Genomic DNA, 60,948 nt, shown 5'->3' with positions numbered 1-60,948 from the left:
GATACAGCGCTTTAAATTCCTGCCAGTCCACCCATTATGCCATCATTGACTTGAATGGCGACATCCTTTCTATTCATTATATTTCTATGAGTGACACACCCTCATCCTAGAACCTTCAAACTCAACTCTGGACCTCGAAGCCAGTTCCACTGTATTTTTTTTTATTGTTCCCCTATAATCAGGGACAGATTTAGACCTGGTACCGTGTGTGCAATTAATTATCAGGTAGAACAGAAAACCAGCAGGCTCCGGACCTTGTCGGGTTAAGAGTTGAATACCCCTGTCCAAGAACATCACATAGTCTGAGTGGACCAACGATTGCTGCGATTCTTGTTTTGATGTGCTGCATGCCGTCAATACCTGCGTTCCAGGCCGCCCGCCTACATTGTTGTGGCATTGCAAATACTATCAGTTGATCTTGTAATCAATTATCATACTCATGGGGTTCACTCAATCAATGTTAAACACTTGGCCTACTTCCACATTTGCTAAGATCTGATACATATAGAGATGTGATCATATTAAGTGTATACATTAAGAGGATTTGAATGTTAAAAAGCATTGGCTTCATTTGAACAGAAAGTGTTTGGCTTTGCCAACCTGTATCACAATTTGCTGTTGCTAGCTGTTGGGTGGAGGAACATGTCATTACCTAGAATAGAGTTCATCCTTGGAATGGCTAACCAGTTATCCTATACTGAACGAAAATATTAACGCAACATGTAAAGTGTTGGTCCCATGTTTTATGAGCTGAAATAAAAGATCCCAGGAATGTTCCATATGCACAAAAAGCTTATTCCTTTCAAATTAAGTGCACAATATTTTTTACATCCCTGTTAGTGAGCATTTCTCCTTTACCAAGATAATCCATCCTCCTGACAGGTGTGGCATATCATGAAGCCGTTTAAACAGCATGATCAATACACAGGTGCACCTTGTGCTGGGGACAATAAAAGGCCACTAAAATGTGCAGTTTTGTCACACAACACAATGCCACCGATGTTTCAAGTTTTGAGGGAGCATACAATTGGCATGCTGACAGCAGGAATGTCCACCAGAGCTATTGCCAGAGAATTGAATGTTCATTTCGCTACCATAAGCCGCCTCCAACGTCGTTTTAGAGCATTTGGCAGTACGTCCAACCGGCTACAGACAGCATGTAACCACGCCAGCCCAGGACTTCCACATCTGTCTTCTTCACTTACGTGATGGTCTGAGACAAGCCACCCGGACAGCTGATGAAACTGTGGGTTTGCACAACCGAATAATTTCTGCACAAACTGTCAGAAACCATCTCAGGCAAGGCCATCTGCTTGCTCGTCATCCTCACCAGGGTCTTGACCTGACTGCTCTTCACGGATGAATCCCAGTTTCAACTGTACCGGGCAGAAGGCAGACTGTGTTATTGTGTTGTGTGGGCGAGCTGTTTGCTGATGTCAACGTTGTGAACGGAGTGCCCCATTGTGGGGGTGGGGTTATGATATGGGCAGGCATAAGCTACGGACAACAAACACAATTGCATTTTATCGATGACACTTTGAATGCAGATACCGTGACGAGATCCTGAGGCCCACTGTCGTGCCATTCATCCGCCGCCATCACGTTTCAGCACGCCCCCATTCCTGGAATGTGAAAAAGTCCTAGTTGTCACCCATTGATAATGTTTGGGATGCTCTGGTAGGTCAGCGTGTTCCAGTTCCCGCCAATATCCGGCAACTTCGCACAGCCATTGAAGAGTGGACAACATTCCACAAGCAACAGCCTGATCAACTCTACGAGAAGCAGATGTTGCGTGGCATGAGGCAAATGGTGGTCACACCAGATACTGACTGGTTTGCCAATCCACGCCTTTTTTAAGGTGTCTGTGACCAACAGATGCATATGTATTCCCAGTCATGTGAAATCCATAGATTAGGGCCTAATGAATGCGTTTCAATTTACTGATTTCCTTAAATGATCTGTAACTCAGTAAGATCTTTGAAATTGTTGCATATTGCGTCTATATTTTTGTTCAGTGTACATTCCATAACAAGTGAAAGCAAAGGGAGTCTGGTTAAACCTCAAATCATATTTTAATTATTTATGTACTAGGTGGAAGTACAGTATCAGTATGTAAGCAGTTACAGTATATTTAATTGTTTAACGCAATATGGCAAAATCCTACTCTGTAGTCCTTCCAAGTTGCTCATTGCCAGAATATTGTGAACCATAACCTTTTTACATACATCTAATAAAATAGTTTATTGCCTTGATCATTGATGGCTAGTGTAGAGTTCTGTTTTTTATGTAACAGTATCATCCAGTGTAATAAAAGCAAATTACTGTCTACCAAAGCATGTTGCTATACTTTTACATAATGCTATCACAATACGAACTCATTACAAAACAAGCAAAGGATTGTCAGTATTATCAATAAAAATTACATAACATTTATAACCCATTGCTGAAATGATAACATTTATTCAACAATTGCATTCATTTTGTTGGTTATAAACTGAAACCATAGTGCTTTGATACTGAAGCAGAAATTGAAACAAAACCATGACAAAAAAAAAACAATATAAATGTGATGCAAACATGTCTGAATTGAATTTCCCTCCACCCAGACCAAGCCTCAATAAATCTGTCCTGCAGCGCGTGCCGTCCATTGGTCTGACATGCGTGTTTGGAAACAAGCGAGTGCAAGACCAAGTCAAGCTTCAGCGCTTGATTAAGACGGCGGGAAGGATAATTGGTATAGATCAAGAATCAGTCACCAACCTATACACAAAACTAAAACTTGAAAGCATTTTACAGGACAGTACACATCCCCTTCACTCCAAACTCAGTCGCAGCAGCAGCCGGACAAGGGGAAAGAGACTTCTTCATAAAGAAGATCAAAACAGATAGATATGGGGACTCTTTTACTCCAACAGTCATTAGGCTGTATAATAGTCTGTTGGTCCCTCGAGTATTCAGCATATTGCACTTTCACTTTAAATGTGTAGCTATATCACTTTGAATGAATTATATTGTGTAGTTTCTCGGTTTTCATGTACAGGCTTCAGCACATGACCAAATTAAGTTCCCCGATGGGATAATAAAGTGGATCTAAATCCAGTTTTCCTGCATATTCTACAGTAAAGCACAAAATAAAGATACATATGGTTATTTTAAAACAAAATTACTTCATATGACAATTTTTCACCCATTATCAACTTCATTCTTTTTTGCAGATTATCAGATATTCAGGTAGGGCCTGGTGACCATTGAAGATGACACAGGTGTCCACACCCCCATTCACGCTGTCATAAAGAGTGATGGGGTCTCCACTGGGGATCACCGGTGGCACAATAAGATCTGGTGAGCCATGTGTGGACTTCCCTGTCAGCACTTGCGCCTCAACGAAGTACAGGTATGCCTCGTCTGCCAAGCCTTTCCACTGCTTCTTTGCCCCATCCACGCTGCCACTGAAGTAGATCCCCTCTCCGTAGGCTAGCACTACAGATGAAAGAAACACATCAATAATGAAATTAAAGATGCACTATCCAGAAATCGCTCCTCCATTTCCTGGTTGCTAAAATTAGAATAGTTAGCCTAATTTCAGTTTGTGACAAAACAAGCAAGTATAGTGTAGAGAATCATTGTAACATCTAAACCACTGAAATATATTTTCCACAACCAAAAATATTGTATTTTCAGCTGTTCGAAGCTGGTATACAAAAACTAAACTTAAGAACCGGAAGCACAGAAATAGAACAGATCTACCACTTCTTAGACTTGCTTTCGATGAGTGACAGATCTATAAAACACACATTTTTATGTGAATTTGGGTTGGGTCTAGGGTTGCACATTTTTGGGAATATTCAGAGGTGGAAATTTTGTTGGAATTAACATGTTAAATGTAGATGTTTTTTGCATTGGATATAAACTCAGCAAAAAAGAAACGTCCTCGCACTGTCAACTGCGTTTGTCTTCAGCAAACTTAACATGTGTAAATATTTGTATGAACATAAGATTCAACAACTGAGACATAAACTGAACAAGTTCCACAGACATGTGACTGACAGAAATGGAATAATGTGTCCCTGAACAAAGGGGGGTCAAAATCAAAAGTAACAGTCAGTATCTGGTGTGGCTACCAGCTGCATTAAGTACTGCAGTGCATCTCCTCCTCATGGACTGCACCAGGTTTGCCAGTTCTTGCTGTGAGATGTTACCCCACTCTTCCACCAAGGCACCTACAAGTTCCCAGACATTTCTGGGGGGGAATGGCCCTAGCCCTCACCCTCCGATCCAACAAGTCCCAGACGTGCTCAATGGGATTGAGATCCGGGATCTTCGCTGGCCATGGCAGAACACTGACATTCCTGTCTTGCAGGAAATCACACACAGAACGAGCAGCATGGCTGGTGGCATTGTCATGCTGGAGGGTCATGTCAGGATGAGCCTGCAGGAAGGGAACCACATGAGGGAGGAAGATGTCTTCCCTGTAACGCACAGCGTTGAGATTGCCTGCAATGACAACAAGCTCAGTCCTATGATGCTGTGTGACACACCACCCCAGACCATGTCGGACACTCCACCTCCAAATCGATCCCGCTCCATAGTACAGGCCTCGGTGTAACGCTCATTCCTTCAACGATAAACGTGAATCCGACCATCACCCCTGGTAAGACAAAACCGAGAGTCGTCGTCAGAGAAGAGCACTTTTTGCCAGTCCTGTCTGGTCCAGCGACGATGGGTTTGTACCCATAGGCGACGTTGTTGCCGGTGATGGCTGGTGAGGACCTGCCTTACAAGTCCTCAGTCCAGCCTCTCTCAGCCTATTGCGGACAATCTGAACACTGATGGAGGGATAGTGCATTCCTGGTGTAACTCGGGCAGTTGTTGCCATCCTGTACCTGTCCTGCAGGTGTGATGTTCAGATGTACCGATCCTGTGCAGGTGTTGTTACACGTGGTCTGCCACTGCGAGAACGATCAGCTGCCTGTCTGGTCTCTCTGTAGCACTGTCTTAGGCGTCTCACAGTACGGACATTGCAATTTATTGCCCTGGCCACATCTGCAGTCCTCATGCCTCCTTGCAGCATGCCAAAGGCACGTTCACGCAGATGAGCAGGGACCCTGGGCATCTTTCTTTTGGTGTTTTTCAGTCAGTAAAAAGGCCTCTTTAGTGTCCTAAGTTTTCATAAGTGTGACCTTAATTGCCTACCGTCTGTAAGCTGTTAGTGTCTTAACAACCGTTCCACAGGTGCATGTTCATTAATTGTTTATGGTTCATTGAACAAGCATGGGAAAAGTTATTTTGATTTTTACGAATTATCTTTGAAAGACATGGTCCTGGAAAATGTCAGTTTCTTTTTTTGTTGAGTTTATTTACCATATGGAGACAGAAACATAAACATTGTACCTTATCATAAGTAGACATAATTGCAAATGATTAAATCCTTCCAATAGAAAAAAAAACAAAAAACAATTTAGTTACAAATTGAACTTTAATTAAATGATTTCACTGAACAAAATAAATTATTGAATGATCCCCAATGCTCAATCACATCTCCCAAAAATGTTTTCAACATACATCTGTAAAATGATAGTCTAGAAACTAAAGCTTTGGTTGTCTTCCTCTCAGGCTTCCATGTCTTCTCCTTGGACCTCCTCAATGGCCACCTTTTGAACATCAGATTCTGAGGCCGCATCTTCACTGTCACCAAAAAGGTGAACCAGTTGCATACACAGCTCGAGCAAGACATTCATCGGCATTTCTTTGACTAAGTTCCCCCAACCTTGTTGAGGATGGCTCGTCAGGATCAAAAAGCCTCAAATTTGCCCGGATGACCACCAATTTTTCAACCCTTGCACTGGTCAACCTGTTGCGTGCTTTGGTGTGTGTTCCAAAACAAGAACCAGTTGCGCTCTGAGGCGGCTGATGTTGGTGGGATTTGGAGGATGGAGGCAATAGGGGAAAGAGCCTCAGATCCACAAAGTCCCTTCCACCAGGTGGCTGATGAGATCCGTTGGCACGACTAGCATATTGTATCTCCATCCCAAAGTCCTTGCTTGGATGTATACTTCACCAGACTGCCAAGAACCTTGCCCTCATCCAGGCCAAGGTGGCGAGACACAGTAGTGATGACACCATAGGCCTTGTTGATCTCTGCACCAGACAGGATGCTCTTGCCAGCATACCTGGGGTCCAACATGTACGCTGCGGCTGTGCATGGGCTTCAGGCAGAAGTCTTCACGCTTTTTGAATGTATTTCAGAACTGCAGTTTCATCTGCTTGGAGCAACAATGAAGTGGGCAGGGCAGTACGGATCTCTCTTACATCTGCAAGCAGAGTCTGAACATCAGACAGGATGGCATCGTCTCCCTCAATCCGTGCAATGGCTACTGCTATATGTTTCAGGAGTTTCAGGCTGCTTACCACTCTCTCCCAAAATACATCATCCAGGAGGATCCTCTTGATGGGGCTGTCCATATCGGCAGACTGATATGGCCATTTCTTGGAGAGACTCCTTCCCGTCCAGGAGACTGTCAAACATGATGACAACACCACCCCAACGTGTGTTGCTGGGCAGCATCAATGTGGTGCTCTTATTCTTCTCACTTTGCTTGGTGAGGTAGATTGCTGCTATAACTTGATGACCCTTCACATACCTAACCATTTCCTTGGCTCTCTTGTAGAGTGTATCTATTGTTTTCAGTGCCATGATGTCCTTGAGGAGCAGATTCAATGCATGAGCAGCACAGTCAATGGGTGTGATGTGAGGGTAGGACACCTCCACTTTAGACCAAGCAGCCTTCATGTTCACAGCATTGTCTGTCACCAGTTCAAATACCTTCTGTGGTACAAGGTCATTGATTGTCTTCAGCTCATCTGCAATGTAGAGACCGGTGTGTCTGTTGTCCCTTGTGTCTGTGCTCTTGTAGAATACTGGTTGAGGGGTGGATATGTAGTTAATTATTCCTTGCCCACGAACATTCGACCACCCATCAGAGATGATTGCAATACAGTCTGCTTTGTTTGACCTTCACTTGAACTCTGCAACCAGTAAATGAGTAGATTAAGCATCTCTGGTTGGAGGGGTGTATGCTGGGTCGAAGAAAATTCAGAAATATCTTCCAATACACATTGCCTGTGAGCAGAGGTGAACCAGTTTCATACACAGCTCGAGCAAGACATCCATCGGCATTTCTTTGACTACGTTCCTCCATTGAGTCAAAAAAATGTCTGATTCCAGGAGGACCATGAGCTGTTGCTATCGATAAGGTGTCCGATTCATAATTTTCACCTCGAATAGAAGTATAGGGACTTTTGTCAGAGGTTGCTTGCTGAGAGCGCTGAGGGAACTTTATGCACTTGGCCAGATGATTCTGCATCTTTGTTGCATTCTTCACATATGATTGGACACAGTATTTGCAAATGTACACAGCTTCTCCTTCTACATTTGCTGCAGTGAAATTTCTCCACACATCAGGTGGTGCACGTGCAATTTTCCTGTAGAGATAAGGGGGGAAAATGAGTTTTTTTTTAATTACAAAAAAATACAATTCCATGTACAGATAAATTGTTAAGCAGTTAGATTAAACTCCTCCTTTGTAAGATAAATGTTTTAAAATGACGCATGTATGGAAACAGGTGAATTAACACTCCTCAGCAGGCTCAAACAAGCTAAAATCCACATGGTAGCAAAAACTAACTAGCAGAAATTGTTAACAAGTTAGAAATGATTTAAACACAATTTGCTGTAGGCTACTATTTACTAGTTAACAAAAAAATCATATGTCATATAAAATATATTCACCCCACCCAGTATTATAATCAAGACTTACCAGAAAGCATGTAGACCTTGGCTCAGACAGTGTAGAAGTGTGGGCTCAATAGCATCTCGTTAGTGTATTCGTGTATCTTGAGAATCAGCTAAACATGTGATGGAAGAATGCACTGTGCGTGCAGAGGGTAAGCAAAATCCCCCCAAATCCCAGGCTTAAGTTCCCACGGAAAATTTCCTGAAAAATTCCAGAAAGTTTCCGACCTTTTGCAACCCTAGTTGGGTCCCCAAAAAGGTTACATATTGCAGTAATACATTAAATTAATTGCTTCACAACAATTATTCCAGAGCTATTCTCCAAACACAGTGCTGGTTCCATAAAAATAGAACACAAAGAATGTCATTAGAATGAATAGAATGTAATTTGTTTTTATTCAAGGGTTACACCTCCGTCAATCGGTTGCGTCATGCCATTGTTATCAAAGTTCTACAGACGCCTCAGCCATAGTTGTGCCCAAAAGTCGAGTTGTGACCAGTCATTCTGAACGGGGGCTAGTGACTGTTTGGTCTAAATTACACCAGGTAATATGATGACATTGCTAAAGTAGGCAAATTATTAGTCGGAAACAACTTTGCCATCATTATGATGTCGTCAAATTTACTTTAGACAGCAATGTTGCCTTTAGTGGGCAAAGTTCATCAGCTCCAATTGAGAATGCATTAAGCAGAATATGCAGTTGGGCAGTTGCAATACTGTGACGCAACGTGCAACCCATGAATAGGTGGCTTCTCTCTTACCGTCAGGTGGTGCAAACTCCCTCTGGAAGCCCACTCTGTTGAGCAGATGACAGTATTGCGCTGGCAGGCGCTGGTACATTCGCTGAGAGGTAGACACGTCCAACTGCTGCTTTTTAAGCTCGAAGACCTGCTTCAGGGCACTGTTCTCCACCTTCTCAACCTGTAACATATTTGCCATAACCATATTTTATTGGTTATCAAGCAGTTAATATCACAGATTGCACCTTTATTGTTAAATCTGTTGTTTCTTGTGCGGACACTCACCCTGACAATTTTAAGCCCAGGAAAATTCCGCTGTCTTTGTCTATAGTCAGAACTGCTCTCGTCAACAGGCTTCCTTGGAAAACTGGTGGAAGTTCTCAGGCCCATGTCACACTCCTCTTCTTTTGCAAAATCCTCTTGGACTTTGCAGCACATGGCTTCCACCTCTAATACAGCAGCTGTGACATCTCTAAAAGCCCCATGGATGTTCACGCCGGCACAACCATCTTTAAAGAACACCTCAATGGAAACTTTGAACTTGGTCTGAAAGGTCAGCAGCTTTCCAAACTCATGTTGACCAAAGTGCTGGATGAAATTGTTGCGAATGGTGAAGACATTCTTGGAGACAGGGTAGAAAACAGAAACATACCAGGATCGGGCCTCTCTCAATGTCTCATCAAAGGCACCGCTGAGCTCGATATATGGTTGTGCGCTTTCCCTTGGATCTCTGGAGTCGAAATAGCCAGTTGTGGCCTCAAATACTTAGACGAGAAACAAAATAATAATTTAATCCAAAATACTGCATGCATAGTGCAAAAACCGTTGTAATAAATATGTTGTATCAAGAGTTCTGTTAACAAACAAATGATAATAACATACCACTTCTACTTCTTTTGACTGGGATCTCACCTTGAGCGGAGGGACTGTTGAAGGAGCTAGAATATTGTGTTGCGCCTTGAAGAGATTTCAGTTTGTCTTCAAAAGCCTGTGGAAAAGAGCAGAAATATGTGCTCACTGGTAACTAGGCTATATCAACTCTGGTGTCATAAGAGGACAGCAAAGAACTGAAGTCTTTTGGTTTAGAAATGTATCATATTCGCAACTCTTCAGTTCAAAAACGGCTAAGTAATTTAATTTCAAAAGAGTGAAATCGTCAAAGAGCTGTGGGACTATTACCAGGCCACGAAGGATTAGTATGAAAATGACTGATAATACTTTGATCGTAATAATAATAATACTTTTACCCTATATGTCTCAGTGTCCTCTGGATATATAACATAATAGATATCCATGTTCGTGCCATTGTTTTGCTTGGAAAATTCCACTGCTGTGTCCAACATAATCTGGGCAACCTCTTGCTTGTTGAAGCCCAACATACCAGTACCAATGGCTGGGAAGGAGATTGATGACAGCCGTTTTTTTTGGGCCAAGCTCAGACACTTTGAGATGACGTCACCAAGAATCTGTCATGACAAGAATACAGAAAGCTTACAAATGACTTTTTTAATCTATATGTTATTCTTCTGGACTAGAGACATAGTAAAATATACACTGCTCAAAAAAATAAAGGGAACACTTAAACAACACAATGTAACTCCAAGTCAATCACACTTCTATGAAATCAAACTGTCCACTTAGGAAGCAACACTGATTGACAATAAATTTCACATGCTGTTGTGCAAATGGAATAGACAAAAGGTGGAAATTATAGGCAATTAGCAAGACACCCCCAAAAAAGGAGTGATTCTGCAGGTGGTGACCACAGACAACTTCTCAGTTCCTATGCTTCCTGGCTGATGTTTTGGTCACTTTTGAATGCTGGCGGTGCTCTCACTCTAGTGGTAGCATGAGACGGAGTCTACAACCCACACAAGTGGCTCAGGTAGTGCAGTTCATCCAGGATGGCACATCAATGCGAGCTGTGGCAAAAAGGTTTGCTGTGTCTGTCAGCGTAGTGTCCAGAGCATGGAGGCGCTACCAGGAGACAGGCCAGTACATCAGGAGACGTGGAGGAGGCCGTAGGAGGGCAACAACCCAGCAGCAGGACCGCTACCTCCGCCTTTGTGCAAGGAGGTGCACTGCCAGAGCCCTGCAAAATGACCTCCAGCAGGCCACAAATGTGCATATGTCAGCATATGGTCTCACAAGGGGTCTGAGGATCTCATCTCGGTACCTAATGGCAGTCAGGCTACCTCTGGCGAGCACATGGAGGGCTGTGCGGCCCCACAAAGAAATGCCACCCCACACCATGACTGACCCACCGCCAAACCGGTCATGCTGGAGGATGTTGCAGGCAGCAGAACATTCTCCACGGCGTCTCCAGACTCTGTCACGTCTGTCACATATGCTCATGTGCTCAGTGTGAACCTGCTTTCATCTGTGAAGAGCACAGGGCGCCAGTGGCGAATTTGCCAATCTTGGTGTTCTCTGGCAAATGCCAAACGTCCTGCACGGTGCTGGGCTGTAAGCACAACCCCCACCTGTGGACGTCGGGCCCTCATACCACCCTCATGGAGTCTGTTTCTGACCGTTTGAGCAGACACATGCACATTTGTGGCCTGCTGGAGGTCATTTTGCAGGGCTCTGGCAGTGCACCTCCTTGCACAAAGGCGGAGGTAGCGGTCCTGCTGCTGGGTTGTTGCCCTCCTACGGCCTCCTCCACGTCTCCTGATTTACTGGCCTGTCTCCTGGTAGCGCCTCCATGCTCTGGACACTACGCTGACAGACACAGCAAACCTTTTTGCCACAGCTCGCATTGATGTGCCATCCTGGATGAACTGCACTACCTGAGCCACTTGTGTGGGTTGTAGACTCCGTCTCATGCTACCACTAGAGTGAGAGCACCGCCAGCATTCAAAAGTGACCAAAACATCAGCCAGGAAGCATAGGAACTGAGAAGTTGTCTGTGGTCACCACCTGCAGAATCACTCCTTTTTTGGGGGTGTCTTGCTAATTGCCTATAATTTCCACCTTTTGTCTATTCCATTTGCACAACAGCATGTGAAATTTATTGTCAATCAGTGTTGCTTCCTAAGTGGACAGTTTGATTTCACAGAAGTGTGATTGACTTGGAGTTACATTGTGTTGTTTAAGTGTTCCCTTTATTTTTTTGAGCAGTGTAGTTAGATCTTTGATATACTACCCTTAACATATTGCTAGGCACAAGGTAGGATAACTATTTTGTGTTTGATCTCAACAGTACATTTTAGGGTAGTTGAATACCTTAGCCTTATTTGCATTTACCTTTTTAGATGCTTGATTTTTGTGAGGACATATCGTGTGGTACACATAACTGCATGATAAATTGTGTCCAGTGGTCTCAATAACGTCACTGTATGTGTTGTAGTTGTAGCATTTCGATATCTCCACCTGTATCCCTTTTCCAGCCTTTTCCAGAATTGCTTTGGATATTGCCCCGGATGACAAATCAAGGTTGGAAGAAATTGTGTTCACAATGCCGTCTGTCTGTCAATAAAAGACGAGCAAGACATAATATCAGTTCAGTTAAGCTTTCATATATTTGGAAATATGTTCCAAATGCTGAACCAGAGCCAAATATTCATACACATTCCTCCATCAGTCATGACTACCATTCAATTCTGATTATTTATCCTTTTTATGCTCCATTTTCTTTTATTTGTACCTTCTGTTTCTCAATGTATCCTTTTGTGAGGTTCAGAGTGACATTGTTGACTTTCATCAAAGTTGAGCCTTTTCCGTGACTCACAACTTTACTGTATGAAGCTTTAGGTGGCTGCCCCCGAGCTGCCGCTGGTTGACTGTGTGAAACCGTTGACCCCAGTATTTCACAGCATGCTCTCTTCATCTCCCCGACCGATAGGTCATCGTGATTGACCAGGCGAACCTCTAAAGGAGCTCCGGAGTAATTGTGATCATGGTACTGTTTCAGGGTTTTAACAATGACGTCTGCACAGAGTGGCAAGGGAAAGTTGAACAAGCCAGAACTTATGGCAGGAATGGCAACAGAATTCAGATGATGTTTCTTCATCTCCTCTAGAATGTTTCTAACAGCCTTTTCAAGTTTTGGTGTGGCTTTATCAACATCATATTTTTGGGGGTTGTATGGTAGGTTTGGACCAACGGCATGAATGATCTTCTTGTATGGAAGGTATCCAGGTGGGGCAACGATGGCATTTCCCGTTACCAACTTTCCGAAGTCCTTTATGTACCGCTCACTCTCTCGCTGGATATCTGGGCCACCGGCATCGCAAAGCGCCTTAGCGAGACCTGCCCCATGACTGAGGTGCTCATTGGCCGCGTTGACCACAGCATCTACGCCATGGTGAGTGGTAAGGTCGTCCCTCCATACAGACACCCTGAGGCCCTTGGACAGCAGGGTAGAAAACCTCATCTCAGGCTTCATGGACTGTCCTGCACCTGCACTGGCAGCATCCACACCATGGAGCACGGCAGTGCATCCAAACTTGCTTTGCAGGGCGTAAGTCAGAGCTGGTCCACATTGGCCCAGGATGCTCACCATCTCCTCCTCCAGAGGCAAATTGTCTGACTTGGCCATGGCTCACACAATACAGGGTATCCAATGTTGTTCTGAGGACTGAGGAAAACATTTGAGTGTAAGATGTCATATGCAATTAAGGCATACATTACACAAGTCAAATGAGCTTCTTATGAACATGGCACAACCTTTCATTATATATACACGTTTTTTGTTGTTGTAATAGCCTACATTATGTAATTCCGATTTGATTTTTTTCATTCACATGGCCTAGCTTACATTACCAACAAACTATCAAGGTGCATGTTGTTCTAATAACTAAATATGATTCTAAATCGCCTATTCATTTCAAATTATGAAAACAATACTTTGCTGGAACATCAGATCAAGCCGTTTTGCTGGAACAACTAGGCTATAATCAAAACTGAAAGTAAACTTACTTGACTGATCTGGTTAAATAAGTAAATAAAAAATACACAATAGTCAATAATATCACTCACAAGCGCAATATTGAATTTGATATTACATTCGAGTAAGGCACAAATATCGCAGGGTGTAAATTAGGGTTGAATGGCGGGAACCTGATTACCGAGATTTACCTGATTACCGAGATTTACCGCACAAAACCACTCCATTTTCCCCAGGATAAATAATTGCAAGAAACAGATACATTTATATGAACAGCATGGCATGAAATGGAACTGTTAAATGATATGCGATGTCTAAATATGGCTTCTCTCTACTGCCTCTGCATGATTAAATCAACGCTTAAGGTGGGGACATGGTAACTTTTTTTTTTGTGACAGGTAGACCTACATTTGCTGCAGCATAGCCTATGCTACAGTAATATAAAGACTGAATGCGCATCTAATTTACCCATCTCCATCTGGCTTTCAGAGGGGGTCACTTGTTTTTTTAATTGTAAAGATTTATATTTATTTATTGCAGTTGCAGAGTTTTAAAACAGCCTATCGCTTGAATATCGTTGCTTTAAAATCAGTGCGCGCGTGAGCACTCTTTCTATCAACTCCATTCAAATTGCATCAAAAGTAGATCATGTTTTAGACATATCCATGTCCTAGCCTACCTCTTTCAGGTAATACATACAATGTAGTATTAGCCATATATTTAGCAAATTAATGGGTTATACTTACTAAGCTTCTAACTTAAAGCCTCAGTCTCTTGCGCAAAATGCAACCACCTATGCTCTGCTGGCCTCAACAACAACAAAAAACACTCCTTAGCTCTTGGAGACCTATGCAGGAAAAGCTAGACTCATTTTTTTTTTTGCATTTCTTATACCAATAGACTATTCAAAGACTATTTTTGCTGAATGTTAAATACAGCAGCCAATAGAACTCACGGGTAGTTTGAAAGAAGAGTTAACGCGCGATGGCGGTAGGCTATAACCATTAAAGCGTCAGACCCATAACCATTAAAGCGTCGCCTTCTGCATCTAATTTTAGTCCTATTATTCAAGGATGTCATTAGAAAGACGAAGATAGACAACTAAACTAGAGGTCGGCCGATTATGATTTTTCAACGCCGATACCGATTATTGGAGGACCAAAAAAATCTGATACCGATTAAATAGGCCGATTTAAAAATATATATATATATATTTGTAAATGTATTTGTAATAATGACAATTACAACAATACTGAATGAACACTTATTTTAACTTAATATAATACATCAATAAAATCAACTTAGCCTCAAATAAATAAGGAAACATGTTCAATTTGTTTTAAATAATGCAAAAACAAAGTGTTGGAGAAGAAAGTAAAAGTGCAATATGTGCCATGTAAGAAAGCTAACGTTTAAGTTCCTTGCTCAGTACATATGAAAGCTGGTGGTTCCTTTTAACATGAGTCTTCAATATTCCCAGGTAAGAAGTTTTAGGTTGTAGTTATTAAAGGAATTATAGGACTATTTCTCTCTATACGATTTGTATTTCATATACCTTTGACTATTGGATGTTCTTATAGGCACTTTAGTATTGCCAGTATAATAGTATAGCTTACATCCCTCTCCTCGCCGCTACCTGGGCTCGAACCAGGAACACATTGACAACAGCCACCCTCGAAGCAGCGTTACCCATGCAGAGCAAGGGGAACAACTACTCCAAGTCTCAGAGCGAGTGACATTTGAAACGCTATTAGCGCTCACCCCGCTAACTAGCTAGCCATTTCACATCGGTTACACCAGCCTAATCTCGGGAGTTGATAGGCTTGAAGTCATAAACAGCGCAATGCTTGAAGCATTGCCAAGAGCTGCTGGCAAACGCACAAAAGTGCTGTTTGAATGAATGCTTACGAGCCTGCTGGTGCCTACCATCGCTCAGTCAGACTGCTCTATCAAATATCAAATCATAGACTTAATTATAACATAATAACACAGAAATACGAGCCTTAGGTCATTAATATGGTCGAATCCGGAAACTATCATTTCGAAAACGTTTATTCTTTCAGTGAAATACGGAACCATTCGGTATTTTATCTAACGGATGGCATCCCTAAGTCTAAATATTGCTGTTACATTGCACAACCTTCAATGTTATGTCATAATTAGGTAAAATTCTGGTTAATTAGTTTGCAATGAACCAGGCGGCCCAAACTGTTGCATATACCCTGACTCTGCGTGCAATGAACGCAAGAGAAGTGACACAATTTCACCTGGTTAATATTGCCTGCTAACCTGGATTTCTTTTAGCTAAATATGCAGGTTTAAAAATATATACTTCTGTGTATTGATTTTAAGAAAGGCATTAATGTTTATGGTTAGGTACACATTGGAGCAACGACAGTCCTTTTTCGCGAATGCGCACCGCATCGATTATATGCAATGCAGGACACGCTAGATAAACTAGTAATATCATCAACCATGTGTAGTTATAACTAGTGATTATGATTGATTGATTGTTTTTTATAAGATAAGTTTAATGCTAGCTAGCAACTTACCTTGGCTTCTTACTGCATTCGCATAACAGGCAGGCTCCTCATGAGGCAGGTGGTTAGAGCGTTGGACTAGTTAACCGAAAGGTTGCAAGATTGAATCCCTGAGCTGACAAGGTAGAAATCTGTCATTCTGCCCCTGAACGAGGCAGTTAACCCACCGTACCTAGGCCGTCATTGAAAATAAGAATGTGTTCTTAACTGACTTGCATAGTTAAATAAAGGTGTAAAAAAATAATAATAATAATAAAGAATTTGCAAAATCGGCATCCAAAAATACAGATTTCCGATTGTTACGAAAACTTGAAAAATCCCTAATTAAATTGGCCATTCCGATTAAATCGGTCGACCTCTAAACTAAACCCATTTAATTTCTGTTGAAAGCGAGTAAGGAATGAAGCAACAGTGAGAGAAAGAGTCAACCTACTAATTATACAAATAGGCCCCATTATATTTTAAAATCAAATTCGCTCGCCTATACCTGTAACTTTGTAGGCTGCAACAGAATGGTGTTTTGAACTGTGTGTGTAATTCCAATACAATAACACAGTTCACTCAAATTAGCCTACTAATTTGCGCCACTGCGCCACTGCGCCTCCCGGGTGGCGCAGTGGTCTAGGGCACTGCATCGCAGCGCTAGCTGCGCCACCAGAGACTCTGGGTTCGCGCCCAGGCTCTGTCGCAGCCGGCCGCGACCGGGAGGTCCGTGGGGCGACGCACAATTGTCCTAGCGTCGTCCGGGCTAGGGAGGGTTTGGCCGGTAGGGATATCCTTGTCTCATCGCGCACCAGCAACTCCTGTGGCGGGCCGGGTGCAGTGCGCGCTAACCAAGGGAGCCAGGTGCACAGTGTTTCCTCCAACACATTGGTGCGGCTGGCTTCCGGGTTGGAGGCGCGCTGTGTTAAGAAGCAGTGCGGCTTGGTTGGGTTGTGTTTCGGAGGACGCGTGGCTTTCGACCTTCGTCTCTCCCGAGCCCGTACGGGAGTTGTAGCGATGAGACAAGATAGTAATTACTAGCAATTGGATACCGCGAAAAGGGGGTAAAATTCTTTGCTAAATAAAATACAATTTGCCTACTGGAGCTAGTTTCACTTATTTACTCGAGACAGCATATACAGTGCATTCGGAAATAAAATATTTAGACCACTTGACTATTTTCGCATTTTTATGTTACAGCCGTATTCTAAAATGGATTAAAATAATAAAACATCCCCCAATCTACACACAACCCCCATAATGACAAAGCAAAAACAGGTTTTTAGAAATGTTTGCAAAAAACATTGTATTTGGGGAGTTTCTCCCATTCTTCTCTACAGATCCTCACAAGCTCTGTCAGGTTGGATGGGGTGTGTCGCTGCACAGCTATTTGCAGGTCTATCTAGAGATGTTAGATCGGGTTCAAGTCTGGGCTCTGGCTGGGCCACTCAAGGACATTCAGAGACTTGTCCTGAAGCCACTTCTGTGTTGTCTTGGCTGTGTGCTTAGGGTCATTGTCCTGTTGGACGGTGAACCTTTGCCCCAGTCTGAGGTCCTGAGTGCTCTGGAGCAGGTTTTCATCAAGGATTTCACTGTACTTCGCTCCATTCATCTTTCTCTTGATCCTGACTAGTCTCCCAGTCCCTGCCGCTGAAAAAAAACATACCCACAGCATGATGCTGCCACCACCATACTTCACCGTAAGGATGGTGCCAGGTTTCCTCCAGATGTGATACTTGGCATTTCATCAGACCAGATAATATTGTTTCCTCATGGTCTGAGAGTCTTTAGGTGCCTTTTGGCAAACTCCAAGCGGGCTGTCATGTGCATTTTACTGAGTGGTTTCCGTCTGGCCATTCTACCATAAAGGCCTGATTGGTGGAGTGCTGCAGAGATGATTGTTCTATCTGCACAGAGGAACTCTGGAGCCCTGTCAGTGACCATTGGGTTCTTTGTCACCTCCCTGACCAAGGCCCTTCTCCCCCGATTGCTCAGTTTAGCCAGGCGGCCAGCTCTAGGAAGTGTCTTGGTGTTCCAAACTTCTTCCATTTAAGAATGATGGAGGCTACTGTGTTCTTGGGGACCTTCAATACTGAAGAAATGTTTTGTTACCCTTCCCCAGGTCTGTGCCTCGACACAATCCTGTCTTGGAGCTCTACGGAGAATTCCTTCGACCTCATGGCTTGGTTTTTGCTCTAACCATGCACTGTCAACTGTGGGACCTTACATAGACAGGTGTGTGCGCCTTTCCAAATCATGTCCAATCAACATAATTTACCACAGGTGGACTCCAATCAAGTTGTAGAAACAGGATGCACCGGAGCTCAATTTCGAGTCTCACAGCAAAGGGCCTGAATACTTGTGTAAGTAAGGTATTTCTGTTTTTTATGGGCTATTGTGTGTAGATTGATTGGGGGGAAAACATTTGATCCATTTTAGAATAAGGCTGTAACGTAACAAAATGTGGAAAAAGTCAAGGAGTCTATACATTCCGAAGGCACTGTACACTCCCAGTTTATAGCTGCTGGTGAAATAAGTAGGGGGGGGGTATAATGTCTCCTGTTGCATCCATTAGCTACGGAATGTCCCAACTTTTGAAGCAGAGTGGGTTGAACTAGACATTTTGTGGAGTATTTCGCTACATTGTAAATCGAAAAGAGGAAGCGAAAGGGAGATGGTTTGTTGAAGAATGGTAGAAAGTGTAAGCAGACTGAGCTGTACGCCAGATCGGAGAGAGGAGGAGAAATGGAAGTGAATGAGGGTGAAGTATCGGAGGTGGTAGGTGTGGTGAAGTCTCGGAGCCCAAGGCTTGCACCGAGGGTCAGGATAAAGATGAGTCTGGAGTGAAGTGAAGGAGGGACATTTCTTTTTAAAAAGTGGACGCTTGCCTTTTGGCTGATCCATTTGTGGTTTCAGGGTGGATGAAAACAGCGTTGGGTGATGTGGAATCGGTGAAGGTAACCAGAAGTGGTCTTGTGATAGTTTGTTTATGCTGATCAGAAGGAGCAGGCGCTCCACCTTAAACTAATGGTGGCAAGAGATGGGAATTGTTTTGCTCTGAAGAAAAAGGTGCCATTGAAAGGAGTGAATATTGGGGTTGCAGTAAATGTGAAAGTTGACCAACTGAAGGGGAAGATTACCGGTAGGGATGCACGATATATCGGTGAACATATTGGAATCGGACGAAATAACATAAAAATGCCAACATTGTTATAAGCCCAACGTCTAGTTTAATGCCGACGTTAATAACTGATGTCAAAGCTACAGTGCATACCTATATAAAAACGTACGTACAATTGAAGTCGGAAGTTTACATAAACTTCGGTTGGACTCATTAAAACTCATTTTTCAACCACTCTACAAATGTCTTGTTAACAAAATATAGTTTTGGCAAGTCGGTTAGGACATCTACTTTGTTGAAAAAATTACTTGTGTCATGCACAATTGTTTACAGACAGATTATTTCACTATCACAATTCCAGTGGGTCAGAAGTTTACATACACTAAGTTGACTGTGCCTTTAAACAGCTTGGAAAATTCCAGAAAATGATGTCATGGCTTTAGAAGCTTCTGATAGGCTAATTGACATCATTTGAGTCAATTGGAGGTGTACCTGTGGATGTATTTCAAGGCCTACCTTCAAGCTCAGTGCCTCTTTGCTTGACATCATGGGAAAATCAAAAGAAATCAGCCAAGACCTCAGAAAATAAATTGTAGACCTCCACAAGTCTGGTTCATCCTTGGGAGAAATTTCCAAACGCCTGAAGGTACCACGTTCATCTGTACAAACAATAGTACGCAAGTTTAAACACCATGGGACACGCAGCCGTCATACCGCTCAGGAAGGAGACACGTTCTGTCTCCTAGAGATTAACGTACTTTGGTGCGAAAAGTGCAAATCAATCCCAGAACAGCAACGGACCTTGTGAAGACGCTGGAGGAAACAGGTACAAAAGTATCTGTATCCATAGTAAAACGAGTCCTATATCGACATAACCTGAAAGGCCGCTCAGCAAGGAAGAAGCCACTGCTCCAAAACAGTCATAAAAAAGCCAGACTACGGATTGCAACTGCACATGGGGACAAAGATCGTACTTTTTGGAGAAATGTCCTCTGGTCTGATGAAACAAAAATAGAACTGTTTGGCCATAACGACCATCGGTATGTTTGGAGGAAAAAGGGGGAGGCTTGCAAGCCGACGAACACCATCCCAAATGTGAAGCACGGGGGTGGCAGCATCATGTTGTGGAGGTGCTTTGCTGCAGGAGGGACTGGTTCCATTCACGAAATAGATGGCATCATGAGGGAAATTATGTGGATATATTGAAGCAACATCTCAAGACAGTCAGTCAGTAGTGTTAAAGCTTGGTCGCAAATGGGTCTTCCAAATGGACAATGACCGCAAGCATACTTCCAAAGTTGTTACAAAATGGGTTCAGGACAACACAGTCAAGGTATTGGAGTGGCAAAGCCCTGACCTCAATCCTATAGACAATTTGTGGGCAGAACTATAGCTACTGAAACAGATGTTGTGTTATTTGATATGTATCTTTTTTGACACGCAAAGACCCAAACGGCATTCCATAGAAATCCTGGTTGAGAATGAAATTACTTAACAAATGAAGAACGAAACAGCACAGCAAGTCAGTGAAAGAAGTAGGTTTTGATTATGTGTTACTGGTAATGGGGACATCAGTAAATGCCTACAAAATAAAATTTTGGTAAGTGTGGTGTGTGTGTAACCTTTATTTAACTAGGCAAGTCTTAAGAACAATTCTTATTTACAATGATGGCCCTGACGACGCTGGGCCAATTGTGCGCCGCCCTATGGGACTCCCAGTCACGGCCGGATGTGATACAGCCTGGATTCGAACCAGGGACTGTAGTGACGCCTCTTGCACTGAGATGCAGTGCCTTAGACCGCAGCATCCATGTGTGTGTTAACTATTTAACTGTACCAGAATGCTTAAAAGGGTCGCTAAAATGTTAAATATCGGCATCGTTTTTTTTTGGCAAGGAAAATATCGGATATCGGTATCGGCCAACAATGTCATATCGGTGCATCACTAATTACCGGTGTTTGTGATGCTCGTCGTTTGGTGCGACGCAGACAGGGTGGCGTGAGTGGTGAAACAGAGAGTCGTTGTCTGTTCTTTTGAGTTTTGATGAGTCTTTGCTTGACAAAGTGATGTTTGGATATAAATTATCCTGTACGAGCTTTTGTGCCAAATACATTACATTGTTACAAGTGTTAAGCTTATGGGCATGTGGCAGCAGTGTGTAGGAGGGAGGTTCTTAGGTGTGAGAAGTGTGCAGAAGGCGATGAGACAAAGGAATGTGTAGCATTGGGGAAAGTAGTGGTATGTGTTAATTGTAGGGATGCCCATGGGGCTGGGGATCAGAAATGACCGGTGGAAGAGAGGCAGGTTGAGGTTTCCAGGGTTAGAGTAGTGCAGAAGTTGTCATATGCTGAGGCAATGAAGGAAGATGGGTCAAGGGGGAGGGATCAAATCAAATTTTATTAGTCACATGCGCCGAATACAACAGGTGACCTCACAGTGAAATGCTTACTTACGAGCCCATAACCAACAATGCAGTTTTTAAAAAACATGGATAAGAATAAGAAATAAAAGTATCAAGTCATTAAAGAGCAGCAGTAAAGTAGCAATAGCGAGACTATATACAGGGGGGATACCGTTACAGAGTCAATGTGCGGGGGCACCGGTTAGTTGAGGTAATATGTACATTAAGGTAGAGTCATTAACGTGACTATGCATAGATGACAGAGAATAGCAGTGGTGTAAAAGAGGGGGAGAGGGCAATGCAAATAGTCTGGGTAGCCATTTGATTAGGTGTTCAGGAGTCTTATGGCATGGGGGTAGAAGTTGTTTAGAAGCCTCTTGGACCTAGACTTGGTGCTCCAGTATTGCTTGCCGTGCGGTAGCAGAGAAAACAGTCTATGACTGGGGTGGCTGGAGTCTGACAATTTTTAGGGCCTTCCTCTGAAACGCCTGGTATAGAGGTCCTGGATGGCAGGAAGTTTGGCCCTGGTGATGTACTGGGCCATACGCACTACCCTCTGTAGTGCCTTGCGGTCAGAGGCCGGAGTAGTTGTCATACCAGGCAGTGATGCAACCAGTCAGGATGCTCTCGATGGTGCAGCTGTAAAAACTTGTTGAGGATCTGAGGACCCATGCCAAATCTTTTCAGTCTCCTGAGGGGGAATAGGTTTTGTCGTGCCCTCTTCACGACGGTCTTGTTGTGCTTGGACCATATTAGTTTGTTGGTGATCTGGACACCAAGGAACTTGAAGCTCTCAACCTGCTCCACTGCAGCCCAGTCAATGAGAATAGGGGCATGTTCGGCCCACCTTTTCCTGTAGTCCACAATCATCTCCTTTGTCTTGATCACGTTGAGGGAAAGGTTGTTGTCCTGGCACCCCATGGCCAGGTCTCTGACCTCCTCCCTATAGGCTGTCTCGTCGTTGTCGGTGATCAGGCCTACCACGGTTGTGTCGTCTGCAAACTTAATGGTGTTGGAGTCGTGCTTGGCCGTGCAGTCATGAGTGAACAGGGAGTACACGAGGGGACTGAGCACACACCCCTGAGAGGCCCCTGTGATGAGGATCAGCATGGCACATGTTTTGTTACCTACCCTTACTACCTGGTGGTGGCCCGTCAGGAAGTCCAGGATCCAGTTGCAGAGGGAGGTGTTTAGTCCCAGGATCCTTAGCTTAGTGATGAGCTTTGAGTGCAATATGGTGTTGAACGCTGAGCTGTAGTCAATGAATAGCATTCTCATGTAAGTGTTCCTTTTGCCCAGGTGGGAAAGGGCAGTGTGGAGTGCAATAGAGATTGCATCATCTGTGGATCTGTTTGAGCTGTATGCAAATTGGAGTGGGTCTAGGGTTTCTGGGATAATGGTGTTAATGTGATCCATGACCAGCCTTTCAAAGCACTTCATGGCTACAGACGTGAGTGCTACGGGTCAGTGGCCATTTAGGCAGGTTACCTTAGTGTTCTTGGGCACAGGGACTATGGTGGTCTGCATAATACATGTTGGTATTACAGACTCGGACAGGGAGAGGTTGAAAATGTCAGTGAATACACTTGCCAGTTGGTCAGCACATGCTCGAAGTAGACGTCCTGGTAATCCGTCTGGCCCTGCGTGCTTGTGAATGTTGACCTGCTTAAAGGTCTTACTCACATCGGCTGCGGAGAGCGTGATCACACAGTCTTCCGGAGCAGCTGGTGCTTTCATGCATGTTTCAGTGTTACTTGCCTCGACGCGAGCATAGAAGTAGTTTAGCTTGTCTGGTAGGCTCCTGAAAGGAGTGGTGTGAGTAGTAGATCTGTACCAGTACAGCGGGATAGGCCAACAAGTGATATGTTTCAGTAAGATTGTATTTTTAGCAATGGTTATCAAATGTACTGCAGGGATGGAACGTAAGTCGCAGAAAATGTAGGTTGTGGTGGCAGCTGCAGAGGTATTTGGATGCGAGACTTGACATCAGAATACTTAACACAATTTTTTTCTTAACTTCTTAAAGCATTGTTGGTTAGGGGCTTGTAAGTAAGTATTTCCCTGTAAGGTCTACTACACCTGTCGTATTTGTCCTACGTGACAAATACATTTTGATTTGAAAAGTTACAGGGTGTGTTAAGTGGTAGTGTCCCATCCGTTCAGGCTGTTGGCCTGAGGTAGGGCAATATATTTAAAATGTGGAGTAGGGTGGTGGGTTAAAAAATATATATAAATAATTTAGTGAGTATGGTTAGATGGTAGGGTATTTGTTGATTGTATTTAATTTTTTTGAGCAAAGTTTACGGGAGTTTTACGCCAGTCTAGTAGGTGGCGGTAATGCAACATTTATTGAATGCCAAACGCCGTTAAACCATCGTAGAAGATGTTCCAACTTTACCACAGTGCCAGTTTACTTTTTATATCGAATGTGAGCACTCAAGCGTTTCAATCGCAGGTGTGTGTGTAATGCTCTGTCATGGTTGCTAAAGTTATACACTGTTCGCTCAATTTCAGTTTGAGAGAGAACAAGCACTAACTGGTGCTGCTGGGAATCATCTAAATCGCAGTGTAATATTTTCAATAAGCAAAGATATTTTGTTTTAGTCGTTTGAAGCTGGTGGACCAAAACCGAAAGAGAAAGACTTAAGCGCGAGTCTTTGCCAAGTTACAGGAAATAAGATACGGGGGAGGGGAGATTGGTTTGGAATACAGTTCTGTTTCAATTCACCTAGCTTCTTCACAGGGGTGAAATCCTGAGAAATTCTATGGGTGTGTTCGTAAATTCACTCTGGAATGTTTGAGTTCGCTCTTAGCGTTCGTAAATACATAACGCTCTCCGAACGTTCAAGGCACACACTGGAAGCTCTGGCCGAGGAGTAGTGTTGATCCGAGCGTTCTGACATCAACAGCACCCAAACGAACTACTACCAGACACTAATGAGAGAACACCGCACTCTGACCATTCTTCTCGCCCTATAGCAAAGCCGGTTAGGCTGTTTATGTTATCTAGAGCGTTGGTGACTGGTCCTGTGCTGCAGGCAATTTAATTACGTTTACTGACATGGTCATATTCAACGGATGTTGCCAGTTCGTAAATTCCTCAGTTATTCTGCGCTCTAGCACTCGGATGTGAGCGCATGACATCGGAGTAGATAGCCAGAGTGAATTTACGAACGCACAATGTGAAGCAACTTTAAACACTTTCCAAATGTCGGTCTTGTTAGACACTTCCTCTCTGCTTACATGTCAAAATAAAAATCCTGCACGTGCGCCATAAATGGACAACAAATAGCCTACTATCCATGCATCCAAAACACACACTCACTAGCCTAATACAGAAACGGGCTATCTTTAAAACGAGCTTAATCTAACAATCAGTTTCCAGACGACAATATCCCTCCCAACTAACGTACATTGTCACAACGTATCTGCTGTACTTTTACATCAATCGAACCAACCAGCAAAGTTGCAAAGAAATAATGAAGCTGCGTAGTCTACTCACCTGACGGCAGCTAATGTTTATAGCAAAGGCAACTGACGAGTCGACTGGATATTAAAAAATATGGAATTCAATGCATCGAGTCGTCGTCGACAAAGCTCAAAACTGAAAGAAATGATCAGTAAAATGACATTTAAACACGCCCCCTTCTTGGAAGCGAAACATAATTAGGCTACCGTTCTCTTAGCAGCAGGATATTATGCTGGCAACACGATCGCGGATTTGTTTTCTTCAAAATAAGAGTTCCCCTGCAAAGACATGCTAAACTTTGGTAGTGTCGATTTTTTGGGCCGTCTAGGGTGACCACATGTTCCGTATTGTGCGGGACAGTCACGAATTTTGGCCCTTTGTCCTGCGTCTCGCAATCATGTCCGCATTTTAACAACAAATTCAAACACATTCCCGTATTCCAGTCAGACATTCCAACCTGTCTCTTGGAGTCACGTTATGGACAGATATACCATACGGATGTGGTACTGGCAATGGCGACCTGTCATCCGTCATTCAGAGCCCCACCTGTTTTGAGCCCCACATTTTTAGAAGAAAAAAAAAGATATATATATAACTTAACTATATACTTGCAAAAAGTGTGCTTCCTTCAAAGAGCTACAAAAGTAAGTAAATAGCCATATTATACCAAAATATATAAGGTCATTTCGTCAAACTCGTGAGGCTCTCCATGCCCATGCTCATTACTTTCTCATACAACATATTTGCAACTTCACTCAACCCTGTTTTGAAAGACTCCCGAACTGTTTTACATTTCCGACTCTAAAAAGGTATACCTTAGAATCATCTGTCGATATCTGTCTATCTGTCGATAGAACATTCATCCAAGAGTCTTGATGATCATCCAGGATGTAAAAAAAAAAGGCAGTCCTGTTCCTCTCCTATTCACCTATAACGTTTCAGGTAAGACCCAAGTGCAGACTGTGTTGAAGTAACAATGTTTACTACAGCAACCGGGGCAGGCAAATGACAGGTCAAGGCAGGCAGGGGTCGATAATCCAGAGTGGTGGGGCAAAGGTACAGGACGGCAGGCAGGTTCAGGGTCAGGTCAGGCAGAGGTCGGAAATCCAGAGTAGGAGCAACGGTACAGGACGGCAGGCAGAATCAGGGGCAGGCAGAGTGGTCAGGCAGGCGGGCTCCGAGTCAGGACAGGCAAGGGTCAAAACCAGGAGGGCGAGAAAAAAGAGACTGGGAAAAAACAGGAGCTGAGACAAAACGCTTGTTGACTTGACAAACAAGACGAACTGACAACAGACAGGGAAAATGGGCGACACCTGGAGGGGGTGGAAACAATCACAAGGACAGGTGAAACAGATCAGGGCGTGACACTACCTAGAGTCCCCTCACAGTCCCTTCAGTTTCCCTTAAATCCCGTTAGTTTGTCTGCTCAGCCTACCTTAGTTATCCCTCACCCATCGTAGACCTGCCATTCCCAACCAATCAGAGCGCTTAGAAATGCGCATCTAGACACTGCACCCGCCCACTGAGGTCAGAGTGTTATCGTCACCAAAGGGAGAAGAGAGAATTTTTCAGAGGACTTTTTGTCGACAGTAACACGAATGTCTGAATGTTGTGCACCATCGAAATGTAAGTTGCAGGTGGATTTAGTGGGAGTTTTACATGCTGTGTAATAATAGGTAATTTCCACTAATTACTTACTGTTACTTTGATAACTTTCAGACTAAAATGAACTGACATTCAGACATTAGGATGGAAATGGCGCCGAAAGAGAGGGCTGCCTCGCTTCTAGTCCTTAGGAAACTTTGCAGTATTTTGTATACTATCTATTGCATCTTAGCCTATGCCGCTCTGACATTGCTCATCCATATATTTATATATTCTTATTTCATTCCTTTACTTAGATGTGTGTGCATTAGGTATTTGTTTTGGAATTGTTAGATATTACTTGTTAGATATTGCTGCACAAGTCGGAACTAGAAGCACAACCATTTTGCTACACTCGCAACAACATCTGCTAACCATGTGTATGTGACCAATAAACTTTGATTTGATGAACAATAATGGCGCCAGAGGAGATGGCTGCCATTTTACAGTCCCCTAACCAATTGTGCTATTGTGTGTGTTTGTTTTTTCACGTTATTTGTAACTTATTTTGTACATATTGTTTCTGCCACCGTCTCCTATGACCAAATAGAGCTTCTAGATATCAGGACAGCGATTAGTCACCCCCTACTGGACGAAGATTTTTTCTTTAACGAGTCGGACGTGAAGGATTTACTTTAGACGCCCGGCAAGGCCCTCATCCCGTCATTCACAGGAGAAAGAGACTGCGATATCGGGAACATAAGTCTGGGTGCCTTGTAAGGATACGACGGCGAGTGGGTAATCTGCCTTTACCATCGGTCTTATTAGCCAACGTACAATCATTGGATAATAAAATAGACGAACTACGAGCACGTATATCCTACCAACGGGACATTAACTGTAATATCTTATGTTTCACCGAGTAGTGGCTGAACGACGACATGAATAACATACAGCTGCCGGTGGCTGAACAATGACATGAGTAACATACAGCTGCCGCTTTTACGCTTTTTCGGCAGGATAGAACAGCTGCCTCCGGTATGACAAGGGCTGGCGGTCTCTGTATATTTGTAAAAAAAAAAGAAAAGCTGGTACATGAAATCTAAGGAAGTTTCGAGGTTTTGCTCGCTTGAGTTAGAGTATCTCATGATAACGTGTAGACCACACTATTTACCAAGAGAGTTTTCATCAATATTCTTCGTAGCTGTCTATTTACCACAACAAACCGATTCTGAAACTTGGACCACACTCAATGAGCAGTATACGGCCATAAACAAACAGGAAAGCGATAATCCAGAGGCTGGGGACTTTAATGAAGGGTAAATAAAATCGTTTTTACCTCATTTCTACCAGCATATTAAACATCTTAAGCATCAGACACTTGTTTTCAATTTTCATCAAAAATGACATACCCATATTCTAACTAGCTCAGGACCTGAAGCAAGGATATGCATATTCTTGATACAATTTGAAAGTAAACACTTTGAAGTTTGTGGAAATGTGAAATTAATGTAGAATAATATAACACATTAGATCTGGTAAAAGATAATGCAAACAAAAAAACATGTTTTTTATTTTTGTTCCATCATCTTTGAAATGCAAAGGAAAGGCCATAATGTATTATTGGAGTTTAGGCCCAATTTTTGCCACTAGATGGCGGCAGTGTGTGTGCGAAGTTTCAGATTGATCAGGTGAAGCATTTCAATACTGGACAATATTTTGTATCAAGTCTGCCCAAATGTGCTGAATTGGTCAATTGATACATTTAAGTACATAACTATAGAGAACAAACAAAAATTATATGGTAATACACAATTTAAGTTTACACACTCCCAGGAATGTCATACATGCATTAGTTTATACACTAACTTTCACACATCTAGATGGCCGGGCGGGGTGGGTGTGGAGCCAGAGACAGCAAGGGTTCAAACTGTAGAACCCAGTTCCTACATTTGAATTTAAAAATTGATTTTATCAAACAAAACTATAGTACATTTTATCTCGGGACCCTCAGGATGACAAATCAGAGCAAGATTTTATTTTATTTTATTAGGATCTCTTTTAGTCCCCATTTGGACTAATCTTCCAAGAGTCCTTTAACATTAAAATACAATTTATAATATGAACACATTTTCACATATAACACACTATTACAAACACACATAATATACTAACGTAATGACCCAATAAATACTCAATCTAAAAAATATTGATTCTTCATCTACTACAGTCCCAAAAAATGTCTATGTATTATATTTAAATTGTTTTAAAATAATGTTTAAATTTATATGTTGAAAGGTTTCTGGTTTGCTCAGTTAATTTATTCCATTTCTTTACTGCTCTAAATCGAAATGTTCTTTTGCCTATTTCTCTTTTCTGTCTGGACAACGCATAGATGGTGGACAATCTATTCCTAGTATTTACGGAATGTCTGTCTCTTACCAACTGAATACCGTTGTGAATAGAACTTGACCGTTTTAAATGATGTATATTATGAAATAAAATAAGCATGTTTTTTTCAATTATCTTGTTGATTGATGACCAACCAAGAACACTGCGCATGACTGCAACAGAAGAACCATATCTCCACCTTTAAAACAATCCTTGCTGCTTTGTTCTGTTCAATCTGCAGCCTCCTAATTTCACTTGCTGATGCATTTCCCCAGACCACAAAACAGTACTTCACCTGACTCTCAATTAATGCTTGTGTTATTTACTTAAGAATTTTTCCTGGTAAATATTTAGCTATCCTTCTGATTATGCATGCTGTTTTAATATTTTTTTTACATAGATTAGTTATTTGAGATGACCGTGATAAGCAGTTGTCTAGCTGCACTCCCAATAGTTTGGTTTCTGCCACTTCTTCAATTTGTACTCCTCCCATACTTAATTGTATCCCATGCTGTTTTGGCCTTTTCCTAGTGGAACAGACCAACATAACTTTGGTTTTCTTGGTGTTTAAAACAAGTTTGTTCTGGCAAACCCACTCCCTGATATTCTCCAAATCTCCTTGTAAAGCTTGCTGTACCTGTTGAACCGATTGTCTTGCTGCATAAATTGTAGTATCATCTGCAAATATAGTAGCTTGAGTTTCAGCTAAGGCATAGGGAAGGTCATTATTCTCCCGTCAACCTCCACACTAGATGGGAATGATGAGATAGATGTACCTAGTAAGCCCTTAACTGTGTTCCATAACTTTTTTGGAATCATTTTTACAATCAATAAAAGCATTGTTGTAAAAAACTTTTTTTTCTTTCGATTCAATTTAACTGCATAATTACGTAATGTTCTATAATTCTATTCATCAATTTCCAATTTTGACTTGGCTGCTAAGTCTTTTGCCATATTTCTTTGAGAAAAAGCCTCACCCAGTTCATCATCAATCCATGGAGATGGACGAGCACCAACTGTACTCTTTCTTATTGGGGCATGATGGCCATTACCTCAGTGAGCAAATCAATAACACATTCTGTAGTGTGATTTAAATCATCCTCTGGATAAATCAGCTCCCAGGGTACAGCAGCCAAATCATTTATAAATAGCTCATGATTAAATGTTTAAAAATTTCTCTTGACTACAATCCTAGTGGGTTTCTTTGGAACCTTGGTGTTCATGGTTATGGTCACAATATTATGGTCTGTCCAGCCCACTGGCATTGATCTGGCTTTTAAGCATTGCAATGGTATATTACAGAAAATCAGATCAATGCATGTGTCTGAACGATGATCCAACTTAATTGATGATCATTAACCATTTGTTTCAAACCACAGTTCTTGGCATATCTCATCAATTTTGTTCTATTCGAATTATTGTGATCCTTCCAATTTATATTAAAATCACCCAAGATAAATACATCTCTGTTGCTATCTGTGGCCTGGTCAAACCCAGTACATAAGTCATCCAAATAGGACACCTTAGAGCTAGGAGGTCTAAACACACATCCCACCAATATGGCTGCCTGGTGAGGCAGATGTACTTGAGCCCATAGTGCCTCTACTTGACATACATTAAGGTCATCCCTCCTCTTAAAAGGTATATGATTCTGAATGTACAGTGCTACACCCCCACCATTCCTATTCCTGTCCCTTCTCAGTAGACTATATCCATGAATGTTAATTTGCCCATCATTTACAGATGCATCTAAATGCATTTCGGTCAAAGCCAAAATATGAATATTATTTATGTTGACCAAGTTAAAAACCTAATGTATTTTGTTAGGAAGGCTACATACATTAACCTGAGCTATATGCAACCCTTTCCTTATCAAGTGGAGATCAATAGAGTATGTATTCATTATAGTTGAAGTTGTCATGATACACTACAACACACAAACTCAAATTTGAACATTGGATTAAAATAGCCAGGGAGTTACTCTAGAGTCCCGATACAGTTGCCCGTTGATATAAAGTTTATCCATCACCATGGAGACTCGTTGATTCAGGCAACGCTTTTCCTTCATGATGGGATATAGTGACATTACGCACAACATCAGTGGGCAGTTTTAGTTGAGTTGACAAAGTCTCGGACTGTGTCCTCACAGCCTCTGCTGTTGTCATTCTCCGGTATCCCTGAAAATATTAGATTGTCCCGCATTGATCGACACTGTACATCAAGCAAGGTTTCTTTAAGTTGTTTGTTCTCCCTTTGCACCACCTCCACCTTGCTATGAATAGAGTCTACAGTACCTTTCAGCTCCATGTTCTCTTTCCTTAGATCATCAATCTGACGTTGGCTGAATTCTAGACTAGCACATAATGCATTGATGTCCTCTCGTAATATATCCAAGATATCAAGTTTGGAAAGCCTTTCATTGATGGATTTTAACAAGTCAACATCCATATCAGTAAACCTCTCCCCACTCGCCACACGCACCCTCTTACTAGGGAATGGTTTGGTCCCATCTTTGAAAGCCATTGGCCAACCTGGTTTTGGTTTGTTTTGTTGATTGGGGTTGTTGTCCTTAACAATGCTTGAATCCTCCGAAACCAGCGACATGTTTCTTTGAGTTCGTAAGTATCTCTCGTCGATGAATCGTTCAAGCTCTTCAATGGATTCTGAATCACCCAGCGTGTTTACGGGCAGAGTTAAACACACAAACAAACTGTTCAGCCGCCCTTGAAGGATGAGCAATGGAAACAGGATGCACCTGAGCTCAATGGAAACAGGATTACATTACTGAATGTAAGTACATTATTTACCTTCAGAGGTAAATGTATCAAACCAGTTGCCGTGATACGTTTTTTGTTGTTGTGCACTCTCCTCAAACAATAGCATGGTATTTTTTCACTGTAATAGCTACTGTAAATTGGACAGTGTAGTTAGATTAACAATAATTTAAGCTTTCTGTCCATATATGTCCTGGGAAATGTTCTTGTTACTTATAATGTCATGCTAATCACATTTACCCACGCTAGCTCAACCGTTTCAGGGGAGGGACACCGATCCCATAGAGGTTAAAAGTGAAACAGGAGGGGAAAAAACTCTAGACCATTTTTACTCCACACACAGAGACGCACACAAGGCTCTCCCTCGCCCTCCATTTGGCAAATCTGAACATAATGCTATCTTCCTGGTTCCTGCTTACAAGCAAAAACTAAAATAGGAAGCACCAGTCTCTCGGTCAATAAAAAAGTGGTCAGATGAAAGCTACAGGACTGTTTTGCTAGCACAGACTGGAATATGTTCCGGGATTCTTCCGATGGCGTTGAGGAGTACACCACATCAGTCACTGGCTTCATCAAGATGTGCATAGAGGACGACGTCCCCACAATGACTACGTACCTACCCCAACCAGAAGCCAATGATTACAGGCAACATCCGTACTGAGCTAAAGGGTAGAGCTGCCGCTTTCAAGGAGCGGGTCTCTAACCCAGAAGCTTATAAGAAATCCCGCTATCCCCGCCAGCAAACCATCAAACAGGCAAAGCGTCAATACAGGACTAAGATTGAATCATACTACACCATTTCCAACGCTCGTCGGATGTGGCAGGGCTTGCAAACTATTACAGACTATAAAGGGAAGCACAGCCGCGAGCTGCACAGCTACAGAAGGCTACCAGACGAGCTAAATTACTTCTCTGCTCGCTTCGCCGCAAGTAACACTGAAACATGCATGAGAGCATCAGCTGTTCCGGACGACTGTGTGATCACACTCTCCGTAGCCGATGTGAGTGAGACCTTTTAAACAGGTCAACATTCATAAGGCCGCAGGGCCAGACAGATTACCAGGACATCTATTCCGAGCATGCACTGACCAACTGGCAAGTGTCTTCACTGACATTTTCAACCTGTCCCTGACTGAGTCTGTAATACCAACATGTTTCACACATACCACGATTGTCCCTGTGCCCAAGAATACAAAGGTAACCTGCGTAAATGACTACCGACCCGTAGCACTCACATCTGTAGCCATGAAGTGCTTTGACAGGCTGGTCATGGCTCACATCAACACCATAATCTCAGAAACCCTAGACCCACTCCAATTTGCATACCGCCCAAACAGATCCACAGATGATGCAATCTCTATTGCACTCCACACTGCCCTCTCCCGCCTGGACAAAAGGAACACCTATGTACAGAATGCTATTCATTGACTACAGCTCAGCGTTCAACACCATATTGCCCTCAAAGCCCATCACTAAGCTAAGGACCCTGGGACTAAACACCTACCTATGCAACTGGATCCTGTACTTCCTGACGGGCCGCCCCCAGGTGGTAAGGGTAGGCAAAAACACACCCGCCACGCTGATCCTCAACATAGGGGCCCCTCAGGGGTGCGTGCTCAGTCCCCTCGTGTACTCCCTGTTCACTCATGACTGCATGGCCAGGCACAACTCCAACACCATCATCAAGTTTGCCGATGACACATTAATGGTATGCCTGATCACCGACAATGATGAGACAGTCTATAGGGAGAAGGTCAGAAACCTGACCGTGTGGTGCAAGGACAACAACCTCTCCCTCAATGTGATCAAGACAAAGGAGGTGATTGTGGACTACAGGAAAAGGAGGAACGAGCACGCCCCCATTCTCATTGATGGGGCTGTAGTGGAGCAGGTTGAGAGCTTCAAGTTCCTTGGTGTCCACATCACCAACAAACTAACATGGTCCAAGCACACCAAGACAGTCGTGAAGAGGGCAAGACAAAACCTATTCCCCCTCAGGAGACTGAAAAGATTTGGTTTGGGTCCTCAGATCATCAAATGTTTTTACAGCTGCACCATCGAGAGCATCCTGACTGGTTGCATCACTGCCTGGTATGACAACTACACCAGCCTCTGACCGCAAGGCACTACAGAGGGTAGTGCGTATGGCCCAGTACATCACCAGGGCCAAACTTCCTGCCATCCAGGACCTCTATACCAGGTGGTGTCAGAGGAAGGCCCTAAAAATTGTCAGACTCCAGCCACCCCAGTCATAGACTGTTCTCTATGCTACCGCATGGCAAGCGGTACCGGAGCGCCAAGTCTAGGTCCAAGAGGCTTCTAAACAGCTTCTACACCCAAGCCATAAGACTCCTGAACACCTAATCAAATGGCTACCCAGACTATTTGCACCCACCCCCCCACCCCCCATACGCTGCTGCTACTCTCTGTTATCATCTATGCATAGCCACTTTAATAACCCTACCTGTATGTACATAATTACCTCAACACCGGTGCCCCCGCACATTGACACATTGACTCTGTATATAGCCCCGCTATTGTTATTTACTGCTGCTCTTTAATTATTTGTTTTTCTTATCTCACTTTTTAAAATATTTTCTTAAAACTGCATTGTTGGTTAAGGGCTTGTAAGTAAGCATTTCACTGTAAGGTCCACACCTGTTGTATTCGGGGCATGTGACAAATACAATTGGATTTGATACCTGTTAACGACCTAGATTAACCTAATGGTGATGGTAATTGCTGCACCTTTACACATGTAAATCAGCCCAAGGCCAACTTTGAAATGTGCCTAAAAATGCATCAGGTCTTGGCCTGACAAATAAATATTTTTGAAGTAGTATCCTAATAAAATCATCTTGCTATAGGTTTATATCACCCCAATTATGCATAGCTTTCCAACGAGTTTCTTAAACCCTTGGTTTGCCTCTTGGACTTGGGTTTTGGACTGATTCATGAATCATCGCCCATTTTTCCAAATTGTCTTTTGTGTGAAAATAAAATGTTATTACTTGGCCTTCGTCTTATTATAACTCCTGTCTTAAAGTCCTGTTTTAACTTGTGCTCCTTCCAACCTTCCTTCCAATTGCTGGATAGCATTTCTTACAGAAATCTCTCATTTGATAGGCCTAGCTGTAAAAGAGGAGAGGTGTCATAGCCCCCCAACAAGAGAAATGGGACAATGGATATTTACACACACCTTGGTTGGACACCTTGATTGACTCAGCTTGGTGATTCAATCTTCTTCAACTTGATCTATTTCGAGACTATTGGTGAGAGACCTCGTTGCTTTATCAGGTAGGCAACAATGCTTTTGTTGTTGTTGGTCAATGTTGTTGGTACTATTACTGTTTGTGTATGTAGGCATATGTGTTGGTAATTTAATAGAGCCTACTTGAGTTGGGGTCAATTGAGGAAGTTCTTTGAATTTACAAAATGGAGAGAACTTGACATAAATAGCTTTTCCTTATCAGCTTATTAAGAAGTAAATGAAAATAGATATGACTACCTCTTTTCAGTTATTGCATTGGAATATAGTTTATCTTCCTGAATTGATTGCCTTAAATTCAAATTGATCCCAATCCTGAGGCCCAAATCCAACACTCAAATGAGATGAGGATCCTACTGCACTCAATGCATTACGGTTTCATAGGCTACCCAAGTCACTTCCATTTACAGTTTTACTCTGTGTTCAAGTAGACATAGTTATCAAAAGGTTGTTTCTTTGTTATTGTTAGTCATTCAAAATGTACAGGCCTACAGTGGTTTAACTGGCATAACTGTGTAAACGCCAAAAAATACACTGCTCAAAAAAATAAAGGGAACACTTAAACAACACAATGTAACTCCAAGTCAATCACACTTCTGTGAAATCAAACTGTCCACTTAGGAAGCAACACTGATTGACAATACATTTCACATGCTGTTGTGCAAATGGAATAGACAACAGGTGGAAATTATAGGCAATTAGCAAGACACCCCCAATAAAGGAGTGGTTCTGCAGGTGGTGACCACAGACCACAGACCACTTCTCAGTTCCTATGCTTCCTGGCTGATGTTTTGGTCACTTTGTTTTGCTTTCACTCTAGTGGTAGCATGAGACGGAGTCTACAACCCACACAAGTGGCTCAGGTAGTGCAGCTCATCCAGGATGGCACATCAATGTGAGCTGTGGCAAGAAGGTTTGCTGTGTCTGTCAGCGTAGTGTCCAGAGCATGGAGGCGCTACCAGGAGACAGGCCAGTACATCAGGAGATGTGGAGGAGGCCGTAGGAGGGCAACAACCCAGCAGCAGGACCGCTACCTCCGCCTTTGTGCAAGGAGGAGCAGGAGGAGCACTGCCAGAGCCCTGCAAAATGACCTCCAGCAGGCCACAAATGTGCATGTGTCTGCTCAAACGGTCCGACGTCCACAGGTGGGGGTTGTGCTTACAGGCCAACACCGTGCAGGACGTTTGGCATTTGCCAGAGAACACCAAGATTGGCAAATTCGCCACTGGCGCCCTGTGCTCTTCACAGATGAAAGCAGGTTCACACTGAGCACATGTGACAGACGTGACAGAGTCTGGAGACGCAGTGGAGAACGTTCTGCTGCCTGCAACATCCTCCAGCACGACCGGTTTGGCAGTGGGTCAGTCATGGTGTGGGGTGGCATTTCTTTGGGGGGCCGCACAGCCCTCCATGTGCTCGCCAGAGGTAGCCTGACTGCCATTCGGTACCGAGATGAGATCCTCAGACCCCTTGTGAGACCATATGCTGGTGCGGTTGGCCCTGGGTTCCTCCTAATGCAAGACAATGCTAGACCTCATGTGGCTGGAGTGTGTCAGCAGTTCCTGCAAGAGGAAGGCATTGATGCTATGGACTGGCCCGCCCGTTCCCCAGACCTGAATCCAATTGAGCACATCTGGGACATCATGTCTCGCTCCATCCACCAACGCCACGTTGCACCACAGACTGTCCAGGAGTTGGCGGATGCTTTAGTCCAGGTCTGGGAGGAGATCCCTCAGGAGACCATCTGCCACCTCATCAGGAGCATGCCCAGGCGTTGTAGGGAGGTCATACAGGCACATGGAGGCCACACACACTACTGAGCCTCATTTTGACTTGTTTTAAGGACATTACATCAAAGTCGGATCAGCCTGTAGTGTGGTTTTCCACTTTAATTTTGAGTGTGACTCCAAATCCAGACCTCCATGGGTTGATAAATTTGATTTCCATTGATAATTTCTGTGTGATTTTGTTGTCAGCACATTCAACTATGTAAAGAAAAAAGTATTTAATAAGAATATTTCATTCATTCAGATCTAGGATGTGTTATTTTAGTGTTCCCTTTATTTTTTTGAGCAGTGTATATACATCATGCAAATAAGGATGTTCTCTTTTGTAGTGCATGTTCTCTGGTTTACAAGTTTAGCATTTTATCTACTGACTATTTCAAACCCCAAAGATCTCTACAAGCCAATGTGTATTGCATTGTGGGCTATGGAGGGGGTGTACAATAAAGTGCTGATGGATATATAGTACACAATCCCCCTCCAAAACTACACATACAGTATAGACCCTACTAGAGTATTTTCCAACACACTTTAGCTGAGAGGTCAAAAGGTTATCTCTACAAGCCAATATCGATCCCATGTACTGACTATTACAGTGTATTATTGCATTGGAGGCTATTTAGTGGGCGGAGTGAAAAGCCAGCAGCAGGCAGTGCTACATAGCCCCCCTCCAAAACGACACATATTTGGTTAGTAGAGAGACCTTACTGAGTACTTACCACCCCACTTTAGCTGAGACAGGTAGAAAAGTTCTCTCTCAATAATCTCAACATACCAGAGTCAACATTGTATTTTTTCATTATTGATTTTAGTTTTTATTAACCATATTTTTTATTTGTTTTCAAAACTGTCTTATTGTCTTTTCTTGTTGGCACAATAAAAGTGTCAATTGATTAAAATTCTATATCTTTTGAAGGAGTTTTGAATTAGGGCTGTTATTTTGAAGGTTCCTACATTACCATACAAACGTGATGTCATCGTTTGTGCTGCTGGCAGAATACTAGTTAAAAAAATAAATGTAAGACTTGATGCATGCAAACTGTAAGAAAACGCATGTGTACAGTCAGTGTGCTAATGTATTAAAAAATAAAGCAAATATACAGACGAACGATCGATACCGATCAAGTTTCAATGTCATTTATATAATAGAATTTCACACGAATCAAAAGTGAAACTAAACTGATACAGGCTACCACACCTACAGTGAATATATTTGTTGTCTGCCAGTTGAGGTTATTCAGGCTGCAATGGCAGATGCATACGCATTTGTCCTGCTTGTTGAGCAGGAGGGGAACCCCAATATTCCCAAACTGAAAAACAAGTTGGTAAAATACACTATACATACAAAAGTATGTGGACACCCCTTTAAATGAGTGAATTCGGCTATTTCAGCCACACCCGTTGCAGGTGTATAAAATCGAGCACACAGCAATTTCCATAGAAAAACATTGTCAGTAAAATGGCCTTACTGAAGAGCTCAGTGACTTTCAACGTGGCGCCATCATAGGATGCCAGGTTTCCAACAACTCAGTTTGTAACATTTCTGCCCTCCTAGATCTGCCTAGGTCAACTGTATCAAATCAAAGTTTATTTGTCACGTGCGCAAAATACAACAGGTGTAGAACTTACAGTGAAATTCTTACTTACAAGCCCTAACCAACAGTGCAATTTTTAAGTAAAAAATTGGTATAAGGTAAACAGATTTTTTTTTAAATATATAAAAATTAGGCTATATACAGGTGGTACCGGTACAGAGTCAATGTGCAGGGGCACAGGTTAGTCGGGCTAATTGAGGTAATATGTACATGTAGGTATAGTTCAATGGACTATGTATAGATGATAAACAGAGAGTAGCAGCAGCATAAAAGAGGGGGTGGCAGAACACAATGCAAATAGTCCGGGTAGCCAATGTGCGGGGGCACCGGTTAGTCGAGCTAATTGAGGTAATATGTACATGAATGTATAATTAAAGTGACTATGCATAGATGATAAACAGAGAGTAGCAGCAGCGAAAAGAGGGGTTGGCGGGGGGGGAGTGGCGTGACACACTGCAAATAGTCTGGGTAGCCATTTGATTACCTGTTCAGGAGTCTTATGGCTTGGGGGTAAAAGCTGTTGAGAAGCCTTTGGGTTCTAGACTTGGCGCTCTGGTACTGTTTGCCATGCGGTAGCATAGAGAACAGTCTATGACTGGGGTGGCTGGGGTCTTTGACAATTTTTAGGGTCTTCCTCTGACACCGCCTGGTGTAGAGGTCCTGGGTGGCAGGCAGCTTAGCCCCAGTGATGTACTGGGCTGTACTCACTACCCTCTGTAGTGCCTTGCGGTCGGAGGCTTAGCAGTTGCCGTTCCAGGCAGTGATACAACCAGTCAGGATGCTCTCGATGTTGCAGCTGTAGAACCTTTTGAGGATCTGAGGACCCATGCCAAATCTTTTCAGTCTCCTGAGGGAGAATAGGTTTTGTCATGCCCTCTTCACAACTGTCTTGGTGTGTTTAGACCATTATAGTTTGAGGAACATGAAGCTCTCAACTGCTCCACTACAGCCCCGTCGATGAGAATGGGGGCGTGCTCGGTCCTCCTTTTCCTGTAGTCCACAATCATCTCCTTTGTCTTGATTACGTTAAGGGACAGGTTGTTATTCTGGCACCACCCGGCCAGGTCTCTGACCTCCTCCCTATAGGTTGTCTTGTCATTGTCGGTGATCAGGCCTACCACTGTTGTGTCAACTGCAAACTTAATGATGGTGTTGGAGTCGGGCCTGTCCATGCCGTCGTGGGTGAACAGGGAGTACAGGAGGGGACTGAGCACGCATTCCTGAGGGGCTCCAGTGTTGAGGATCAGTGTGGCAGATGAGTTGCTACCTACCCTCACCACCTGGGGGCAGCCCGTCAGGAAGTCCAGGATCCAGTTGCAGAGGGAGGTGTTTAGTCCCAGGATCCTTAGCTTAGTGATGAGCTTTGAGGGCACTATGGTGTTGAACGCTGAGCTGTAGTCAATGAATTACATTCTCACTTAGGTGTTCCTTTTGTCCAGGTGGGAAAGGGCAGTGTGGAGTGCAATAGAGTGCATCATCTGTGGATCTGTTTGAGCAGTATGCAAATTGGAGTGGGTCTAGGGTTTCTGGGATAATGGTGTTAATGTGAGCCATTACCAGCCTTTCATAGCACTTCATGGCTATGGATGTGAGTGCTTCGGGTCTGTAGTCATTTTTGCAGGTTACCTTAGTGCTCTTGGGCACAGGGACTATGGTGGTCTGCTTGAAGCATGTTGGTATTACAGACTCAATCAGGGACATGTTGAAAATGTCAGTAAAGACACCTGCCAGTTGGTAAGCACATGCCCGGAGCACACATCCTGGTAATCCGTCTGGCCCTGCAGCCTTGTGAATGTTGACCTGTTTAAAGGTCTCACTCACGTAGGCTACGGAGAGCGTGATCACACAGTCGTCCGGAACAGCTGATGCTCTCATACATGCCGCAATGTTGCTTGCCTCGAAGCGAGCATAGAAGTGATTTAGCTCGTCTGGTAGTCTCGTGTCACTCGGAAGCTCTCGGCTGTGCTTCCCTTTGTAGTCTGTAATAGTTTGCAGGCCCTGCCACATCCGACGATCGTCGGAGCCGGTGTTGTACAATTCAATCTTAGTCTTGTATTGGCGCTTTGCCTGTTTGATGGTTCATCTGAGGGCATAGCAGGATTTCTTATAAGCTTCCGGGTTGGAGTCCTGCACCTTGAAAGCGGAAGCTCTATCCTTTAGCTCAGTGCGAATGTTGCCACAGTCACTATGGGGACGACGTCCTCGATGCACTTATTGATAAAGCCAGTGACTGATGTGGTGTACTCCTCAATGCCATCAGAAAAATCCCGGGAATATATTCCAGTCTGTGCTAGCAAAACAGTCCTGTAGTTTAGCATCTGCTTCATCTGACCACTTTTTTATAGACCGAGTCACTGGTGCTTCCTGCTTTAATTTTTGCTTGTAAGCAGGAATCAGAAGGATAGAATTATGGTCAGATTTGCCAAATGGAGGGCGAGGGAGAGCTTTGTACGTGTCTCTGTGTGTGGAGTGAAGGTGGTCTAGAATATTTTTCCCTCTGATTGCGCTTTAACACGCTGATAGAAATGAGGTAAAAAAGTCCCCGGCCACTAGACGCACCGCCTCTGGTTGAGCGGTTCCCTGTTTGCTTATTTCCTTATACAGCTGACTCAGTGTGGTCTTAGTGCCAGCGTCCGTCTGTGGTGGTAAATAAACAGCCACACATTTTTTAAATAAACTCTCCTGGCAAATAGTGTGGTCTACAGCTTATCATGAGACACTCTACTTCAGGCGAGCGAAATCTAGAGACACTTAGATTTCGTGCCCCAGCTGTTGTTTACAAATATACACAGACCGCCCACCCCCCCACCCGTCTTACCAGAGTGTGCTGTTCTGTCTAGCCGGTGCAGCGTATATGCCGCTAGCTGAATGTTTTCCATGTCGTCATTCAGCCACGATTCGGTGAAACATAAGATATTACAGTTTTTGATGTCCCGTTGGTAGGATATTCGTGATCGTACCTCATCTAATTTATTGTCCAATGATTGTATGTTGGCAAGTAATATTGATGGTAATGGCAGATTTCCCACTCGCCATCGGCGGATCCTTACGAGGCACCCCGCCCTGTGTCCTCTATACCTGTGTCTCTTTCTCTTGCCAGTGACAGGGATTTTGGCCTTGTCGGGTGTCTGAAGTACATCTTGTCTTCGTCTAATCCGAGGTGAGTGATCGCTGTCCTGATATCCAGAAGCTCTTTTTTTGCCATAAGATACGGTGGCAGAAACATTATGTACAAAAACCCCCCCACATAATAGCACAATTGGTTAGGTGCCCGTAAAACGGCTGCCATTTCTTCCGGCGCCATCTTGTAAGTGCTGTTATTGTGAAGTGTAAACGTCTAGGAACAACAACGGCTCATCCGTTAAGTGTCAGGCCACACAAGCTTACAGAACGGGACTGTGAGTGCTGAAGTGCACTCACGGTGGCGACCCGTCATTCAGGGCAGGTTAGAGAGAGCCTGTTTTGAGCCCCAACTTTTCAGCAAAAATCTTTTGTTGTTGTTGCCTGTTTTGCATGTTATTTTGGCATTAATACGTGTCACATATCAGTTTGCAAACAATGTCATCATTTTTTAAATTTTATCATTGAGTTAATAAAGCCGCATACAAACATGTTCTCTTTTTGGCTTTCTTGAGTAAGGAAGTTAAAAAATGCAGGTGTTTCAGCCTAGCTCAGTGCTTTCTGTGCTGGTGGGGCAGCCAGCAGAAAATACAGAGCGTAGGGGTTGGTAATGTTCTCTAGTGGCGCTGTGATTGGCTCAGTGTTCTGTCACTACATCACTGCAAAATCTACGGGGAGCTCGAAAATTCAAGCGCCTTGTGTGCTGCCATAGAGTTACATTAGAAGTGCTAATCCAAGAAGGCTCAAGGCCGATAAAATGACATATTAATGATCAATTAAAGCTATTTTCCGTAGCTTTAAGTATACTGATCTTGTCAACATCATACTTTCAAAATCTTAGCTAGCATACTAGACAAGCAGTCATGAATCAAGTCAACACTATACTGGCAAATCCTTTTCAAATGAAGAGAAATTATAGATCAAATGTATCGGTGCTCATCGGCCATTGGACAAAAACATTACACAAGTGGGAAATCACAAATTCAACAACGAGTGGTTATGAAGGAATCAGTGGCTAACTGCAACTGTTGCAAAGCAATCACTAGCCTGCTATTCAGTGGATTGGGTGTGTGGTCCAAGTCTGGGTTTAAGGGTCTCTTTTCCAAGCTTAAAAGGATAAACATTCAACACCATGGGCCAGAAAAGTTTGAATGCCTTGGCCATACTCTCAATCCAGCATGCTGGGTTTAAAACAATTTATAACTCGGAACTCGGAACTCTCAGACTTCAGTGAGTTGGTCCCGTGTGGCTCAGTTGGTAGAGCATGGCGCTTGCAACGCCAGGGTTGTGGGTTCATTCCCCACGGGGGGACCAGGATGAATATGTATGAACTTTCCAATTTGTAAGTCGCTCTGGATAAGAGCGTCTGCTAAATGACTTAAATGTAAATGTAAATGTTGAAGACAACTGGGAACTCTGAAAAAACTAGCTCCAACTGGGAAAATGTGTTTTGAACGGTCATCCAACTTGGAATTCCAAGTCAGAAACTCGGGCCTCTTACTAGAGCTCCGACCTGACGTCATGATTCAACCTTGTTTTTTTCCAGAGTTCCCAGTTGTCTTGAAAGCGCCATAAATCCAGAGAATGACAGACTTTGATAACAAAGTTCGATTACAAAATTTGCCCACAAGATGGACTGCCTTCCTGTGCACACAGACACACAGACAATGTGTTCTCCAATAAAACACTTTAGAAAAAGACTCAGTGCCATTACCCTCACAAGGTGAGGTATTGAAAACAGGTGCCAATAATTTTGACCCCTATCTTTGAGAAATAAATTTTTCTGAGCAATTGTATTAGTATAATAATATTTTTTTGCATACAATAGCTCCCTATTTGTGTCATTTCTTTGTCGTTTTTGCTCACCTTTATCAAGGGTGCCAACACTTTTGGACCGGACTGTAGATAATTGGACAGTGACGTTCCATCCAAGACCTTTAAACCCAATTAGGTTACTCTGTCTAATGTGTGTCCTGTATCATGGGAGAAGAGGCAAATCTGACTACTCTGAAGGCTGTATAGGCCACAGCTCTGATTTATAGGGTCAGTGTAGTATATTGAACTTATACATTTATCTAGTTTTGTTGTGTTGAATAAAATAGTTGCACTCCCATGTATTGTTATTCAAAGACATTTTGAATAAGTGCATTCTATCCAATCTCAAAATGTCCTTCTCTAAGCCTCAAGCAGCCACCTTTATCTGAACACCACAACATCCCTTTGCATCGCTACGGGCATTGTATGCTTGTAATTCATGTGGTATACAAAGCTAGGTGGAATCAATAAATTCATATAGGCCTACTGTTTAATTTTAAAATACCATATTTATTGACAATCGATTCACAAATCAACTTTTGAAAAAAAATCTTAAATCATTTTACATTAATAGACCTTTAAAAAAAATTACAAAATATACATTTGTGAACCACAACAAATAATCAATCACAGCAAGTCAATCGACACAGGGTTCAGCTTCAAGCATTTGTATGAACATGGACAGAGTTCCAGAATTCACACCCCTAGACTTGTTCCACATTTTGTGTTAGACTGAATTTAATTGATTAAAATTGAGATGTTTTTCATCACTGTCCTACACATAACCTATAATGTCATAGTGGAATTATTTTTTTTAACACAAATTAATAAAAAAATTGTATTGAGGTAACTATTCAACCCCTTTGCTATGGCAAGCCTAAATAAGTTCAGGAGTAAACATTAGGTTAAGTCACATAAGTTGTATGGACTCACTCTGTGTGCAATAAGTGTTTAACATGATTTTGAATGACTACCTCATCTCTGCACCCCACACATACAGATATTTGTAAGGTCCCTCAGTTGAGCAGTGAATTTCAAACACAGATTCAACCACAAAGACCAGGGAGATATTCCAATGCCTCGCAAAGGGCACAGGTTGGTAGATGCGCAAAAAAACAAACATTGAATATCCCTTTTAGCATGGTGAAGTTTATTAATTACACTTTGGATGGTGTAGCAATACACCCAGTCACTACAAAGATACAGGCGTCCTTTCGAACTCCGTTACGGTAGAGGAAGGAAACCACTCAGGTGTTTTACCATGAGGCCAATGGTGACTTTAAAACTGAGTTTAATGGCTGTAATAGGAAAAAACTGACGATGGATCAACAACATTGTAGTTACTCGACAGTACTAACCTAATTGGCAGAGTGAAAAGGAAGTTTTTACAGAATAAAAGTATTTCAAAACATGCATCGTTTGCAACAAGGCACTAAAGTAATCTGCAAAAAAATGTGGCAAAGCAATTAACTTTTTGTCCTGAATACAAAGAGCTTGTTATGTGTGGGGCAAATCCGACACATCACATTACTGAGAACCACTCTCCATATTTTCAAGCATAGTGGTGGCTGTGTCATCTTATTAGGTAGTCTTGTAATTGTTAAAGACTGCGTCGTTTTTCAGGATAAAAAAAAGAAACTGAGCTAGTATAGGCAAAATCTAAGAGGAAAACCTGATTCAGTCTGCTTTTCCATCAGATACTGGGAGATGAATTCACCTTTCAGCAGGACAATAACCAAAAACACAAGGCCAAATCTACATGAATTGCTTATTGAAATTTTACTCGGCTAATTAGTTAAGAACAAATTCTTATTTACAATGACAGACTCCGGCCAAACACAAACGACGCTGGGCCAATTGTGCGCCGCCATATGGGACTACCAATCACGGCCGGATGTGATACAGCCTGGATTCGAACCAGGTACTATAGCCTCTTGCACTGAGATGCAGTGCCTTGGATCGCTGCCCCACTCGGGAGTCCCAAGGAGACAGTGAATGTGGCAGAGTTACAGTTTTGGCTAAAATCTGCATATGGCATGACCTGAAAATGATTTTCTAGCAATGATCAACAACCAATTTGATAGAGCTTGAAGAATTTTTTAAATAATAAAATGGGCAAACGTTGCACAATACAGGTGTGGAAAACTCTTAGAGACTTACCCAGAAAGACTCAGTCAGGGGGTTGAATCTAATCACGATTTAATAGGGTTTCTTTTTCTTTTATAATAATTTTTCTTCCACTTTAACAGAGTATTTTGTGCAGATCTGTGACAAAAAACAAAAAAATTAAATCACACTTTGTAACAAAATGTGGAAAAAGGGGTGTGAACTTTCTAAAAGATTGGATAGGTATGAGCAACATGGATTTTTATCGCCGTGTTGCTTATGCCGATCCAATCCTTTCAGATCTACACGTGCCTAGGGGTAGATTTGGAGCTGGGCCGTAGAAGAGGGTTAAGTAGGTAGGTGTCTAGGTCGGTCAGTGTGCTGAAAAAACACTAGCGACACCTGCAGTCCCAAGCTCCACTGAGTTCACATTACATACTCAAACTGAAACAATATTATCATGACCAAGACTGGGCATCCATAAGGTCTTATTCATGCATATATTCAAAGCAATGATATCAAATGGAAAATTAAAACAATGCATTGAAATGTACTGTATGTGCAACGTGTGGATGCATTCTACTGTAGTGTATAAAAATCGACATATTCAGTTGCTTACTTCAGACATCTGTTTTCCCTCGTAAGCTAGGTTCATTCAACAACAGTAGGATAGACTGGGGGCAGTTGTAACGGGGGTCAATTGTAACACCTTGCATTTCTCCAAACAGAAACAAGCTTGCTGTGATGAAACTCACACAGTGCATGCCCATGCAAGGTCTCTCCCTCCTTGAAAAGTTACAGCGAAATATCTCACTCTTTGCACAGTTTATGGGCATTTTTTTTTTTTTTTTTTAGGGGTGAATGTAGTGCCCCCCCCCCACCCCAATCGGCTGTATTTTTCTTTTACGGTCGAATAATTCAAACTAGCATAATTTATCACTATATACTGGCTGAACATTGACATGTGACACTATTGTTGTCTCTTGATAGGCACATGAGGTTTTGTCATGGTTGCTAGGGTGGGGGGCAAATGTAAAGCAGTGTTAAAAATGACCCTGAGCCAAATTATGAAAACAAGTGATTTTTACATGCATTATACAAATACTAACTAGCGTACCAAAGAAGTTGTAAACAGTAGTCTAGGAACCATCAGACTATTCAGATGTTTTGAGAGGAACTGAATGGCCATGCTCAAACATACTGTAATTATTGGTTACGTACATAGAAATACTAATTTGTTGCAAAATCATTACATACGTTTATGATCACTTAAAAAAACATGAATGTTTATGAAATAAGTGAATTTGGTTTATTTTTTAGGTGTTACATTCGACGCCAGCTACTGTTAAACATATTTCTGGCCCTGGTACATGGAGACAGGCTGAGGTCGAGGGTTGGTAGCCTGAGTCTATAGATGGACTAGCGGACAACGTCACGAAAACGATGCGCACGCTTCAAATGGGGCAGAAATCTGTGAGAGGTTGTGATTCTGGATGGTCAGATGGCTACTAACAATGACAAGAAACTGCCATGTGGGGAGTCGTACGTGACTCGTTTCAGCTAGTTTCATCTTGTTCTTGTTACCATGTCTTGTTTTGAGGTGTTTTGACTGATTTCATTTCAATGCTAATATGGCTAAAATTAGCTCGGTAACTAACCAACAACTGTAACGAGTGCTCATTGTGCAACATTTATTTAGGTTTTCAACAAACATCGTAGACAAAATATAGTTTACATGTTGTCAACAACCTAAGTCAATCCTGTCTGTTTTGACCCATAGCTGCGCACGCGTCGGTTTTGTTGCTAAACAACCAACCCATCTATTGTCCTGCTGCAGAAGGCCACTTCACACCTATGTGCTAGGGACCAGGTTGCCAGGGAACTGAGTCAGCTGACTTGGTCAGCCAATCAGTGGCTTAGCCTGGGAGCATCAGAACCCCACTCTGCCTCAACTCTTCAGTTCTTTCCAGTAGGGCAGGTTGAGAAGAGCTCTAAACTCCTGTCCTCCACCTCAACTCACATCTGGACCCTTTCCACATGGACAACACTGCCTCCCAACTGGTGTTAGTGAATCTTTGACAATGAACCACTCACTATACACTATCACTTCCACTAGTTTTCCCCTCTTGTTTGCCATGTATGTGCACTTGTCCGTTCCTGTCCTCAGCATACCAGCTGACCCAGCTCCAGCCCTGGTTCCACGGCCCTCATCGGCCTATGAGAACAGTCTAGTGTTCTCTTCCTGTTTGCCGTGTGTGTGTTTGGTGTATGGAAATAAAGTGTGAATTATATCCCTGTCTCCTACTGGTCATTTACACCTTCTAACCGGGGCACTGGGAAAGTGGTACCATAATCTAACCGGTACCTCTTTCAGAGACCACCAAATGGTGCAGTTCTTTTTCACGGTCCTTCGAGCCGGATAGGAGCAATTGTCCTGGACTATGACCAGTAGTGAAGGGATGCAGTTCATGCTGCATACCATGCCCAGGACGAGGCACACACACCGGCAAGAAGAGGAGGACCGGGAACTCCGGAGACTCCAGTGTATATGGAAGAGGCTCTAGCGTATCACAGATGCTGTCATCAAGAAACTGCGGGCGGTAGATGCGAGGGGTGGCATGGTAACATCAGGACAAACCCAAGGCACTATGTGGGCATAGAGAACCGCAGCGCCGGTCCTGAGTCCTGCCCGTCCAGCAGCCACTAGCTCCACAACCTCCGCCTGGCTACTGGCAGCACCCAAAAGCCTGCACTTCAAGCAAAGCAGTTCCCCGGTAAGCCGTCATTGTGAATAAGATTTTGTTCTTTAACTGACTTGCCTAGTTAAATAAAAGGTTACGTTTTATTTTTTAAAGCCCCTGAGCACCGATGGATCGACCAACCGCATCCTGAGCCCAGGACAGTGCAGCAGCCTCAAATGGCTTGGGTGCCATGGCCACCGGTCCAGCCACCCCTCACTCATGTAGAGTGGCCACCGGCACGCCAGCCAGTTCTGCCACCACCTGGACTCCAGCATGTCCGGTGGTCACTAGTGCACCAGGAGGTGCTCCAGCCAGTGTCCTAGCCAGCTCCTCGGCCAAGACTACCACCAGGACTTCAGCACGTCCGGCGGTCTCCAGTGTCACAACAAGTGCTCCCAAGCTAGTTACTCGGACTGTCAAATGGCCACCATCGGAACCTGAGCACGTCCAGCAGCCAGCACCGCTCCAACCTGCACCCCAGCAGGCGCCACCACAAGCAGCACCTGAGCCAGTGAAGCCATTGCCAGGACTGCAGCCAGTCCAGCAAGCGTCTGAGCTCGAACCTGCAGACAACCAGCCAGACCTGCAGCTACCGGTGCCTGAGCCAACACCCTAGCCAACACTCCAGTTACTGTCACTCCTGGGACAGCCATAACCGGACTCAACTCTGGTGCTGATCCCTACACTACCTGCTGCCCTTGTAGACCTGCTCGGCCTGGACCTGACACCCACGACGACACTCCAGCAAGAGTCCCAGTTGGCATCCCATCCAGCTCAAGAGCCTCCAGCGCCATGTACTCTGGACCTGCAGTCGGCTGACCCTGATCCTGGTTCCAGCATCAACTGCAGTCCTCAAGAACTAGCCCTGACCTCGCCACAGCGTCTGGCCCTGTCCTGAACCCACCGGCCGTCTACGCTCCAGTCCCAGGCCCAACGCCATCGGCTGATCCAACGGCAGCCCTGCATTCGCCATTTGGACCTGATAGAATACAATTAGCGGCTAGCATGCTACACAATATATACAAGAGTTCACAGTTCATTGCCCCCTGGTATGAATGATTAGGAGACAGATGTAAGTTTACTATTTATAAAAAATGACTGGCTTAGTTCAAGTGGTCTCCGAGCAATAAAATAAAAGACAAAATCGGTTACCAGACGACCCTATCTAGGATACATATTAGATCAGTGTTTTTACATTATATCTTCCTCACACACATCTCTTATCAGATTATGCAACTACTAACTACCCTATGAAATAGTGTACTTAAAAAGTAAGTACGTACACTCCTGTGGAGGCTGCTGAGGCGAGGACGGCTCATAATAAATGTCCAGAACGGTGTAAAGGAAACCATATTTGATACCATTCCACCTATTCTGCACAATCCATTACCATGAGCCCGTCCTCCCAAATTAAGGTGCCACCAACCTCCTGTGGTACACTCCAATCAAAGGGAGCCTATGAAGGGAACAAGTGTGTGAGCGCCCTGAGTCAAGGTGTTAATCCTAGGCACCATATTTTTGTGCTATCATAGGCCTGGAACAGACTCCTAGTCAACTTAGCATTTTACCTTCATTGTAGCCCACAATCAAAACAGAGAGAGCAGGTATGGCGCACACATGATAAAATGTATCCATTTATATATACAGTATGACTTGGGACGGGAGGTTTTCCTGACCCAGTGGTGAGCCAACCAGGCAACAACTCTGGGTCTCACGGTCAGATGACATGGTCAGAAAAAACTCCTGGCCCTGAATAGGTAATTCACCAGAGGCAGAAAGCACGGTGGAAAAGGCCGGTTTGTGCAGCATGACAGTTTGTCTGACAGCACATGATACATACATCAGCTATAACGAAGGCATCAACAAATAAATAAATACAACGTATAAATACACAGGATAGAAAGAAATAAAAGGGAAAAGCTGCATGGGCAATGGCAACTCATGACAATCTGCTTCCCAAATGGCACCCTATTCTCTATAGTGCCCTACTTTTGACCAGAACATTACGGGGCCATGGTCGAAAGTAGTACAAAGTGTGCCATTTAGGACACAGCGAAAGTCATAATCAGGGATAAAAAAGTTCAAACGGATCTACTGATTTGATCACCCAACAGACAGGTAAGCCTGGTGGGTGAGTCTTTCTGCTTTTAGGCCGGAATTCAATCCAAAACGGTGCTTTAGCGCGCCTGACATTGGTCATTTCCAATTGAGCCAACATCGGCAGCGTTTACCTTAAACGCGAACTCCACGAACCCAGTAAAATTGCCTTTGAAAGCAGCATTGTCTACAAGCGTGATCTGATTGAATCCCGGACTTAGTCAGTTTGTGCGTTGTTGATGTCGAATGCAGAAACATGCACCCAGGCTAGTAAAAAGCCAACTGAATGATATGCAGCACCTTCAGAATACCCTGGGACGCTCTAGAAGGTATTGTAATCGAGAACACCACAGACGAAACCTTGTTAGCTACAGTTGAAGATAGTCCCCTCTTTACTACAGTTCTCTGGTGGGAAGAATAGGATGGAAGAATGGTTTGATCCCTGTGTACAGTCTATGATGATTGATGATTATAAAACAACAACAAAACTTTCCTACAGTACATGAGTTTCAAAGTGGCATGCTAGCACATTCTTCAAATACAACTGACCTAAACAAGACTAATTCAGTTGTACTTTTTCAAAGTACATTATATTAATATGTATTCTTTATTGCATTACAGCAGGAGGATTGCCCTTGGCTTAGCTCGGGAGTCGGAGCATGTGTGTGAAACAAAGAAAATATTTGTTAGAAAGAAAATAAATTCACAAAATATATTCTCTTACATCCTGGTTTAGAAAATGCCATGTTCATTATCTGGCTAAAAGGCTGGGTTATAGAGAGTAGCCTTGAGATTGCTTGTTGAGAAATGCTTAGTGTGTTTCCCTAGATTAGAAAGAGGAGTGGGAGGCCCCGGTGCATAACTGAGCGGACAAGTACAGTGGGGAGAACAAGTATTTGATACACTGCCGATTTTGCAGGTTTTCCTACTTACAAAGCATGTAGAGGTCTGTCATTTTTATCATAGGTACACTTCAACTGTGAGAGACGGAATCTAAAACAAAAATCCAGAAAATCACATTGTATGATTTTTAAGTAATTAATTTGCATTTTATTGCATGACATAAGTATTTGATCACCTACCAACCAGTAAGAATTCCGGCTCTCACAGACCTGTTAGTTTTTCTTTAAGAAGCCCTCCTGTTCTCCACTCATTACCTGTATTAACTGCACCTGTTTGAACTCGTTACCTGTATAAAAGACACCTGTCCACACACTCAATCAAACAGACTCCAACCTCTCCACAATGGCCAAGACCAGAGAGCTGTGTAAGGACATCAGGGATAAATTGTAGACCTGTACAAGGCTGGGATGGGCTACAGGACAATAGCCAAGCAGCTTGGTGAGAAGGCAACAACTGTTGGCACAATTATTAGAAAATGGAAGAAGTTCAAGATGACGGTCAATCACCCTCGGTCTGGGGCTCCATGCAAGATCTCACCTCGTGGGGCATCAATGATCATGAGGAATGTGAGGGATCAGCCCAGAACTACACGGCAGGACCTGGTCAATGACCTGAAGAGAGCTGGGACCACAGTCTCAAAGAAAACCATTAGTAACACACTACGCCGTCATGGATTAAAATCCTGCAGCGCACGCAAGGTCCCCCTGCTCAAGCCAGCGCATGTCCAGGCCCGTCTGAAGTTTGCCAATGACCATCTGGATGATCCAGAGGAGGAATGGGAGAAGGTCATGTGGTCTGATGAGACAAAAATAGAGCTTTTTGCTCTAAACTCCACTCGCCGTGTTTGGAGGAATAGAAGGATGAGTACAACCCCAAGAACACCATCCCAACCGTGAAGCATGGAGGTGGAAACATCATTCTTTGGGGATGCTTTTCTGCAAAGGGGACAGGACGACTGCACCGTATTGAAGGGAGGATGGATGGGGCCATGTATCGCGAGATCTTGACCAACAACCTCCTTCCCTCAGTAAGAGCATTGAAGATGGGTCGTGGCTGGGTCTTCCAGCATGACAACGACCCGAAACACACAGCCAGGGCAACTAAGGAGTGGCTCCGTAAGAAGCATCTCAAGGTCCTGGAGTGGCCTAGCCAGTCTCCAGACCTGAACCCAATAGAAAATCTTTGGAGGGAGCCGAAAGTCCGTATTGCCCAGCGACAGCCCCGAAACCTGAAGGATCTGGAGAAGGTCTGTATGGAGGAGTGGGCCAAAATCCCTGCTGCAGTGTGTGCAAACCTGGTCAAGAACTACAGGAAACGTATGATCTCTGTAATTGCAAACTAAGGTTTCTGTACCAAATATTCAGTTCTGCTTTTCTGATGTATCAAATACTTATGTCATGCAATAAAATGCAAATTAATTAATTAAAAATCATACAATGTGATTTTCTGGATTTTTGTTTTAGATTCCTTCTCTCACAGTTGAAGTGTACCTATGATAAAAATGACAGACCTCTACATGCTTTGTAAGTAGGAAAACCTGCAAAATTGTCAGTGTATCAAATACTTGTTCTCCCCACTGTACATTAGAGTGTCTAGTTTGAGAAACAGACGCCTCACAAGTCCTCAACTGGCAGCTTCATTAAATAGTACCCAAAAAACACCAGTCTCAACGTCAACAGTGAAAAGGCGACTCCGGGATGCTGGCCTTCTAGACAGAGTTCCTCTGTCCAGTGTCCGTGTTCTTTTGCCAATCTTCATATTTTCTTTTTATTGGCCAGTCTGAGATATGGCTTTTTCTTTGCAACTCTGCCTAGAAGGCCAGCATCCCGGAGTCGCCTCTTCACTGTTGACGTTGAGACTGGTGTTTGTGGGTACTATTTAATGAAGCTGCCATTTGAGGACTCGTGAGGCGTCTGTTTCTCAAACTAGACACTCTAATGTACTTGTCCTCTTGCTCAGTTGTGCACCGGGGCCTCCCACTCCTCTTTCTATTCTGGTTAGAGCCAGTTTGCGCTGTTCTGTGAAGGTAGTAGTACACAGCATTGTACCAGATGTTCAGTTTCTTGGCAATTTCTCGCATGGAATAGCCTTCATTTCTCAGAACAAGAATAGACTGACGAGTTTCAGAAGAAAGTTCTTTGTTTCTGGCCATTTTGAGCCTGTCATCGAACCCACAAATGCTGATGCTCCAGATACACTAGTCTAAGGAAGGCCAGTTTTATTGCTCCTTTATTCAGACAACAGTTTTCAGCTGTGCTAACATAATTGCAAAAGGTTTATTATTATTTATTATTTTTCTTCTTTTTAAAAATGTTTTTCTCCCCAATTTTCGTGGTATCCAATCGCTAGTAATTACTATCTTGTCTCATCGCTACAACTCCCGTACGGGCTCGGGAGAGACGAAGGTCGAAAGTCATGCTTCCTCCGAAGCACAACCCAACCAAGCCGCACTGCTTCTTAACACAGCGCGCCTCCAACCCGGAAGCCAGCCGCACCAATGTGTCGGAGGAAACACCGTGCACCCGTCCCCCTTGGCTAGCGCGCACTGCGCCCGGCCCGCCACAGGAGTCGCTGGAGCGCGATTAGACAAGGATATCCCTACCGGCCAAACCATCCCTAACCCGGACGATGCTAGGCCAATTGTGCGTCGCCCCACGGACCCCCCGGTCGCGGCCGGCTGCGACAGAGCATGGGCGCGAACCCAGAGACTCTGGTGGCACAGCTAGCGCTGCGATGCAGTGCCCTAGACCACTGCGCCACCCGGGAGGCGCAAAAGGGTTTTCTAATGATCAGTTAGCCTTTTAAAATGATAAACTTGGATTAGCCAACACAACGTGCCATTGGAACACAGGAGTGATGCTTGCTGATAAATGGGCCTCTGTACGCCTATGTAGATATTTCATAAAAAAATCTGCCGTTTCCAGCTACAATAGTCATTTACAAGATGTCTACATTGTATTTCTGTTCAATTTGATGTTATTTTAAATGGACAATTTATTTTGTTGCTTTTCTTTCAAAAACAAGGACATTTCTAAGTGACCCCAAACTTTTGAACGGTAGCGTATATAATTTTTGAGATGATCAAATATTTTCTGTGTAAACTTAAACGACTAAAACCAGACATAATGTATGTAGAAATAATAATGGAGCAATATTATTTTACATAGATCATCTTTGAGGACTAACAATCACCAAAATAAAACTAGAATATAAAATTCCCCAAAATGTCATGGCTTTGATTTTGTTATAGTTATCTGAGTCACTCAGATAGCGTAAGAACATGGCATAAGCCATAGGAAATTAGCTTTAAAACTGTAAAATGTTCTCTCCGCTCCACGGCAAAATTTGTAAAATTGCAGGAAATTTGCTTTAAAACAGCTAAATGTTGCCTCTGCGGCCAAGAGGAGGGCCTCTAAATCCACACCATTGGCCAAGCCAACTACCCCCCCACGTTTACTTAGCCACCGCTGATGAAAAAAATCCTAGGGGAAACCCTGTCTGGTATTGGGGCAAAAGAAAGGAGCAACATGCTGAAGTGTGATAATCCCTATGTGATACAGTGTGAGACAATACCATAGATCAGTGACAGTGGAGGAGCGTACCTCCTATCCCCAAGCAGGGACTACAGTAAAACATTTCCCAGGCCTTCAACAACATTCCACAATATTATAAATACTTCTCAGTTTTTGTTTGCCTTTCTTTTTAAAGTAAAAAAGAAAAATGCGTTGGGATCTTTCTTTTATATATAAAAAAAATCGATTATACCATAATACAATTTAAACAAGGATCCCCCCCACCCCCAAAAAAGATTGGATTATCGCAGTGATAAACCACCCAAGCATGTGTAGCAGTCTGGTTGAGGTTAGCGCTACTTGCTAGGAGCCAGTGCTTTCGGGCTGAGGTGGGTTGAGTGCTCCTGGGTTTAGGTCAATGGGCACTGAGGAGGAGTGCGATTATGAGCTTGAGGTAGAAGTTCCCCTCAACCACAGATCTAGGATCATATTACTCTTTCTCCAATCCTAACAAGCAAGAGGGATGATAAACGATCTGACCCAGTGTCAGCAGTTAGAACCAACTTCGACCTACTCCAGATTCTGGTGCCTCCAATTTTCCAGAGGGCTGATTGGTTCCCAGCATGTATTGCCACGCCCCTCTGTTCATTGTCTGAGCCAATCAGAAGGGAGAGTTCATCCCTAGTTTGGTCTCAAACTGTAGCTTCTGTCTCTTCTGGTAGCGAACCCTCACCCTGCAGACAGAAGGAATGGACAGATCAACACATAGGAACAGTTTTTCGCCCCACATGACTGTCCCTTCCCTAATCCTCTTCTCTCAACCAACCATTCGGTCATCCACAATCTTCTGCCTTTCTCTCTCCCTCCTATCATACCACTCCTACTCGACTTGCCTAGATAAATAAAGGCTAAATAAAAAAATAAAAAGACTCATCCTTTCCCCTTCCTACTTCACTCCTCCTCCCCTCTATCTTACCGTATCTCGTGTAGTTTGACAGCCTCATTGAGCAGCACCACCACCAGGGAGGACAGGGAGACCAGCAGCCAGGCCAGCATGGGGATGTCCTTCAGGTCAAAGGTCAAATGTGCCGACCGGTCCTGCCACAGCTGGTAGTCCACCGTGGCCTGCACCAACTGACCCAGCAGACTGGAGGTGGGGAGGAAGGGCGGGGAAGACCAAAAGAGTGAGAAAAGAGTATCAGTTGATGGCAAAAAAAGCAGAAACTTGGCAGAAACAGTTAGGCTACACAAACAGAAACACACGCACTTACACAAACAGAAACACACGCACATACACAAACAGAAACACACGCACATACACAAACAGAAACACACGCACTTACACAACGGGGACAGTGAGGCACCACCAGGTGTTGCTGAAGGGGTTCTTCTTCCACAGCGGCTGGGAACGATGGACATAGCTCAGAGAGATGACCACTGGGAAAGAAGGAGGGTGAGAGAAATAGAAATAAAATAAAACGTAAAGATACGCACATGAACCTTGGCTCTCTATACAGGGCCCTGGTCAAAAGTAGTGCACTATATAGGAAATAAGGCGCTATTTGGGATACCGGACTTGATAGATGCAGGGGTGAGAGTGACACAGAAAGCTCCTCCTACCTGTGTGCAGGGCCAGGAACCCAGCCATGACTTTCTGAGTGAGCAGCAGGCCGTTGGACAGCTCCCTGAACCAATGGGGAGCGTCCTGAGCCGAACTGACCCTGAGGATATCAGTACAGCTGATGGTGGTGTTCTCTGCCAGGGTCAGGTTGTTGGCCCTCAGGCAGACCTCGTGCAGCGTGAAGCCGAAACCCAGCAGGTAGGCACACACGGTCAGGCCAAACCTCAAAAGGAAACAACCCAGGAAGTAGTTCTGCGTCTGCAGGAAGTAGATACACACAAATCTAAATGTTAAAAGGAATGCCATGGTACACATGTCATGATTAAGATAGATAACACACATCTGATTCAGAACTAGAAGAGGTGAAGGGAGCATATTTGGAGTTGGCCAATCATGAAAATCAATATAAACTTAGCATAGTCTAAAGCAGGGCTCTCTAACTCTGTTCCTGGAGAGCTCCCCTCCTGTAGGTTCGCTCCAACCCAAGCTGTAACTAACCTGATTCAGCTTATCAACCAGCTAATTATTAGAATCAGGTGTGCTAGATTAGGGTCGGAGTGAAAACCTACAGGACGGTAGCTCTCCAGGAACAGCCCTGGTCTAGTGTAAAGTAATACGTCTAAAACCGGGCCGGTGTGGGTAAACTATAATACGTACCTTTCTGGGGATGGCATCTTGGTTCTTCCCCGTGGCCACGTTCATCACAGAACTTTCTGGTGGCTTTCCTAAGAATGACACACTGCCAACACAACACACATGGTTATCGTGTGTAATGCTGTTCTACTATATAACATTTTGAGTTTGAAACCCATATGGTTAGTAGCAGTGATACCTGAGAAGTGGACAGCTGAAGCAGGACAGCCAGAGGATATCAGTGATGTTCATGGGAGGAGGGAGCTGGGCTAGGCAGGCCAGAAACTACACAACGGCAGGGAAACAAACAATACTTTCATAAAATATTCAGTTACAACTGTTGCATCCTCAGCTCTTTTATTATATCAAAAATAAATAGGAAATAGGCTGGTATGAGAAACTGGGGTGATAAAAGAGCATTAGTATTTCAAGAATGCTTTTGCGAGGCTAAGGATAGTCATGTTCTCTCTCACCTGGATGAGGACCAGGGTCAGCTGACACTGCAACAGGAACAGGAAGCTCTTGCGGATGCCGTACGTGGTGTGACGCGCCTTGAAGGGAATCGTACACGTAAAATAAATATATTGCATCTCTGTGTGCGTGTGTGTGTGCACACGTGTATGTGTCTCACCTGTTCTATGAGTTTGACCATGCTGACAGACTCCCCCTGGTGGAAGGTGACAGAACAGGCCAGGGTGTTGAGTTGACCAGACAGACTGAGAGGAGACAGACCCTCCACCTCCCCGTTCAGCCCTGCTCCTGTAGCGTAGCCAAACGTCTCCCACGAACACCGCGACGGGTACAGGGGGTCCAGGGCGATGCTGGGGGAAGGACAGGAGGTTTTGTTGTTATTTATCTTCGTTTATGAGGAAGTGTGTGACTCTTCATAATTTCATTAAGGCCTGAAGCAGTCATGTTATGTGGTTGTAAGTGAATGTATGGATGCTATGAAGACTATTTATAAATTAACCAGGCAACAGCTGCTGTGTTTGTGACATGGGTTTGTTTTAGCGTGTACCTGAGGTCGCTCTGTAGGAAGAGGCAGCTATTGCGGAAGTTGGCAGAGCTCCCCAGGCAGCAAGTCACCTCTCTGTTCTCCTGCATGATCTTTATCATCTCACACATGGCTACACACACAAAGACGTAGAACACTCTCACACATGTACACTGAGCAAAAATATTAACCCAACAATTTCTAAGATTTTACTGAGTTCCAGTTCATATACGGGAATCAGTCAACTGAGATAAATTAATTAGGCACTGATCTATGGATTTCACATGACTGGGAATACAGAAGGCAGGGCCGTGGATCAGAAAACCAGTCAGTATTTCATGTGACCGCCATTTGCCTCATCCTTCGCATTGAATTGATCAGGCTGTTGATTGTGGCCTGTTGAATTTATCCCACTCCTCTTCAAGGGCTGTGCGAAGTTGCTGGATATTGGCGGGAACTGGAACGCGGTCGTACACGTCAATCCAGAGTATCCCAAACAGGCTCAATGGGTGACATGTCTGGTGAGCATGCAGGCTATGGAAGAACTGGGACATTTTCAGCTTCCTGGAATTGTGTACACATCCTTGTGACATGGGGCCATGCATTATCATGCTGAAACATGAGGTGATGGCGGCGGATGAATGGCTCGACAATGGGCCTCAGGATCTCATCACGGTATCTCTGTGCATTCAAATTGCCATCAGTAAAATGCAATTGTGTTTGTTGTCCACAGCTTATGCCTGCCCCATACCATAACCTCACCACCACCATGGGGTACTCTGTTCACAACATTGACATCAGCAATCTGCTCGCCCACAAGTCGTCATACACGTGGTCTGCGGTTGTGAGGCCGGTTGGACGTATTGCCAAAGTCTCGAAAACAATGTTGAGGCGGCTTATGGTAGATAAATTAACATTAAATTCTCTGGCAACAGCTCTGGTGGTCATTACTGCAGTCAGCATGCCAATAACACACTCCCTCAAAACTTGAGACATCTGTGGCATTGTGTGACAAAACTGCATATTTTAGAGTGACCTTTTATTGTCCCCAGCACAAGGTGCACCTGTGTAATGATCATGCTGTTTAATCAGCTTCTTGATATGCCACACCTGTCAGGTGGATGGATTATCTTGGCAAAGGAGACATGCTCACTAACAGGGATGTGAACAAATTTGTGCAAAAAAATTCAGAGAAATAAGCTTTTTGTGCTTATGGAAAATTTCGGGGATCTTTTATTTCAGATCATGAAACATGGGACCAACACTTTACATGCTGCATTTATATTTTTGTTCAGTGTAGCTGTAACAAGCATAGCTACATTGCAAATCTTGAGATAAAATTAACTTATATACCATGATCAATTGATTTGTATATTGAAAACATAGGAATGTCTCTGTACCAAATACTAAGCATAGTCTAAAGCAGAAAGGGTTGATTCATGTACGTGAAGTGAACTGTAATTTGTTCTGACTCACTCTCTGGGGTACAGTCGGTGAAGAGAGGCACCAACAGAGGCACGTTGTCAATGTTCTTCAGGTGAGGACGAACCTGGTGGATACCACGAGGTAGCTTCGCCTAGAGAGAGAGAGAGAGAGAGAAGGGTTAGCAAGAAACAGGTGTAAGTCACAGTTGAGAAGAGAAAACAAAAAGAAAAGAGAGAAGGAAAGACAAACAGTATTTGTCCTGTACTCTGTTGCAGTCCTCCAGGAAGCTGGGAACATCAGCAGTCTCCTCCTCTGGTAACAACGGCCCCTCTGCCTCATCTCGGGAGTCTTGGTGCAGGTCATCATGTAGGGAGTCCTGGCCTGGGCTGTTGGGGGCACCGTCACAGGGACTGTCCCTGTTTGGGGTCAGAGAGATGTGACAGTTCCACCCTGTCTCCAGGCCCATCTTCTCTGCAAACACCTTACACATACACAGGAGAAACAGACAGACAGGCAGATTGTCACCATTGTCATCAGCTTTACCACCACAAACATCTCAGCAAGCACACCATACAGCACCACATCGTCACCACCACAAACATCTCAGCAAGCACACCATACAGCACCACATCGTCACCACCACAAACATCTCAGCAAACACACCATACAGCACCACATCGTCACCACCACAAACATCTCAGCAAGCACACCATACAGCACCACATCGTCACCACCACAAACATCTCAGCAAACACACCCACCTTGCTGCGTAGTTCGTCCTCCATAGAGAAGTAGACGAAGCGTATGCAGGCGGTGACCAGAGCGTCTATGAGCCTGACCGTGTCCAGACGAGCCTGGAACTGGGATGACACCATTCCCATGAAGATCTGACCACTCAGAGCCTGAACACAGTCATCCTTCTCCACACCTTCTCCTATACCCTCTATGGAGAGATGTAAGGGGAGAGAGAGAGAAATGAGGGGGACAAGACATGAAAATAAATATAAGCAAAAGTCACACCCAGGTACAACACAAAACATATATTGTAAGTGTAGCTGCATCTTCCTCTCTCCCCACCCTCTCCTCTCCCCCTCTCATCTCCTCCCACCCTTTCCTCTCCTCCCACCCTTTCCTCTTCCCACCCTCTCCTCTCCTCTTCCCACCCTCTCTTCTCTTCCCACCCTCTCTTCTCTTCTCTTCCCACCCTCTCTTCTCTTCTCTTCCCACCCTCTCTTCTCTTCTCTTCCCACCCTCTCTTCTCTTCTCTTCCCACCCTCTCTTCTCTTCTCTTCCCACCCTCTCCTCCCTTACCATCAGAGCTCCAGGAGTTCCTGCGGGAGTCGTATTTGATAGGGGTGGTGGAGGGCAGTTCTACCCCAGAGAAGATGTTGGGTCCGGGGGCTAGCTCAACACATTTCCCATTGAGCTGGTTGGACAGGGACACCTGCATGGGCTTGTAGGCAAAGGCAGAGCAGTATCCCGACAGACAGGCCCGCTGGTAGAAGTCCAGAACTTTCTTCCTGTAGGGGTGTAGCCATATAACGAGTTAATAATGCATGTAGATGTTTATGTTTATTGTGATATAAGCAGAATTCAATATAATTCCAACGCAAGAACCCCCCAAAATTGTGCCCCCTCACTGATTTCAAC

The 60,948-nt window shown here is 43.7% G+C and overlaps 2 protein-coding genes across 8 annotated transcripts in view; both read right to left on the bottom strand.

Annotated features, from left to right (window-relative positions):
* Positions 1 to 2,053: 2,053 nt before the first annotated feature.
* Positions 2,054 to 25,389, bottom strand: LOC139580831 (protein mono-ADP-ribosyltransferase PARP9-like). 3 transcript variants are annotated; one of them, XM_071409894.1, is made up of 8 exons: positions 24,969 to 25,389; positions 12,180 to 13,112; positions 11,780 to 12,001; positions 9,781 to 9,999; positions 9,446 to 9,521; positions 8,819 to 9,297; positions 8,555 to 8,714; positions 2,054 to 3,480 (listed from the first exon to the last, which is right to left on the bottom strand). In XM_071409894.1, the coding sequence occupies exons 2-8, from the start codon at positions 13,071 to 13,073 to the stop codon at positions 3,200 to 3,202; spliced, it is 2,331 nt and encodes a 776-aa protein (XP_071265995.1). In that variant the 5' UTR covers positions 13,074 to 13,112; positions 24,969 to 25,389; the 3' UTR covers positions 2,054 to 3,199. The 3 variants fall into 3 exon arrangements, with proteins under 3 accessions (XP_071265995.1, XP_071265993.1, XP_071265994.1); XM_071409892.1 differs by having other exon boundaries at positions 9,416 to 9,521; positions 24,969 to 25,128; XM_071409893.1 differs by lacking the exon at positions 24,969 to 25,389 and adding an exon at positions 15,974 to 16,100 and having other exon boundaries at positions 9,416 to 9,521.
* A 27,925-nt stretch (positions 25,390 to 53,314) lies between these two features.
* The window catches only part of tmem94 (transmembrane protein 94), a 36,314-nt gene continuing 28,680 nt past the window's right edge, over positions 53,315 to 60,948 (bottom strand). For all 5 annotated transcript variants that reach the window (XM_071409887.1, XM_071409891.1, XM_071409888.1 and 2 more), the window contains 13 exons: positions 60,610 to 60,818; positions 60,060 to 60,241; positions 59,564 to 59,779; positions 59,350 to 59,449; positions 57,898 to 58,006; positions 57,511 to 57,700; positions 57,353 to 57,430; positions 57,079 to 57,164; positions 56,904 to 56,985; positions 56,246 to 56,504; positions 55,969 to 56,062; positions 55,602 to 55,772; positions 53,315 to 55,359 (listed from right to left, as the gene is read on the bottom strand). In XM_071409887.1, the coding sequence (XP_071265988.1) occupies positions 55,287 to 55,359; positions 55,602 to 55,772; positions 55,969 to 56,062; positions 56,246 to 56,504; positions 56,904 to 56,985; positions 57,079 to 57,164; positions 57,353 to 57,430; positions 57,511 to 57,700; positions 57,898 to 58,006; positions 59,350 to 59,449; positions 59,564 to 59,779; positions 60,060 to 60,241; positions 60,610 to 60,818 (1,849 nt within the window). In that variant the 3' untranslated portion in view covers positions 53,315 to 55,286. The remainder of the gene's footprint in view (positions 55,360 to 55,601; positions 55,773 to 55,968; positions 56,063 to 56,245; positions 56,505 to 56,903; positions 56,986 to 57,078; positions 57,165 to 57,352; positions 57,431 to 57,510; positions 57,701 to 57,897; positions 58,007 to 59,349; positions 59,450 to 59,563; positions 59,780 to 60,059; positions 60,242 to 60,609; positions 60,819 to 60,948) is intronic.

The sequence above is a fragment of the Salvelinus alpinus genome, chromosome 7 (assembly GCF_045679555.1).
Source record: "Salvelinus alpinus chromosome 7, SLU_Salpinus.1, whole genome shotgun sequence".
Taxonomy (NCBI): Eukaryota; Metazoa; Chordata; class Actinopteri; order Salmoniformes; family Salmonidae; genus Salvelinus; species Salvelinus alpinus.
The sequence above is the reverse complement of the archived record's forward strand: the minus strand, read 5'-3'. Positions and strand labels throughout refer to the sequence as shown.

Coding starts and splice junctions, on each gene's coding strand:
- LOC139580831 (XM_071409892.1), bottom strand. CDS start 13,073: ATGGCCAAGTCAGACAATTTGCCTCTGGAGGAGGAGATGGTGAGCATC. Junction 9,522..9,780: donor AGGACACTGAGACATATAGG/GTAAAAGTATTA, acceptor TCTTTTCCACAG/GCTTTTGAAGACAAACTGAA. Junction 9,298..9,415: donor AGTCAAAAGAAGTAGAAGTG/GTATGTTATTAT, acceptor TTCTCGTCTAAG/TATTTGAGGCCACAACTGGC.